Source organism: the organism of the source record quoted next, unplaced genomic scaffold, assembly GCF_019419815.1.
Source record: "Pyrus x bretschneideri cultivar Hongxiangsu unplaced genomic scaffold, Pyrus_bretschneideri_v1 Contig125, whole genome shotgun sequence".
Classification (NCBI taxonomy): domain Eukaryota; kingdom Viridiplantae; phylum Streptophyta; class Magnoliopsida; order Rosales; family Rosaceae; genus Pyrus; species Pyrus x bretschneideri.
In genome coordinates this window covers 1-61,725 of record NW_025999419.1, presented here as the reverse complement: position 1 = coordinate 61,725, position 61,725 = coordinate 1, and the positions used below count along the sequence as shown (strand labels likewise).

Below are 61,725 nucleotides of genomic sequence, written 5' to 3'. Positions count from 1 at the left end.
ATATTCCCAGAAGAGGAAACCCACGACACAGGTTGTTGAGCCTACTATGAATTAGACTGTCGCCTACTCATTCTATCTAACTCATAAGGAAATTTTAGATCACAGAAGCGTCCTTGGAGAGACGGATCCATTTCCCGAGAATCAAGAGATTTGGGTTCATTATGTGTAGAAATGAGATGATCATCGACAATGCATTAACATATGTGGTAGCTATTGAGATCATGTTAAACGATGACATTGAACCTCGTTCCATTGATGAATGTCGACATAGAACTGATTAGTCAAACTAGAAATAAGCAATGTAAGTCAAACTCGATTCGCTTGCGAAACGTACGGTGTTTGGATCTGTAGCTCCTACTTCTCCACATGTGAAGCCTGTTAGCTACAAGTGGGTTTTGGTTCGAAAGCGTAATGAGAAGAATGAAATTTTGCATTACAAAGCTTGTCTTGTTGTGCAAGGCTTCTCACAGTGCCTCGGGATTGACTATGACGAAACTTATTCACCTGTTATGGATGTGATTATTTTTCGTTACCTTATCAATTTGGTAGTTTCCGAAAAACTGAGTATGTAGTTGATGGATGTTGTAACTGCGTATCTCTATAGGGATCTTGATATGTAAATTTTTATGAAAGTTCTTGAATGACTTACATTGACTGGATCAAATGTTTCCAAACCCTAGAAAACGGTTTCAATTCGGTTGAGGCATTCACTCTACGGTTTGAAGCAAGCAGGAATAGTGTGATATAACCATCTGAGTGAGTATTTGACTAGTTAGGGATATGTGAACAATGAACTACGCCCTTTGCTGTTTATTAAGAAGTCACATTCCAGTTTTGCGATTGTTGCAGTTTATGTCAATGACATGAACCTCATCGGAACTCTTGAAGAGCTCAAGAAAACTGCCACCCACCTGAAGTTGGAATTTGAGATGAAAAGATCTAGGAAAGACTCGATACTGTCTTGGTCTCGAGATAGAGCACCATTTAGATGGAATCCTAGTACATCAATCTAACTACACCCAGAAGGTGTTGCACCGCTTTAACAAGGATAAAGTGAAGCCTTCGAGTACTCCTATGGTCGTATGATTGCTAGATGCAAAATGAGATCACTGCCATCCAAAGGAGGATGATGAAGAGATTTTGGAGACCGAAGTTCCTTATCTAAGTGCGATAGGCAAGCTTTATTGTACTTAGCTTAATGCACTAGACCCGACATCTCCTTCGTTTGTCTGTAGGACCATATGAACCTAAAGTTCATAATTCCTTCGAAACCTAAAGTTTCTAGAAACATGCCTTGTTTCAAAACCTGAAGTTTTCCTTAAAAACATTACCCATGAAAACCCGAATTTTTTTCATGTAACTTTAAACCAATAAATTTCTATTAGAACTTGAATGGTGAATAAATTGATTTTTCCTCCAATACACTAACCACATTATTCACCATTTTTTTTGTGATAGGGACATGTCGAATTTGAACAAACTTGACTTCACCGCTTTAGAGGTCTCTGGAACAAACTACCTCAATTGGGTCCAACATGTGAAGCTTTACTTCATCGCAAAGAATTTGCATCCCATCATTGAAGATAAGATGGATAACCCAGTTGGCAAATCTAAGAAAGCCACTGTCATGGTCTTCATTCGAAGACACATTCATGATGCACTGCAAACCGAGTACCTTTCTGAGGAAGATCCACGAACACTTTGGGTCGTTTTGGTTGATCACTTTAATCACCAAAATGACATCTTCTTGCATGAAGCAAGACAGGACTAGCAGCATCTGCGCTTCCAAGACTTTAGGTTTGTGAATGAATATAATTATGAAGTTTGTCGAATCCAATCACTTCTCAAGTTCTGTAAGGAGAACTTGATCGAAGAAGATATCCTGGAGAAAACCTATTCAACTTTCTCTGCTACCAATATTGTCTTGCAGCACTAATATAAGGCTAAGAAGTTCACTAAGATTTTTGATTCGATATCTTTTTTACTTCTCGATGAAAAGCAGAATCAGCCGTTGATGAAGAATCATCAAGCTCGACCTACTCTGGCGACTGCTGTGCCTGAAACGCACTATAACACAAGCCAATGCCCAAAACGCCAACATAAGTGTGGTAAGGGCGGCCAGAAGCCACCCCGTCAAGGTTAATAGAGCTAAGGCCAATCTAAGGAAGGAAACAAGCCCAGAAGTGTTCTAACCTCACTCCTAAGGCCTTGAACTTCAAGAATAAGGGCAAAGCACCTGGCACCATGCATGCGGATATGTGCCACCACTGTGGTTCAAAGGACCATTGGTCGCGTGTTTGTTGTGCTCCCCCGAAGGTTGTAGTTGAATATCATTCTCGTCATAAGAAAGTTGAATCAAACTTTGTGCATGCAACCATGTTGGTCTACCTAAGGTCTATTGTAACCCAACCATATAACATATGCGCGTTTCTGGTTATGTGATCTATATGCTGATTTTGCCGCCCTTACATACAAAAATGAGGCCCTAGCGAAGGATGAGAATCTATGTTGGATATGATTCGCCTTCAATTATTCGTTACTTAGAACCTTTGACAGGCGATCTTTTTACCGTTCGTTTCGCAGATTGTCACTTCTATGAGACAATCTTCCTGTCATTAGGGGGAGATAAAAATGTCACCATTCTTGAAGAACGATGCAAATTATCATGGATGACTTCAACTTTATCTCATTTAGATCCCCGCACTGCTCAGTCTAAAACTAAAGTAAAGCGTATATTAGATCTTCAAAGCGTAGCTCAGAGCATGCCAGATGCTTTCACGGATCTATCATGAGTGACAAGATCACATATTCCAATTGCAAAGATGGATGTACCAAATGTACTACGGATTTCGCTCCTGGAGGCCCGAGACGCCACTTTGGCCGATCCACGTACATTAGCGGCTAGCCAATCCTCTGCCCCTACACAAAAGTGTAGTAAACCATTTGATTCAAAAGATTCACACTCCTGAAAGAGGAAATCCACAGCACTGGCTGTTGAGCTTACAGTGAATCCGACTGTCGTTTATTCATTCTATCCAATTCATGAGGAAATTCTAGATTACGGAAGGGTCCTTAAAGAGATGAATCCACCTCCTGAGAATCTAGAGATTTTAGCCCATTATGTGTAGAAATGAGATGATCATCGACAATGCATTAGCATATGTGGTAGCTACTGAGATCATGTGGAGCGATGACATTGAACCCTGTTCTATTAATGAATGTCGACATAGAACTGATTGATCAAACTAGAAAGAAGCAATCCAAGTTAAACTTGATTCTCTTGTGAAACGTAAGGTGTTTGGACTCGTAGCTCCTACTTCTCCATATGTGAAGCCTATTGGCTACAAGTGGGTTTTCGTTCTAAAGTGTAATGAAAAGAATGAAATTATGCGTTACAAAGCTCATCTTATTGCACAAGGTTTCTCACAACGCCCTGGGATTGACTATGACGAAACTTATTCACCTGTTATGAGTGTGATTACTTTTTGCTACCTTATCAGTTTGGTAGTTTCCGAAAAACTGAGTATGCAACTGATGGACGTAGTAACTGCGTATCTCTATGGGGATCTTGATACGCAAATTTGTATGAAAGTTCCCGAAAAACTTACATTGACTGGATCAAATATTTCCATATCCCAGAACACACTCTCAATTCGGCTTAGGAGTTCACTATACGGTTTAAAGCAAGTAGGAAGAGTGGTATAACCGTCTGAGTAAGTATCTGACTAGTCAGGGATATGTGAACGATGAACTATGCCATTGGGTGCTCATTAAGAAGTCGTATTCCGGTTTTACGATTGTTGCAGTTTATATCGACGACATGAACCTCATTGGAACTCCTGAAGAGCTTGAGAGAACTGCCGTACACTTGAAGTTGGAATTTGAGATGGAAAGATTTAGGAAAGACTCGATACTGTCTCCTTCTTGAGATAGAGCACCGTTCGGATGGAATCTTAGTACATCGATTGAACTACACCCAGAAGGTGTTGCGCCACTTCAACTAGGATAAAGTGAAGCCTTTGAGTACTCCTATGATTGTACGATTGCTAGATGCAAAACTGGATCCCTTCCATCCGAAGGAGGATGATGAAGAGATTTTGGAGACCGAAGTTCCTTATCTAAGTACTAGAGGCAAGCTTTATTGTATTTAGCTTAATGCACTAGACCCGACAACTCCTTTGCTGTTAATCTTTTTGCAAGATATAGGAATGCATCGACACCTAGACACTGGACTGGTGTTAAAGATATCTTTTGTTACCTTAAGGGTACTATGGATCTGGCCCTATTCTATCCGTAAGGATCCTTGAGTGATGTTGCACTCCCTTATCTCGAGTTGATTCTCGACTTGTTGGTTATGCCAACGTATGATACTTATCAGATCTGCATAAGGTGTGCTCTCAAACGGGTTATGTCTAAACTGTTGGAGGCACAACAATATCTTGGAGGTTAACTAAACAGACCTTAGTTGCCACTTCGTCTAACCCTGCTGAAATTCTCGCCTTACACGAAGTTACTTGGCAATGCTTTTGGCTGAGAACAGTTGTGGGCCATATTCGAAGCTCCTGCGATCTTTACCCCATCGTTGAAGTCACAACGACGATATATGAAGATACTGCAACATGCATTGAATAGCTGAAGAAGGGTTACATCAAATGAGACAACACTAAGCACATTGCGCTGAAGTTCTTCTTCTCAAATCAACAACAAGAGCATCAGAAGATTAAAGTCACGCAAATTCGTTCACAAGACAAATCACTACCGAAGGCAACATTTCAGAAGCTTGTTCAAGGAATAGGAATGTGTAAACTTTCTGAGTTGTAAGATTGTTAATTCTCTTTGAAATTATGTCGAACTCAGAGGGAGCATCCTGAAGTATACTTGCTTGATCTTAATGTACTCTTTTTCCTATGATTATGAGCATTTTACCCACTAGGTTTGTGCTATCTAACGAGGCATTGACGAGGCACCCACCTTGGGTTGATCATATCCCTGATGACGTCTCGTAGACGTTTCATTTGACTTTACATTACTCAAGCATTTTTCCTTAGACTATGGGTTTGTCCCTACTTAGGTTTTACCGTTGCCATTGAGTTTTTTTTTTTTGTGAGACTTAGTTCCATATGCAAGTTCCTACTTTTCTTTGTGACTAGCGTGTTCCCAGAATCAGTGCCGAGGAGTCAACTTCCTCAACTCTACATGATGCCGAATCTACTTGAGTATTTACACACTCAAGGGGAAGTGTTATAAACATTGCATTTAAGTGTGATTGTGTAAATACTAGATTAGATTTGATACTAGTTATTCTTCCCTAATGGAACTTGTATTCCTTGGAGGAGAAGGATTCTTCCCTCACTTATTACTATAAATAAAAGCACTGGTTAGGGGGAATAACACATCCTTCACACAACCCTACAACCACATCTTTCTTGCCTCTATAAGCTGTGCCCCCTTTCTCCCCTGTCAAATTAAAATAAGCCTCATCACTTCTATAATTGTAAAATGAGATGTAAATATGATTTTTCACATCTCAAAGTAGCATCTCTCCAGTGTAAATGCTCTTGTGTCTCCTATTAGAGATGCTATTAGAAAATTATCAGAACTTGAAATTGCCTTCGAAAGATTCTTGATCGAGTTAGTTATTAATGATGTATGACCACTTTGTTTGATTTGGAAAGAAAAAGATATGGACAAGTTTACGGAAACTCTGGACACATTCATAGAAGTTTTATATTTTCATATTCACGAAGTTTCTTCAGGCCTGTCATATTGTTTGGTTTAAGATGGCATGAAAATAGATTAAACCCCTAAGTTGATGCAAGTTATCACCCTACACCCCTTCGGATTTCGCAAGAAACACAACTTTTATTGAAAACACTACTGCACAAAGGGCATAACCACAGTTGATGTGTTCATGCAATCTGTGTATATTGGTTTAATACACGCGATTCAGTGAAACTAAAAATACTTAAAAAAAAAAAAAGAGGAAAAAAAAAACGAAAATCTTGTGATGAAAATTAATGCCACTTTCGCAGGGAACTCGATTGCACTTAGCGCATGCAACAAGCCTTTTAAACCCATAGGTGACACGTTTGGGACGAGTGAGATCTCGTGAGGATTTCCAGAGATGTTTCCCACAAACATCATGTGGTAATTTGATCAACGAGGCCCAATGGCTGTAAGGAGATCCGCTACTCCATTGACGTCAAGGTTGGCATCCTTTGCACAGAGGACAACGTCTAAACTTTGCACATAGGTTGGCATTACATAGAGCTTGCTCTGCGCATGGTGAAATCAAAAGACCACTTGTGTGGGGGTAATTGGTCCGACATTCTCAGACTCGAACAAAGTGCAATTTTCGTCGGTCCTGCTTTCGTTTGGTGAAACAGCGGTGGCCACGATCTTAAATGGCGGTCCAGTTTGACCCGGCGCCCTTACGAAGTATTAGCCGTTTGCAATGTACTTGACATGCACGTCTCCGGGTTTTTGTCCATTCTCCGCTGCGAAAATTGGGGTGGAATCCTCCAGTGAATTGGAGAAGCCCATCTGCTCCGTAGCACAAGTAACGGTGGTTGCTGTTAGATTTCAATGCAAAAGGGTTTGGTAAGATTGCTGTCATGTTAAATGGGATGATCACGCTCACTTGTCTCTTTCCTTAAATAAGGTGTTTTCATTTTTATTTATTTATTTATTTTTGGATTATGGGAGTGTAGTTACTGTTCTTGGTCATTAACTAATATTTCTCACTGTTTTTTCTTTCAGCAAAATAATACAATTCTCAGTAGTTCTAAGTCTTCAATTAATACAAAAGAGTCCTATTGTTATTAAAGATAACTAATTAATTTTTTATTTCTTATTATTATTATTTTTTTTTTGTGATTTCATGTATAATTAGTAATAACCTGTTACCTATAGTAGACTGAAATAGGTTTTAGTGGGAATTGGTTTCGTTACCTAGAATAATTTATTTCCGAGTCAAAGTAGAAGAACCACATCATATCCTGGACGCAACACATGGACTTTTTTCCCAAGAAATACGAGCTTGCACCCATTAAATGGGAAGACATACTCCCACGCACAACTCAACATCCCTGGAAGTTTAAGCAACGAACTAAGACTGCTGAAAGCTCCCTGTTCTTGGCATAGGAAAATCAAAGGTATTAAAGACAAGATTAAATACTGAATCTTATCTTTAATACCATCCCAATTGACGATAACTATATCAAGTAAGGAATCTCTGTCACAATCAATTAGGACATTCTTACCATTATCTCAAGATATTATCTCCTAATTAATTTCTTAGAAATACTATTTGCTTGCGCATCCGACATATGACATATTTTGGATAGTATAATGGCATCATGTGTAGGGTAAAACCCTAAGCTCATGGCCTGCCACCTTTTATAAATACCTCAAATCTCTCGAAAATTTGGTATGCTTTAGCTATGCTACCACACCTTGTATTACGTGTGATTAATTCAAACAAAAATTAAGTTTTCACATGTACCCAAATCCATTGTTTTGAAAATTGCTTTTTTTATTTTTAAAGATTTCATGTATAGGATACTATGGATTCATGTTTTACTTAGGGGTACGTAGTTGTATGATTCAGCTTTTATGAGGTATATATTTATTTGCGATTTTTCAACAACTGAGTTGTTTAATTAGCAATTGAACTGACGCCATATTAATTTAACAGCTGATCTCATTGCAGAGCATTAACTAATGTGGGGACAATTCCTGCAGGTAACTGAAAGAAACAATGTGGACAGAAAATGGACTCTTTTGATTTTTTGTAGATGTGGAAGTCATGGATTGAACGTCCTGCATGTACACATAGACACATTTAACTGCTCAATCAATACACGATAAGTCACTTGCTGATTGTGAGAATCTATCATGTGAAACCAGTACTTATTAGCTCCGCTTTGATTGCAGCTTGGTTTACCAATACTTCACTGCTATTAAAATTGCATTCCTGCTTGTTCATTTTGTATAATACGGATAGGCCCAGACCATCTTTCTTTATTGACATTATGTGTTCACATTAATGGTTTTGTAAATAAGGTGTTATTTATCTATTTATTTTTTTGGATTATGGGAGTGTGGTCACTGTTCTTAGTCTTAAACTAATATTTCTCACTGTTTTTTTTTTCAACAAAATGATACAATTCTCGGTAGTTCTAAGTCTTTAATTAATACAAAAGAGTCCTATTGTTATTAAAGATAACTAATTAAAAAATTAATTTTTCTGATTGCATCTATCATTTGTAAAAACCCTCTACTTATAGTAGACTTAAATAGGTTTTGGTGACTACTGGTTTCGTTTCCTAGAACAATTTATTTCAGAGTCAAAGTGGAAGAACCACATCAAATTGGGAAACAACCCAAGAAATAATCCCACACAACCCAACAAGTGTGGGGGATTTGTGGAGCCAAAAATAATCCCAAAAATCCTGGGCGCAACACATGGACATTGTTCAAGAAATACAAGATTGCCCTAATTAAATGGGAAGACGTACTCCACGCACAGCTCAACATCCCTAGAAGTTCAAGCAACGAACTAAGATTGCTGAAAGCTCCTTGCTCTTGGCATAGAAAAATCAAAGGCATTAAACACAAGATTAAATACTAAATATTATCTTTAATACCATCTAAATTGAAGACAACAATGTCAATTAAGGAATATCTGTCACAATTAATTAGGGACATTCTTACCATTATCTCAAGATATTATCTCCTACTTAATTTCTTGAGAATACTATTTGCTTGTGCATCCTACAAATGGCATATAATGGCATCATGTGTAGGGAAAAACCCTAAGCTCATGGCTGGCCACCTCCTATAAATACCTCCATCTCTCCAAAATTCGGTAAGCTTTTACTATGCTACCACACCTTGTGTTACGTGTGATTAATTCAAACATAAATTGAGTTTTCACATGTACCCAAATCCGTTGTTTCAAAAATTGCTTATTTTTTATTTAAAGATTTCATATATAGGATACTATGGATTTATGTTTTACTTAAGGGTACGTAGTTGTATGATTCAGATTACTAATTTCTATTTAATGAGGCATATATTTATTTGAGATGTTTTTAACAATTCAGTTGTTTAATTAGCTGAAGTCAATTGACTGACGCCATAATGATTTAATAGCTGATCTCATTTCTGTGCTTTAACTAATGTGGGGGCAATTCCTGCAGGTAACCGAAAGAAACAATGTGGATGGAAAATGAACTCTTTTGATTTTTGTAGACGTTGAAGTCATGGATTGACTGTGCCGTATTAACACGAAGACACATTCAATTGCTCAATCAGTACACGAAGACACATTCAAACCCTCAATCAGTCACTTGTTGATTGTGAGAATCTTTCCACAACAACGGTGTGTGAAACCAATACTTATCAGCTCCGCTTTGATTGCAGCTTGGTTTCCAGTACTTAACTGCCATTAAAATCGCATTTTTGTTTTTGCATTTCATATATGTAGCCCTCATATTTCACAAATTATAGTTAAATTATTCTTTCCAGGGAGACAATAAATCAGTAATCCAAATCATACCAGCTTAACAAGCCAGATGTCATTGGACAGATACAACACCTGCTCCTGCCTTATATGTGTCCCAAACTTGCATTTATTTAGATGGAGATGTGAGTGAACTTCGAAAGGACGGGTGTAAATAAATATAACTATGAACAATAAACGTTGTATTCTGTGAAAGAAAAAAATAAGTTAAATAAAAGTATACAATTAATATAGCCAATAGTTTTTCTCGTTTTGTTAACATGCATAATATATTTGCTTTTAGCAACTTTCCTTGAACATCAATTCTCATCTAAACAAATAGGTTCAAAAGAAGTTACAGATCAGAATTGAAGCTCAAGGAAAGCTGCTGAATGCTAATATATTATACATGTTAGCAAAAGGAGAAAAACAATTGGCTATTATCATTTGTATACTTTTTGTTTAACTTATTCTTTTCTTTGACAGAATGCATCGTTTGTTATTGATAGTTTTATTTATTTACATCCCACGTCCTATTGAAGTTCACTCACATCTCTATCTATATTTTATCCAAATAAATGCTAAGTGTGGTGCACACATAAAGCAAGTGCAGGTGTGGTAGCTATCAAATAACATCTGGCTTGTTAATATGGTATGATATGGATTAGTGATTTATAGTCTCCCTAGAAAGAATAATTTAACCATAATTTGTGGACTTTTCCCTCTTATCTCTTCCTTCTTTGAGCTCGATTAATGATGGAGAAGAACCCCAAGAGTACTCTCAGACAGAATTGACGCTTCGCGTGGGCGCTTTATTATTGCCTCTATTCTTGAGGGGATGAACTTACTTCATGAGGACTGATCAAACTGCTTCAAGTTGCCAAAGCTTCTCAGTTGTGACAATACTGTATCATTCTCAAGAAATGGTTAATGAACATTAATTTGCATGTATAAAATAATGTGCATTATCCTTGACTAACTGGATATGATCGTTCATACAGCTAACCAATGTTATGAATTTTGATTTGCTTTTCGATTTTAGTACATGTAGAATGCATGTGCATGGGATTGACATACACATTCAAGCACCCAAACATTGATTTGTTGGTTGTGGAAATCTTTATTCAAACGGGTGAAAGGATCATGAAAAGTTCAATTTTTTTATTTTATTTGTTATAAATATTGTGACACACCCCGACCTAAATCAAGATGTGTTGGTCGTCATGCGAGGGTGACGTAGCCATGTGCGCAGTGCGAAAGTGATAATGATATAAAAATGCTAGTAAATAAAAAAACCAATATAGCTAATTTACACTAGACGAAATATATATAGGTGTTAGAGACGAGATTAAAGTATGATACACATAATCAGAGCATAGGCATATATTTATTTGAGATGTTTTCAACAACTCAGTTGTTTAATTAGCTGAAGTCAATTGACTGACGCCATAATGATTTAATAGTTGATCTCATTTCAGTGCTTTAACTAATGTGGGGGCAATTCCTGCAGGTAACCGAAAGAAACAATGTGGATAGAAAATGAACTCTTTTGATTTTTGTAGACGTTGAAGTCATGGATTGACTGTGGCATATGTACACGAAGACACATTCAATTGCTTAATTAGTACACGAAAACATATTCAAACCCTCAATCAATCACTTGTTGATTGTAAGAATCTTTCCACAACAACGGTGTGTGAAACCAATACTTATCAGCTCCGCTTTGATTGCAGCTTGGTTTCCAGTACTTAACTGCTATTAAAATCGCTTTTTTTGTTTTTGCATTTCATATATGTAGCCCTCATATTTCACAAATTATAGTTAAATTATTCTTTCCCAGGAGACAATAAATCAGTAATCCAAATCATACCAGCTTAACAAGCCAGATAGATACTACACCTGCTCCTGCTTCATATGTGTCCCAAACTTGCATTTATTTAGATGGAGATGTGAGTGAACTTCGAAAGGACAGGGGGTGTAAATAAATATAACTATGAACAATAAACGTTGCATTCTGTCAAAGAAAAAAATAAGTTAACTAAAAGTATACAATTAATATAGCCAATTGTTTTTCTCGTTTTGTTAACATGTATAATATATTTTCTTTTAGCAACTTTCCTTGAACATCAATTCTCATCTAAACAAATAGTTTCAAAAGAAGTTAGAGATCAGAATTGAAGCTCAAGGAAAGCTGCTAAATGCTAATATGTTATACATGTTAGCGAAAGGAGAAAAACAATTGGCTATTATCATTTGTATACTTTTTATTTAACTTATTCTTCTCTTTGACAGAATGCATCGTTTATTATTCATTGTTTTATTTATTTATCCTCCATGTCCTATCGAAGTTCACTCACATCTCTATCTATATTTCATCCAAATAAATGCAAGTGTGGTACACACATAAATCAAGAGCAGGTGTGGTAGCTATCAAATGACATCTGGCTTGTTAATATGGTATGATATGGATTAGTGATTCATAGTCTCCCTTGAAAGAATAATTTAACCATAATTTGTGGACTTTTCCCTCTTATCTCTTCGTTCTCTGAGCTCGATTAATGAAGGAGAAGAACCCAAGAGTACTCTCAGACAGAATTGACGCTTCGCGTGGGCGCTTTATTATTGCCTCTATTCTTGAGGGGATGAACTTACTTCATGAAGACTGATCAAACTGCTTCAAGTTGCCAAAGCTTCTCAGTTGTGCCAATACTGTGTCATTCACAAGAAATGGATAATGAACATTAATTTGCATGTATAAAATAATGTGCATTATCCTTGACTAACTGGATATGACCGTTCATACGGCTAACCAATGTTATGAATTTTGATTTGCTTTTCGATTTTAGTAAATGTAGAATGCATGTGCATGGGATTGACATACACATTCAAGCACCCAAACATTGATTTGTTGGTTGTGGAAATCTTTATTCAAACGGGTGAAAGGATCATGAAAAGTTCAATTTTTTTATTTTATTTGTTATAAATATAGTGACACATCCCGAACTAAATCAAGACGTGTTGGTCGTCATGCGAGGGTGGCGCAGCCATGTGCGCAGTGCGAAAGTGATAATGATATAAAAATGCTAGTAAATAAAAAAACCAATATAGCTAATTTACACTAAACGAAATATATATAGGTGTTAGAGACAAGATTAAAGTATGATAAACATAATCAGAGCATAGGTAGCCTAAGTGCAATCCAGTAGGACAAATACTAATTACAAAACCAAAGAGATATAGTCTTACATCGGTGATAATCTGTCAGAACCGCCGACGATTCCTCGTAAACCACCAACAATTACTCCTACCTAGAACTTGGAGGGGTGCAAAACTGAAGGTGTGAGTGGGCAAAAACAAAGCTTTTCAAAACCATTCCACTTATCAAAAGTAATAACCCCTCGCTGTAAAACCTGTATACTTTTCCAGAAACTAAAGTACATATTTATATTGAAATCATACTTGAAATAGTCAAATCCACATGTATGCCATGTCAAATATCTCAGCATAATGAATAAGTAAACGAGGTGAAGTAAATTAATGAAAAGTGATATATCAGCCGGATCCACCTATGGTGGCCTGTACGCCTGATCTATAGCTCATCAAGTATGCCTACACATGAGTCGGAACCACCTAAAGTGGTCTGTACGACAGGACTGGGTGTAAATAAATACGCTAAAGTGCTACGATCACGTGAAGATTGTGCGAATAATCGCAGGCCACGTCTGAGTCGAAACCACCTAAAGTGGTATGTACGACAGGACTGTGTACCTAACTTGGATCCAAGGTGAGCGTATAGTGCGGGAGGTGAACATCACGTGAAGGACTATGCCCTGACCATGGGCGGGAGCACTAACACTGGGGTGTAGTTTTATGAGCTCTATTACCTCTATGTATAACCATCATAATACAACTCACGATCATCAATACTTATGCTCACCTGAAACTTACCTGAGCATTCGCAGTACCAACAATAATATATGCATCTACTAAATGGATATTCGAAAATATTAAACATTTGGCATGGCATTCAAAACATAAAACAGTTTAAATAAGTTTTCTGGGAAAAATACCAAGCACATATATATATAATGAAACCAAAAGCCCACTCACTGACATGTGGAAGGGTCGTAGCCCCCGAATCTCGCTTGACTGCGCTCGTCCTTTGGAAACATCACACCTATATGTGAAACAACTATTTTAACATTATTTTAAGCATATAACCAAAATTAGAAACTAACTTCTCATACGTTGCTCAATTGGGGTATTTGAATATACCATCGTTGTCACATCCCGGCCTGGGGATGATCACTTCCCGAGCCCGCTCCACCACCGTAGCACGATATTGTACGCTTTAGGCTGCCATCACACCCTCACGGTTTTGTTTCTGGGAACTCACACGAGAACTTCCCAATGGGTCACCCATCCTGGGAATGCTCTCGCGCGCTACTCGCTTAACTTCGAAGTTCCTACGGAACCCGAAGCCAGTAAGCTCCCAAAAGGCCTCGTGCTAGGTAAGGATGAGAATATACATATAAAGATCACTCCCCTGGGTGATGTGGGATGTCACAATCCAACCCCCTTAGGGGCTCGACGTCCTCGTCGGCACACCACGACCAGGGTTAGGCTCTAATACCAAATTGTCACATCCCGGCCCGAGGCGGATCACTTCCCGGGCCCACTCCACCACCGTAGCACAATATTGTCCGCTTTGGGCTCCCATCACACCCTCACGGTTTTGTTTCTGGGAACTCACATGAGAACTTTCCAGTGGGTCACCCATCCTGGGAATGCTCTCGCGCTCTACTCGCTTAACTTCGGAGTTCCTACGGAACTCGAAGCCAGTGAGCTCCCAAAAGACCTCGTGCTAGGTAAGGATGAGAATATACATATAAGGATCACTCCCCTGGGCGATGTGGGATGTCATACTTAACACCACGAACATCTCTATATTTTTAGAAAAATTTTCCAATGTCCCACGCGCCGTCACGCGCAAGCATGTGCTTGGCACGATGATGGTAACCTAACGCCGTTAGGGAATATTCAGTTAAATAACAGAATATTCCGTTAAATATATATGATGTCGTTAGTAATATTCCGTCAAAGTTGACGGAATATTCCTCTTCTCCTTCCTTGGTTCGCCAGAGTCTAGCGCCGGTCACCTCTGCACTTGCCAGTTTCTGGAAAAACTTTGAACCTTAATATCTCACTCATTTCAACACCAAATTTCATGAAATTTGTACCAAAATGAAGCTCTCAATAAGGAGAACATGATCTTACCACTATGGAGTCCTAAAACATATGGAATTTGGCTGGAACCTCTATAGCTCAACAAACCCTGCAATTCGATAGACTTGAGTGTCCCGACGTCCAAAATCTTTCCAAAACTTCTCTATAATCTTCGTGAAGTTATTTTAAGACTCCCTAGAACTTAAAACTCTGTGAAACACCCTCGATCATGATAGAGTAACAGGACACCTTGACGAAACTCCCTGGTTCTCGAGTTCTCGAGGTCCATATGCAAGTTCCTACTTTACTTTGTGACTACCCTGTTCCTAGAATCAGTGCCGACGAGTCAACTTCCTCAACTCTACATGATGCCGAATCTACTTGAGTATTTACACACTTAAAGGGAAGTGTTATAAACATTGTATTTAAGTGTGATTGTGTAAATACTAGATTAGATTTGATACTAGTTATTCTTCCCTAATGGAACTTGTATTCCTTGGTGGAGAAGGATTCTTCCCTCACTTATTACTATAAATAAAGGCATTGGTTAGGGGGAATAACACATCCTTGACACAACCCTACAACCACATCTCTCTTGCCTCTATCAGCTGTGCCCCCTTTCTCCCCTGTCAAATTAAAATCAGCCTCAACACTTCTATAATTGTAAAATGAGATGTAAATATAATTTTCGCATCTCAAAGTAACATCTCTCCAGTGTAAATGCTCTTGTGTCTCATATTAAAGATGCTATTAGAAAATTATTAGAACTTGAAATTGCCTTCAAAAGATTCTTGATCCAGTTAGTTATTAATGATGGATTACCACTTTGTTTGATTTGGAAAGAACAAGATATGGACAAGTTTACGGAAACTCTGGACACATTTACGGAAGTTTTTGTTTGGGTTGTGCTCGGCCCAAAGCTATGTCAACTACTATGGGTTGCTTGATAAATTCCGGGCCAGATAGTAGGGTCGGTCGAATCCTATCCTAAGAAGGAGTAATCCAGATAAACAAAAAGGGTCGAGGAAGTCCTGGTGTAACCAGGATTCCTGGCCAGCAAGGAATAAAGCCTCAGAAGAGGGGAAAGTTCAGAGTCCTAATGGGAGTAAGTTTGTTCGAAGTAAAGTTGGAACGGGACAAGGACTCCCAATCCAAATAGAGGCGCGATTCGGTCTCAAGGAATGGGTGCTATAAATACAAGAAATCATGCAACAAAAAAGGACCTTGAATTCAACATACAATTGCCCTGTGCAAAGCCTCTCAAATACCTTGAGATTTTTTCCTTTCCTTTTTCTGCCGACACACCTTTAGTTTGGATAAACAGCACTGTTGCCACAGAACCAGCCGATCGAGAAGCACCTTCAGTTTGGATAAATAGCACTGCGTCAAGGCCGACTGGTTACCTATCCAAGTCTCAGCCCAGAAGGGTTTTCAAATCCTTGTTGGCAGGGGTCATCTTTTAGCCTTCGCGGCGTAATAAGGTGCTACGAATTACGTTATTCGGCGTACTGGATGCCGAGTGATTTCATGATTGGATACTCACAATTGAGTTTCAGAGTTCGGCATTCTGACGGCTGAACTACATTCACCATCAAGACATACATCACATTCGAGTACTTGTGTCCGTATAGTTTAGTGTCGATTCGACGTGCCTATACTCTTATGAATATAATCACAGTGACCGAATCAGGCGCCTATGATTTGTAAACTTCGCAGAACTAGTGGCCTTGTCTTCAGGCCCAAGAACCTAGAGACCGAGAGTGTTCCTTACTCGGTCGTAGTCGCAAGATAAAGAAGTCAACAACGCGCTCAACGCGACCTCAATAAATTTTACTCCTCGACCGAGCTCGGCCGACGAGTTGGCACGCCCCGCATTCAACCGAATGACGTAGTTAGCTTATTAGTTACTCGGCCTGCGCGCCACGTAGGTTTTGTAATTTTTAGAGTCAACATTTTGGCACGCCCGGTGGGACCATTGTGCTAGACCTTCGGAGTTCATGACCATTGAGACACGGTCTGTAAAGAAGAAAACAATCATGGGAAAGTCAACAGTTGTCTTACCAGTGCAAGGCCTTGGGTAGGATTTGCACCCAGCGAAAAATTCGATCATTGTTGCGCCGCCTGAGGCCACAAGTGCGACACGTCGGGAGAATGAAATCTATCTCGGCAGACAACCTCGCAACTCAGAAGTCCCTAACCAAACAGCAGGCATGTTCGTTGAAGGAATAGTGGAAGATTGCGACGACGATGGTGGGGAGGGTTATGATCCACCAACTAGGTTGTTTCTTCGGAGACGACTTGATGAACAGTACGACAGGTCGAGCAGTCGATTGGTCAAAAGATGAATGATTTACTAGACGCAATACGAAGTAACAACGACACACAGACCATGATGCTTGAACTATTGGTTAGTAAAGCGTTTGAAGATGGCCAGGTTGGCCAACCTCGGCAGCTTTCTAGGAATGTTCTAGTACAAGCGGAGAAAGGGTCCGCCAGGCCACAACCAATCAACTTAGAGAAAAGAGGTGAACCAGGCAATAGATCCGACAGACCAAGCTAGGGAGAAGAAGCCGCTTCCATAAACATGACCAAGGTCCAGAGAATGATCGACTCGGCCCTAAAGAAGGGACCGAAGTTTCCAAAATTCATCCATCCATACCCGGCTTATGTAGAGAGGTTTGAATACCCGCGAGGTTTCAAGATCCTTGATTTCAGTCTTTTCGTCGGAGAATCGTCTTTATCCTCATTAGAACATGTGGCTCGGTTCATGGCGCAGTGTGGAGACGTCAATAGCGACTTCTACAAATTACGGCTGTTTAATTTTTCACTGACAGGCTCAGCTTTCACTTGGTACATTAATCTCCCACCAAACTCCGTACACAGTTGGGAAGAATTAGTCGAGAAATTCCATGAACAATTCTATCGGCCGGGGATGGAAATGTCTGTATCATCGTTGGCCAGGATGGCTCAAGCGTCCGACGAATCTCGAATGGAATACCTAACAAGGTTTAAGTCGGCCAGGAATTGGTGCCGAGTACCTCTCCCCGAAGTGGAATTCATCAGGATTGCCCTCAACGGATTGGACGTGGAATACAAAAAGAAGTTTCTAGGGGCAAATATTTGAGATATGTACGAACTTGCTCAACACGTTGAGCAGTATGATTATTTGCTCCGAGAAGAAAAGATATCAAAGTCACCATCCTGGGGAACGTTGTATAAGAATCCCACGGTTAGCTATGCATTGGCCGAAAGCGAGGATCCTCAGTATGCTAGTGTGGACGCGGCCGAGATAGTAATAGATAAACCTTATGTCTGTAAGGCATTAGCTAAAGTTAGTTCCAAAGACACCAAGACCCGTTCGGCTACTGAGGAAATGAGTAAAACATCAAAAGTATACACTTTCGATATCACCAAAGCCGATGCAATTTTCGATCAATTATTGGAGGCAAAAATCATCAAACTTTGACCGGGGCACAATATCCCTAAGGTCGACGAATTGAAGGGCAAGATATACTGCAAGTATCATAATTCTAATAAGCACGCAACCAATAATTGTGTTGTATTCCGAGACACGATTCAAAGTAGGATCGAGAAAGGAAAGTTAAAATTCCCGGAGGAACAGATGGCAGTCGACGTCAATCGTTTCCCCTCAACAACAATTGGAATAGTGGAGGCCCATCTCCCTAAAAACAAAGGAAAAGGGAAGGCCGATTACTACCAGGTGCAGCATGTCCGTAAGAAGAATGGCCAACCACAACTGAAGATTGATTTGTTTTCAAATACACCACCAACGGAACGCTCGGGGCCAACCATCGATGAGCCGATGACGAGGTCGAGTTCCGAGGAAACTCATGAATCAATGGTTTTATGCAACCATTGTAAAACACCAGTCGAACCTAGGAAGAAGACATCTTCGACACCAACTTTAGGTCCACCATCTACGACCTCTACAACATCACTAAGGGGATTTGGTAATGGTCCACGACGCCAAGTGTTTGAGAGACTCGGCCCACAGGTATGACCAAAAGACCAGGCCCCGGTCAAGCGACGTCTTAACTTTGACGTACCTTTCTATAACAAGGATTATTATTAGCGCAATGCCAGCAGTTCGGGCTCACCAGCCGATTGAAAAACGTTCAAACCGCCCAGGACACCGGATCAACGCTGGTACAGTTACAACTTTTCGACTGGCGTATATACGGCATTGTCTAAATCTCAAAAACGTCGTCGCCAACGGATAGATTGCATGGCTCGACGGCGAGAAGCCCATGCCAACCCTGCCAATCGGTGGCAACCAAAAGAGGCCGTGGAAAGCATTAGTGAACGGCCAACCCCGACTATCATGACCGAGTTACTCGAAAGAAAAAAAGTAGCGACTCCCGACTTTGAGACCACCATTGAAAAGTCTGAGAAACGTATCAAGCTTCTTCTCCGGCCTGGGGAGACGAGAGCTCGTCTCGAACATTTTAGACAAGAGGCCGAAAGGAAACTTTCTTCGTTACCACTGCTCGAACCATTCATCAAAATACGACGTAATCTACACCCCCTTTCCTCGGTGACTCCTTAGAGTACATGCGGGAGTTTCATAAGAAATATTCCGCCAATGACTTGTACGGACTACCCAAGGCATGTCAGGAAGCCCTCGACCTAGCATTAACTTGCCCTGATGTCGAGCAAATTATTCAGAAAACTTCCGACCCAGCAATAAAAGCTAGATTCCAACATATATGGGAGGCTCGGGTCCTTGGTTTTGAGGTCGATCCCTACACGGATATTGACGTCGCCGAATTACCCTTTTCTCTCGAAGACCTTCAGTATTTGCGATATCATTTTGAAGTTTTCTCGACTGTATCTCTCTTCGGCCTCACAGCCGACGAGGAAAAAAGGGTAGCGCGTTTGGACGCGTATCTGGACACGAGGAACGCCTGTATCGCCTATGAAGAACGAGCCCGTAGAGTACAGGACCAAAATAAATCTTCGGCAGTAAACATGGTCGAGGAAAACAGCTAGAATAAGCTAGACTCGATCAACACGCCTCGGATGCCGGTTCACACCGAGGCACTTCAAAGTTCGATTGAGGATGTTCCGCTGACTGATACCATGGTACTTCTGCGAAAAACGACAACCATGATCCAATGGGTCCCTTGGTCCTCGAACATATGGAGATCAGTATGGTCCACGTCCTACCAGCTGAGTTCCAACCAAGTACCTATCAGTCAAATTTCTTGGACGGGGACGTAGTTGTTGAAGAAGCAACACAAGTAGATTTCGTCGCAAACGACGACGATAGGGAAGTCCGAAACGAGGACAACCTTAAGGCAGCTTTGGCCGAATTATTCCCCCGTTCCCCCTCGGTTAATCTCCAACATCTAAAGCCGTTATACGTCACGACTCATATCGAAGGATTTCCCATTTCTAAAGTATTTGTCGACTGTGGAGCCACAGTCAACATTATGCTGATGTCCTTCATGAAAGCCTTACGCTGTTCTGATAACGAGCTCATCCCGTCAGGTATAACTATGAGCAGCTTCATCGGCGACAAGTCTCAAACCAAATGAGTGCTCCCGTTGGAAGTCAGCATTGCCGGTCGTCACCACATGACGGCATTTTTTATAATTGACTCCAAGACCGACTATAACGCATTACTCGGTGATAGGAGCATATTTATGCGACTTAGTTTGCTTGTTTTCGTACATTTATTTTATTAGTTCTTAGTTATTTTAGTTCTTTAAGCTTCTTTTGTGTGTTTTTAGGTTCATATGGCTAAGGAAGCAAAAAGATGCATTTTGAGGCTATTTGGAGCATTTTTGGGCATGGATTGGATAGCTTAATCATGGAGCAAAGAGGATGGACGAATTTGAAGGCCTTGTATGCACTTTGGACATAAAACAAAGGGTCTAGCCCAATCAAACAATCCATCAAAGCCATGCAAAATCTCTAGCCCAATCAAACAATCCATCAAAGCCATGCAAAACCACCATTCACACACACATGCATCCTGAAACTTCTTTGCCGTGCCTTCCCCTTAGATTTTCAACATTTCACTTCATCATTACACCACATTCTCCCTCTTTAATCCACATGCATTCATCATCATTCACTCTAGTTTTAATTCACATGCAAACACATGCATTTCCAACACCAAACAACCCTAAGCCGTACCTAACCATTCATTTCCAGCTTTCCCCCCTAACATTTCCAGCTTTTCTTCATCATTGCAGCCACCATTCACTCTTCATTTCACATGCATTCATCACCAACCAACCTAGTTGTCACTCACATGCATTCCTTTCAATAAATCAGCCAACACATGCACCCATCACCCAAAAACAACTCCTTGCCGTGCACATGCATTCCCCTTGTGCAAATTCCAGCTTTCCACCCACTTTGCTAGCTGTTTTTCACATGCATTGCAGCCACATTCTCACCCATCCTCTACCTATAAATAAGCATCCATTGCAGCCACAAAACATCATTCAATTCACTCTCCATTCTCATTACCACAACACAACACAAACACTCCCCCTTTGTGCCGTGCATCCTCATCCATTTCTGCACCATTTTCTCCTCCATTGCATCCATTTCCATAACTCCCCACTACATTCCACACTTCCATCCCTCCAAAACACTATCCTTAGACCTTGTGCTACAACAAAGAGGAGGAGAAGAGTGCCTAAACGTTCATACAATTCAAGTTTGAGTTGTTGGAATTTTTAGGTGTTGCTTTTCCTCGATTTCAATGTTTAATTTCGATTCTCTTTGTCTTGTACGTATGAGGAACTAAACCCCCCCTTGGCTAGGGGGGGATTCGATATACATGTTTATGCTTGCAATATGATTTGATTACTTCCAATTGCGTTTCATAAGTTGTGGATTCAATTTGTTTAACTATTTGATTGATAACCTATTTATGTATGTTTATTGAGAGTGCACGCTTAATTTTCATGCATGAATATGACGCTAGAATATAAGTAAGTTTCACCTAATAGTTATGAACTTATATTCACAGGCAGTGGAGGTTGCTTATAAACAATCGCGTTAAGTAAATTCTTGGCATAAGTTTCATGCAATTCATAGTAACGAATGCCTCGTCAACACTTATGGTTTTCAAAGAACTTAATGATTCTTGCTTGTATCTTTATTATGCAATTCATGTAGGGAACTTGTGGGGAATGCTTTGGGTTATCGTATGCAATCATCCAATTCATTAACTTAAGGAAAACTTGACGGTTAATTTAAGCGGACCTAATTAACCCGGGGTGTTGAGAATTCATGGTTTATTGAAAAGCAATTAGAGATCAGTTTGTGTGCAAGTATAACATGTGTGGAGATGAACCCCTTAGCTAGCTTCCCATCCATTCAATTCCATCAAAGTCATATTTACAATTTGTTTTCTTTACAATCTATCCATTTTAGTTTAAATTCGTCCAAAACCAATCCCCCCATATTTTGTTTAATCTTAGTCATTAGAAATCAATTTAGTTTGTGTTTTTACGTTTTTGAGTCAAATCCAAGTGATTAACAATCCCTCCTAATCCCCGGTCCAGAACGATCCCTACTTACATTCTTCACTACAATTGACAAAAAGAGGGTTTAATTTGTGTGCGTATAATTCTCGCATCACTCGGCCGCGATTGGATCCACCAAACCAGTTGCATTCCTTCATCACTATACCAAGTCCTAATTTTTTGGGATGGCAAATCGGTCGTAGTGCACCTAGCCGATAATCAGCCATTTGAAACCAACATGATTCAGGCTCGCTATTATGATGATCACGTCGGCTATATCACCCTCCAAGGTTTTAACGAGGGTGGGCGGCCGACGAGAATTTTAGTACAGAAAGTTATTGAGGTAGGTGCCGAGACTGTCCAACAGGATTCGACGAGACTTGGCTTGGCAGATTTACTCACCAATGCCGATGATTGATGCCACCAAGCAAGAAAGGCGTCAGGCTACGGTTTCATAAAAAATGGAACATCTGCTGGCCCATTGGTACGCTATTGCCAAGCAACCAAATTCCGACATCAACTTAATCGAATTTTTGGCCGAAGCGAATAACGGCCCCGTTCTATCTTTTGATAAAGTTCCGACCACAGCGGCCGAACTCGAAGACAATCGGCCCCAGGTTAAGGATCCACTGGAGGAAATCAATGTGGGCACAACCGATAATCCTTGAACATTGTTTATCAGCGCGTTACTACCACCGTCTATGAAGGCCGAACTCTGTAAATTACTCCAGGAGTTTAGAGATTGCTTCGCGTGGAACTATCATGAAATGCCAGGCCTCGATCGAAACCTTGTAGAACATGAGCTACGCATCAAGGACGGGTGTAAGCCTTTTCGCCAACCCCCACGCTGGTTTTCGATCGAAGTACAACTTGGCATCAAGGATGAATTAGTTCGGCTTCTAAAAGGCGGGTTTATTAGGACCGCTCAGTACGTCGAATGGTTGGCCAATATCGTCCTGGTGTTAAAGAAAAATGGAGCCCTTCGCATTTGCATCGATTTTCGTAATCTAAATCTGGCCACTCCCAAGGATGAATACACAATGCCCATCTCAGACTTGCTAATTGATGCTGCAACTAATCATGAATTGCTATCTTTCATGGACGCCCATGCCGGTTACAACCAGATTTTTATCACTGAGGCCGACGTCCACAAGACGGCTTTCCGCTGCCCTGGGGCACTCGGTACTTACGAATGGGTAGTCATGCCTTTCGGCCTGAAGAATGCTGGGGCCACATACCAACGAGCCATGAATACGATATTCCACGACTTAATCGGTACAATCGTCGAAGTTTATATCGACGATGTCGTGGTAAAAGTGGGTATATAGCACATGGCATTATATATGCCAGCATAGGTTCAATGTTGAAAACCTTCCAATATAACTGGAAATAATTTCTCATTCACCACGCGCAGTTGAGGTAGAGCAGGCAGAGATCAACGACTACTCAAGGTACCCCTACCCATAGGAAAAGTCTAATACCTTATTCTTATCATAAATACATTTCTAATCAGAGAATACCTCTTTCAAGTAAGTAACCCTAATTCCATTTATTTAGGATATTTACCAAATTACTCCAAGATATTTATTTACACAAATATCTTAGGAATATTCCCATCTAAATTCCACTCTAGGCCCAGCCACTCCTAAACCCTAGAGGGCCAGCCCATGCTCCTCTCCTCTCCTATAAATACCCACTTTATCTCTAAAATTCAGAAGATTTTTTACTATCCACAAACATCTAAACACATTCTTTTCACATACTCCGTGTCCACCATACTAATGATTTAATTAAGGTAATTCACATTATTCTGATACGAAAGCTTCCAGTTTTCAACTCTTCGTACTGAAGATTTTTCATCTAACTTTCGTACTTGAACATATTTAATAAAATGTGTCACATCTGTTATGTTAAATCCAATGAACAGGCGGCATTATTTAGTGTACTAAGTTGTTAACTTTGTATAAATAGCTAGCTAAAACAGTTGTATCAGTTAATCATCAATCAATAAATCAAGAGCTTTCATCTCTCCCTCTCATTCTCTCTGTCTCTCTCTCTGTCTCTCTCTCTATCAACTGTTTTGTACCAATCTTTCATGTTTTGCTATAATTAAGATGGCATCAGAGCCAAGTTCTATTATAAAAAAAAAAAAAAAAAAAAAAGAATATTTTACCATGAAATCAATTAGTAATATGGAGAGTAACTCAATGTACTTATAAGCACATAGAAGGTCTCGCTTCTTACTAGAGTATTGATTTCTTTACTACTTCCATACATTCAATAGTTTGTTCGCAAGTTATCTATTAACCGAGACGTGGCAAAACAATATCTTTAGTTAATCACAATTAATAACAAATAAAATAAAATAACAAACAATAATCTTTACCTTTTGTATTAAAACTGAGTAAACATATCTTAATACATGAAGAAATTTGCATAAACTAATCGCTCCTAATTGGATATATGGGCATACTTATACTAGGTAGCTATTGCATTTTGTCAGTAGGGCTAATTTTGGTTGATGTATTTATAAAAAGACTAGTAAATCCAATTTCTCAAAAATAATATTTCATGGGACTGATTTGATTATAATAAAACAAAGCGTAAATTACATTTTACTCTTTCAAGTTTGGGTGTAATTGAAGCCTCATACAATATCTTTAAAATATTTTAATTGCATACATTCTTATTATTTTTTTTTTAATTTTATACAACCGTTAAAAAATATGATAAATTAATAATTAAGTAATGATGTGGTAACAATGAATTCTATAAGATGATTGCCAACTTGTGTCACACGGCTAAACAACTAATAAAAATATCTGGCCAATATATAAATGCTGTCGGCCCAACTAATAGACCGACCGTCTACTTTGTCTTGTGTTCCCATTTCGGTCACATTCTTAGTCTTTACTTAATAGTTCTATGTGTTAATAATTTTGGTTATTATGACCATGGCTGACCTCATTGGAGTGACGCATGATTTGGAAGCTTGATGTAATTGGCTCGCTTGTATCTTTTCCTAACTATTCTTTACCAGTTGTAGCCTGGTCCATAGGAATAGTTTATGTGTACATATGTGTGTGTGTGTATTTTTTTTTTTTTTAAAAAAAATCTCGACGGTATGAGAAAATTTTTATTGATAACGAAAAAGGAAGTAAATTAGTCAAGGGGACGTAAACCTTATCCCACATATTCAAGAAAAAGGAGAAACTAAAAATGAAAAAGAACAGGAGACATAAACCTTATCCTTTTAGAAACAAAATAACAAAGGATACAAGGAAAAGAGGGGGAGGGACATGAAACCTAACCCGTCCAATGCCAAATCCAAAAGGTCTAAACCTGCAAAACAAGTTGAACAACAACACGAGGTTAGGAAAAAAAAGTGAGACAAACCTGTATGTCGAGATGTACATTAATTTGAGAAGCAGAAGTTAGGCAAATCAACATAGTTGGAAAATAAAGCAGTAAGAACCACCAACGTAGGAGAATCGTGCCATACCAAAGTTAGAGAAAATAAGCCCATGTTAGCAAATTTATCTGCGACAACATTTCCTTTACAATATATATATATATATATATATATATATGAGACGTAGAAAGTCATCTTCGAAATACAGCCCAAAACTTATAGACCTTTGTGTATGAAGAGGCTAAGGAGGATCAAAATTGGTTGACTAGAGAGCAGAAATAATATTGTAAGAGTCACTTTCCAACCAGAGATAATGCCAGCTCTGCCGTATAGTTTATATGTCAAATAACTGAATGAGCAATTGTCGACTTTCATAAAGAACATGGGTAGGTGTGGAGTATATTTGTAAGAGCGTTTTCCGGCCAAGACAGCCATTTTTGAGCTTTTTTTTCGGGCAAACCACGGTGATTTAGCTGACGAGAAAGGTACCATTCTATTCGTCTCATCGAGAAGTATGATTTTCTTTTTGAATCACTCAATTTTGTTGAGTTATGAAGAAGTTATGAACGTTTAAAGTTTACCTAGTTTCCAGTGAGTTTTTCAGTTTTCCCATGGACCAGTCACCTTTCAGGCTATTTTCCAGCCATCTCCGGCAACCATTGGGCTTCCAAATAGGTATAATCTTGTTCTACACTTTCCTATCTTCATTTTGATATATTATGGGTTGAATTTGGTTGAGAAACGATTGAGTTACAAAGCTTTGAAAATTACCTAAACTTTCGGCCAAGAGCTCCAGAACACTTAACAGAGTTTTTCACGGAATGACCAAAATAATGAATAGTGGACAATCCCGGGGACCATTTCTATTGATTTTCAATCTCAGAGACCAAAGTGAGGTGTTATACAAATCTCAGGAACCATTTGGTTAAAAAGCCTTCTTTTAAACAAGTGGCTTATAGTATGACGAGGAATGAAATTTGTGACATGGTGAACTCAAAACACTAGATGTTTTAAGCGTTGAATTTCGTTTCTATCATTTGTGATTTATATGAAATGAAATTTGGCATTTTCAATTGGAGATGTTTTTTTTGTTTACATGGATACAGCTACGCAGCGCATTATTTCACTCCAATTTTAATGATAAGGGTGGGTACGTCGCATATATAATGGGCATTATATATGCTAGCATGAGTTCAATTTTGAAAACCTTTCAATATCACTGGAAATAAAATAAAATAAAAAAGCACAAGAAAGAAACGAAATTAAACCAAAATTAAGAATAAACTATCTGATCTTCTTTTCTTTTCTTCTTCTTCTTTTTTTTTTTTTTTTTTTTTTTTTTTTTTTTGGTGTTTCTATGAATCATTGTGATGACGATCTATTTGATCAACCAGAATCATTAGACTGCCAGATTAATCAAATAACTCATCTCTTCACAAGCTTTCTACCATTCTCTCAGTCCGACTGAGGATATAGATCTATAGCTCTCACGATTGAAAATTGTATAAAAGGTTTTATAAATTCACCATGGTTCACAATTGATACTAGGCCGCCCCAGAAAACTAACAGAACCTATCTTCTTTGCGTAAGTTTTGTATAATGACCCGGAAAGAATAAATAAAAGGGAAGGCATATCTTCGTTTATAGTTTTATATTGATAAAATTTGACAACTAAAAAAGAATAATGTGAATTACCTTAATTAAATCATTAGTGGGGTGGACACGTAGTATGTGAATATAGAGAAAAACAAGACCTGAGATTCTGAACCATTTATCATGCGCTAAGAGAAATATTAATTAATTAAAGACCAAGAACAATAAGTTGTTGTCATTTAGTACTATGGTTTAGTAGTATTCCTCTTTACCTGTAAATGAGAGATTTTAGGTTCGATTCTCGCAAAAGGAAAATTTGAACCACATTATTATTGATCTATTGTGAGACTAGCTCATCATCCCCCTCTTAATAGTATATCGTTTGTGAGACAATACTTTCATTGCTCTAATAACTCACCCCCTCATTAACGGATCAGAAACGTTAAATGAAAATACTTGTACGATCGAAACCTTTTAATTTATTAATTTTCATTTAAAGATCATGCCTATAACAATTCATTCGAATCAGAAATCATTAGAGATATTTTTAAATGAAGATAAATAAATTGCAACAGTCATATATTATGTTCGCAAATGGTAAATATGTGAATTACACCCAATGGAGGTGCAACAAAAATTATGGTAGCTGACCACTCGTAGCAATTTTCTTCTTCTATAAATAGGAGATAGCTGGTTTGGAGGTGGGAGCAACCAAAGAAAAACACACGAGAGATCGAATTAAGAGAGAAGAGAGAAAAAGATCGTCTTAGTTAACATGGCATCACTACTGCCAAGATATTTTGCGCTGAAATCAAACAACAACAGAAAATGCTTGCGCTACATAGATCAAGTTGTGGAAAATCTTCGTGGAGTTCTCCAATTTTCCGAAGAGGATTTTAATAGCCCGTATGCAAGGTTCGAAATGGAGACAGCGAACAATGGTGACGGAAGTTACGTGCACATTAAATCCCGGTGGAACAACAAATACTTGAGAAGAGCAGACGACCAACACTGGTGGATTGTAGCCGGGGCTGACGAACCAGAGGAAAACGAAAACCTTTGGTCCTGCACATTGTTCAAGCCAGTGGCTGTCCATGCGCACAACAACGTAGTCCTCCTTCGATTACAACATGTGGAACTTGGGCACTATGTAAAGTTATTCAGTGCAAACGCCTTCCGTTCATGCCTCTTCGCACACCAACCGAACCCGGACCACCAAATGATGGATGCGTACACAGTCATTGACTTGGTACCAGTCGGAATACCTAACCATTTTGTGCTGAAATCAAACAACAATGACAGATACTTGCGCTACAAACTTGATGAAGATATTATCAATCGTGAAATTCTTCAATTCACGGCAGTGGAGCCTACGAATCCGGACACAAAGTTCCAAATAGAGCTGGCAAACAGTAGGGAGAACCAAGATAATCATTACGTTCATGTCAAATGCTCCCACAACAATAAGTACTTTAGAAGGTTGGACCAAAACAACCTATTGATCCTGGCTGCAGCTGACCAGCGAGACGAGGACAAAAGAAGATGGTCTTGCACATTGTTCAAGCCTGAGCTTGTTGGGCAAGCAGACAAAGATAACAATAATGTGCTCTGCCGACTGCAACACGTGCAAAGCAGTCTGTATACAAGGCCATTCATTGAAAGCAGATTAGAACTACGCCTGAACCAATTAAGTCCTGATCTCCAAGAACTGGATGTCTACACAGCCAGTCCTGTGCAAGAACCGACTAGCCTTCCATGATCATCATGATCTGATGTTTGTGGGTAGTGTCTCTGGAAACCCTCACGAGACTTCACTCGTCCCATCAGGGTCACCTATGGGTTTAAAAGGCTTGTTGTATGTGCTCAATGCAATCGAGTTCCCTGCGAAAGTGGCATTGGTTTTCATCACTAGTTTCTGTTATTTTCATTTTTAAGTATTTAAGTTTCACTGTAATGCGTGTGTGTTAAACCAATAAACACAGATCCGAAATGTTCTTTGTGTAGTTGTGGGTTGAATAAAAGTTGTGCTTGTTGGGAATTCTTGATTTTAAATGCCGTACTTATGACTTGAATTCCGTATTTAGTAATTTTAAGTACTAAATAAACTAATCAGGACATCTAGGAGGAACTACAAACTTGCTACTCTCTTCTAAATAAGTGAGAAGAGAAGATGAGTACCCTTCATTAACTTATGAGTTTTATCAGATGGAGTATTTCATTGCAATCTATTTTCATACATCTTAAATTAAACGACATGACAGCCCTCCAAAAAGCTGGAACCAATTCGTTGTGTGCAGTGGGTGTGGCATGAATTCTTTTTTAGTTGTAAAATTTCATCAATATAAAACTATAAACGAAGATATGCCTTCCCTTTTATTTATTCTTTTCGAGTCATTATACAAAACTTACGCAAAGAAGATAGCAATGTTCTGTTAGTTTTCTGGGGCGGCCTAGTATCAATTGTGAACCAAGCTGAATTTTATAAAACTTTTTATTACAATTTTCAATCGTGAAAGCTATAGATCTATATCCTAAGTCGGACTGAGAGAATGGTATAAAGCTTGTGAAGGGATGAGTTATTTGATTAATCTGGCAGTCTTATGATTCTGGTTGATCAAATAGATCATCATCACAATGATTCATAGAAACACAAAAAAATAAAGAAAAGAAAAGAAAAGAAGATCAGATAGTTTATTCCTAATTTCGGTTTAATTTCGTTTCTTTCTTGTGCTTTTTTATTTTATTTTATTTCCAGTTATATTGGAAGGTTTTCATAATTGAACCTATGCTAGTATATATAATGCCCATTATATATGCTACATACCCACTCTTACCATTATAATCGGAGTGAAATAATACGCTACGTAGATATATCCACGTAAACAAAAACAAATCTCCAGTTGAAAACATCTAGTTTTTTGAGTTCACAATGTCACAAATTTCATTCCTCATCATAGTTATAAGCCAATTGTTTAAAAAAAAATTCTTACCAAAATACTCCACACCTATCCATGTTCTTTATGAAAGTTGACAATTGCTATTCAGTTGTTGGACTTATACACTATTCGGCAGAGTAGGCATTATCTCTGGTTGGAAAGTGACTGTTATAGTGCTATTTCTGCTCTTTAATCAACTAATTTTGATCCTCCTTGGTGTTGGAGAGAGTTGACCTTTGTAATTAGTGTAGTTGTCTGTTTGGGTCCTTGTAATCAGGATGTGATTAGGGTAGATATTATTTTATGTTTCTTCCCATGTAAATCAATCTTGTACATATATATGTCCCTCCTTGGTGAGAAGAATAGTATTACAGAATTAAAACCCCAAGATAAGTCCTAACTAGCATGGTATCCGAGCGGAGATCCTAGGATTTCTACTTTGCCTATTCCCTCAAGCAAATTTGGCCTTCCCATGGAGAACCTACCATCACTCCACGGTGAAATCAACCCCATCCTACCCCTATCCTAAACACTACCATGAATCCTACTCCATCTTTACCACAAGTTGTTACACAAATTGTTCATCATGATTCTTCTACGGCTTCGATTGGCATCAAACTCAATGGTGCCAATTATGCAGTTTGGTCTCAAATTGTTGAGATGTTTGTTGCTAGCAAAGACAAGTTGGGCTACTTGTTTGGGAGTAATCCCAAATCCTCTACTAATGATTCGGCCTTCACCAAATGGCATATAGAGAACACCATCGTGAAGGTTTGGCTCATCAATTCTATAGAACCCAATTTAATTGGGTATTTTCTTCGACTACCGACGATGAAAGAAATGTAGGACGCGATTGCTCGCACATATTATGACAGCTCCAATATACCTGCAAAGCCTCTCGCATAAGGCAAGACGGATGACCAGTGGAGACATACTATAGTGATCTTCAATCTTTGTGGCAAGAGATTGATTATCGTCAACCTAATCAGATGAAATGCGGTATTGATATTGAAATTTATAATAAAATTGTAAAAACGGATCGTGCGTATGCTTTGCTTGCAGGATTGGATGACATGTTTGATAAAATTCGTAGTGATATTCTATGAATTGAGCCCCTCAATTTCGTCAAACAAACCTTTGCCTATGTTCTCCAGAAAGCAATGAGACATGTTGTTATGAACATTAGAGGACAGCTGCCAAGTGGGACAACAATGGTGGCTCAGTTTGCAACACAAGTCGTGGCTCCACCTCATCCCCACACCCTCAAGAAGCTGCTTGCACAGGGCCCAGGACTGCAGCGCCAAGCTACTGCCTTGAGTCCAGCACATGGCTCGCTTTTTGTTGATAAGACGACCTCACGACCCACCGTGGGCCCTTGCCTTCTTTGTCCCAAACCACTAGTCCCGGTTGCTGGTTGTACTTACTACGACAATGAGAGGCACGGTCGCAATAATTGTTTTCAGTTGCATGCTATCTGGAATGGTGGGAACCATTGAAGCTTCAGAAACAATGGGAATGAGATGAGCAAGCCAAGCTTGGGGAAGCCAATCTTGTGACCTTAGTGTCCCAACTATCTTTGATATCTCGAGATGATCCTCCTCCTATTTTGAGTTCTTCTGATATGTCTCCAAAGTCCTCAGGTAACTGTGGTTATGCTTTTAATATGAATAGTGATGATACTCAATTCAGTTGGATCATTAACTCTGGTGTTACAGACCATATGACTTATGACCCCTTTGATTTAGCATGTGATGTTGTTCCACTTCGATGTAATATTATCAATGCTAATGGTGTCACCTCATCGATGACTGGTGCTAGCACTATACGCCTCACGCCTACCCTCTCTTTGCCTCATACACTACTCGTACCTTCACTAAAGCATAAATTAATGTCTCCTGGCCAAGCTACTGAGCAATTGAATTGTTTTGTACTAATGTATCCGAAGTTTTATCTTATTCATGATATTCTTAGCAAGGAGATAATTGGTCGTGGTACTAAAAGGGGGGATCCCTATTTTGTGGATGATGTTAGTACAGGCCGAGTCAATCTTGCCCAAGGAGCCATTGATCATAAGCAGCGTCAGATATGGTTATGGCTTCACCATTTGGGTCATTCGTTTTTCAGTTATTTACAACATATGTTTCCAAATTTATTTGTTGGTTGTTCTGTTTCAGACTTTAAATGTGACACTTGCGTACTTGCAAAGAGTCACCGTGTTTCTTATCCGTTGAATTCTAATAAAATTATTACTCCTTTTGGCCTTGTTCATTTGGATGTTTGGGGACCATCTTCGATTACCACTTTATCTAGTATTAGGTGGTTTGAGACTTTCATATACGATTGCACACGGATGACATTGTTATACATTCTTCAGCATAAAAGTGATTTGTTTTTGGCTTTTAAGACATTCCACACCATGGTTCAGACATAATTTTCTACTAAAATCCGAATTTTGCATTTTGATAATGGCGGTGAATATGTTAATAATGATTTTACACATTATTTGTCTAATCACGGAATCCTCCATGAAACTACTTGTCGTCAGACTCCCCAACAAAATTGGGTGGCTAAGAACAAAAATCGCCATCTATTAGAAACGGCTCGATCTCTATTGATTGGGGCGCATGTTCCCCGCTCATCTTGGGATGTTGCTTTTCAGACTACAATCTATCTTATCAACCGAATGCCATCCAAAGTCTTGGACATTCTTATGCCTTTATAAGTTCTTGCTACATTCGAGCATCTACCATCTGTTTTGGTGCTTCCACCTTGGGTAAGATGTGTTGCATTTGTTCATCTTCATAAAAATCAACAAATGAAACTTGACCCGTGTACTCTCCATTGTATTTTTAAGGGTTACGAACTACATCATAAATGGTATTGTTGCTACCACCCCTCTTCGCGACGAATGTATGCTACCATGGATGTCATGTTTTCCGAGTCCGAGATGTACTACTCTTTGGCTTTTTCCAACCCTACTCTTCAGGGGAAGACACCGAATGATGAGCAGGATTGGACCATGGCTGCTACCACTGATCTTCTGTTGCTACTAGTAGCCGGGCCAATAGAGGTTGCGTTGCCAGCTCAGCCAACAGTAGCAGCGTCCTTGCCACTAGTAGCAACAGTACCAGCGGCAGGCATGGCAATGCAGTCACTATCCACAGCAACAATGTTGCCACTTGTCGATTTTGAGACTTCTACTGACCTCCAAATATAGTACCACCAGATGGCCATACTCGTGAGAATATTCCTAAGGTAAGCTTTACTATCCCTGTTGATGTAATGTTCCAAATTATCAGTTACCTTTCAGGCACAACTGAGGAAAACCACCTAATCGATATTCAGCGAAAACAATGAAAGGCTCTAAATATCCCATTGCCAACTATATGTCATCACATAAATTATTTGAACCCGGCAAAGCTTTTGTACAACAAATATCCAATGATAGCACACAAAGTTCATTGAAGCAGGCACTATTTGACCATCGATGGACCGAGGCAATGTAGGAAGAAATGGATGCACTTCAGAAAAATCAAACATGGGATTTAGTTGCACCATCCCAAGGAAAGAAGAGAGTTGGATGTAGATGGGTATACACCATCAAGTACAAAGTCGGTGGGTCCATGGAGAGATACAAAGCATGATTGGTGGCCATGGGATACATTCAGAAGTATGGTGTTGACTATACAGAAACATTTGCCCCAGTAGTGAAGATTAATACGGTAAGAGTGTTACTTTCTTTGGCGGCTAACTTAGATTGGCCATTATAGCAGCTAGATGTGAAAAATGTTTTCTTACATGGCAATCTTAAGGAAGAAGTGTATGTGCATATTCCACCGGTTTCACAACCTGGAGTGGTGTGCAAGTTGAATAAGGCATTGTATGGATTGAAACAATCACCTCGGGCATGGTTTGGTATGTTCTGGATAGATATGAGGAAGTATGGGTTCAGGCAGAGCAATTCCAATCATACGTTTTTCTTGAAATGTTGAATGGGTAAATTGACGGCACTCATTATCTATGTGGACAATATGATTGTTACAAGTGATGATAAAGAGGAAAACTCAAGGCTGAAAGATTATTTAGCAATCGAGTTCGAGATGAAAGATCTTGGTGGATTAAAATATTTATTAGGTATAGAAGTAGCTCGATCTAAACAGAGTATATTTCTATCTCAAAGAAAATATGTTCTGGACTTGTTACCGAAATCGGAATGCTTGATTGTAAGCTAGGTGACACCCCTATAGTCCAAAATCATCATCTGGCCATGCACCCTGATCAATTCCCCACTAATAGAGATTGTTAACAAAAGTTAGTTGGGAGGTTAATTCATTTCTCTCACACCAGGCCTGATATTGCATATGCAGTGAGTGTTATTAGTCAATTTATGCATTCCCCGAGTGACACTTATATAGGTGCGGTTGAACACATTCTACGATACCTAAAGTTCTCCCTGGGTAGAGGCATCATGTTTTCCAAGAATGGTCATTGCCGGATAGAAGGTTATACCGATGTAGATTGGGCATGGAATATTACTGATCAACTGTTCACATCTGGATACTTTACATTTCTATGAGGAAATTTAGTGACCTGGCGAAGTAAGAAACATAAAATGTCTCCTTTATCAAGTGCAGAGGTGGAGTATAGGGGTATGGCAAAAGGAGTATGTGAATTGTTATGGCTTTTCAGAGGTTACTCACAAAACTCGGGTGTCCTTCAATGTCGGCATCGGATTTGTTTTGTGATAACAAAGCAGCCATTGATATCTCACACAATCCGATCTAGCACGATCATACAAAACATGTAGAAGTTGACATACACTTCATTAAGGAAAAGTTGGATGGGAATATTATTCAATTCCCGTTCATAAAGTCAGAGGATCAATTAGCGGACATCTTAACTAAAACTGTTGCAAGTCAAGCGTTTTACAACTCTCTAGTCAAGTTAGGCATGAACGACATTTATGCACCAACTTGAGGAGTGTTGGAGAGAGTTGAGCTTTGTAATTTGTTTAGTTGCCTGTTTGGGTTCTTGTAATCAAGATGTCAATAGGGTAGACATTATTTTATGTTTCTTCCCTTGTAGGTAGGCATTATTTTATGTTTCTTCCCTTGTAAATCAATCTTGTACAATATATATTTCCCTTCTTGGTGAGAAGAATAATATTACAGAATTAAAACCCCAAGATAAGTCCTAATTAGCACTTGGCCTCTTCGCACACAAAGGTCTATGTGTTTGGACTGTATTATGAAGATGACTTTCTACGTCTCTCACACATATATATAATACACACACACACAGATATATATATATATAGATATATATAGTAAAGGAAATGTTGTCGCGCAGACAAATTTGCTAACATGGGCTTATTTTCTCCGACTTTGGTATGGCACGATTCTCCTCTGCCAACGGTTATTACTGCTTTATTTTCCAATTATGCTAGCTTGCCTGCCTTCCATTTCTCAAACTAATGTGCATCTCGGCATATAGGTTTGTCTCACTTTTTTGTTTTTTTTCCTAACCTCGTGGTGTTGTTCGACTTGTTTTGCAAGTTTAGACCCTTTGGGTTTGGCTTTGGAAGAGTTAGGTTTCATGTCACTCCCTCCTCTTTTCCTTGTATCTTTTGTTATTTCGTTTCTAGAAGGTTAAGATTTATGTCTCCTGTTCAGTTTCTCCTTTTTCTTGAATATGTGGGATAAGGTTTATGTCCCCCTGACTAAGTGTAGCTTCTTTTTTCACTATCAATAAAATTTCTCTCGTACCGTCGAGATTTTCTATAAAAAAAAATAAAAATACACACACACACACACACATATATACACACATAAACTATTCCTATAGACCAGGCTGCAACTGGAACGGAATAGTTTGGAAAGATATAAGCGAACAATTACATCAAGCTATTTTTACAAATCATGCGTCACTCCAATGAGGTCAGCCATGGTCATAATAACCAAAATTATTAACACATAGAACTATTAAGTAAAGACTAAGAATGTGACCGAAATGGGAACACAAGACAAAGTAGACGGTCGGTCTATTAGTTGCGCTGACAGCATTTATATCTTGGCCAGATATTTTTATTAGTTGTTTAGACGTGTGACACAAGTTGGCAGTCGCCTCAGTATAAATGTAGAACTCATTGTTATCACGTCATTACTTAATTACTAACTTAGCATATTTTTTAATGATTGTATGAAACTAAAATAAAATAATAAGAATGTATGCAATTGAAATGTTTTTAAGATATGGTATGAAGCTTATATTGCCCTTAAACTTGAGGAAGTAAATTGTAATTTACTCTTTGTTTTATTATAATAAAATTAGTCCCATGAAATATTATTTTGAGAAATTGGGCTTACTAGTCTTTTCGCAAATACACCAGCCAAAATTAGCCCTGCTCACAAAATGCAATCGCTACTTATTATAAGTACCCCATAAATCCAATAGGAATGTGATTAATCTATGCAAATTTCCATATCTATTAAGATATGTTTACTCGGTTTTAATACAACGGGCAAAGATGATGGTTTGTTTTCTTTATTTTTTTGTTATTAATTGTGATTAACTAATGATTATTGCTTTGACATGCCTTGGTTAATGGATGATTTGCATATAGATTAACGAATGTATGGAAGTGGTAAAGAAATCAATATTCTAAAGAGAAGAGAGACCTTGCGTGTGCCTATAAGTACATTGAGTTACACCTCATATTACTAATTTGTTTTATGGTAGAATCTCAAAATTTTTTTATGATAAAACTTGGCTCTGATACCATCTTAACTATATTGCAAAACTTGAAGGATTGATACTGATGAGTCAATATTTTACTATATATTTTACCTTAATCTTAATATTAATTTATTGATTATTTAGGTGAGATTTTAATAATTTAAATTATATTTCTAATGTAGGATATTTGACTTCCTCTTGAGCGTAAAGTAATCAAATAGACGAATTTTGAGTGATTCCAATTGGAGGAGGTTCGTGAGTCTTTCAAGATGATTGTATCAAAGTTTCAGATTTTTCTACTTAGCCGTTTGACCGTGGCAATGAAATAAAGGCCCAGCGCTCAGTTTTTTCAGATTGATGTTTCTAGATATTTTGGGTACTTTGGAGGTCAAGATGGTATATTTTGAGGAAGATTCCTTCTGAGGATTTGTAGGGGATGACTTAAGCTTTCAAAAGAGACATTTCGAGACTAAATCGGAGTTGATTTAGTCTTCAAAAGTCTGATTTTCTGCAAAATCTGAATTTTAGTTCAAATAGGAATCCTTTTATTTTCCGTTTTATTATTTTATTATGTTTCCTAGTTTTATTCTAAGACCTTTTCTAGGAAAGATTTTATTTTCTAGTAGTATAAATAAGGCTATTTAGCCATTAGCGGGGCAAGGATCAATTTGGAGAACTTAGCTAGCCTTTGACGATTTGTATTTTAAGGTGTTTTCTATCTTTTTTCTATTTCAATAAAATTCCTTTTGTTTTATGATTGTTAGTAACTAATTTCTGTTTGCTAGCGTAATGCCTTGAGCCTTAGTATGAACATGTAGTTTTTATTTAATTGCTTATGATATACATGCATACTTTGAATTATAAATCATTGTGTTTAAACTGTGATCTATATCTTAATGCTTAGCTACCATTAGGATGTTTAGATAAGTAATCGGATGCAATTCGGTCAAAATGCCACCTGAGGATTGAGTATTGCTTCTTGTGATTGATAGTTGTAAGTTCACCTAGGGCGAATGCCACGTCTTAGGGGTTGCATGGTTTTTCAAAGGGTTTTCACAAAGTGTAATGAGTCATGTATGTTTATATTTGATCTGAATGACACAAACGGATTGCATGTTTGATATACGTTCTAACTTGAATGCCACAAGTAGAATATGCATAAGGAAAACCTAACCTTCAAAGTTGCATGTGTAATTCATAAGTAATTGGTAAAACTACATAAGATTGTTAAGATGATGACGGAACCCTAGTGTCCTTTTATCATTATTTTCTAAGATTGTTCCCTTTCAAATAGGTTTCTTTAATTGTTTTAATTTAAAATTCGTTTTTAATATTTGAGGTTATAAAATAAACCTCTTCCAAACTTTATTTTCAAATAATTAATTAAGATTTGGTATTTACATAATTATTCATTCAATCCATGTGGAAAACGATTTTACTTGAGCTGCTATACTACGATAACTTTGTACTCTTACAAGTATTTTAAAGTGTTTTTATCCCTACTTTTGCAGGTGGTAAAAATTCCTATCAAGAAATTGGCACCGTCGCCGGAGATTGTTTTAAATATTTGTGTTTATCATATTCTGTTTTAATTATTTGTATATATATCTTTTTATTTAGTTGTTGATTTTATTTTCATTTTTATTTTTGTAGGTTTGTTAATTTTGATAGCAATTCAATGATGGAGCTACCACCGGCTGGAGATTTGCCTTTGTGGGTTTCTTTAGCAGAAAAGGGTTTTTATGGATTTAAACCTACAGTTTGTGCCCTTTGCTGTTTGAAGGCCCACGATATTTTGCAATGCCCGAAAAGTGAATATTTCCCTGAATTTGTTGAGAAGCATGCCAATATGAGAAACAACTCAAAAAGGCATTGGAACGATCCTTATTCAGAGTTTTACAATCTAGGTTTGAAAAAGCACCTTTATTTTATGTGGGCAGGTAATCAGCAGTATTTTGAGCAGCCTGATGTGTCACAAGAGCTTTTGGTGGAGAACAAAATATCTATATTGTTGGAATCATCTGAATTGTACATTGAAAGAACCCATCAAGGATTTCACTGTGGTTATAGCTATAAAGATCAAGAGGAGATTGTCGTAAGAACAGAAGAGCCACCTGCCAATGACACATGCCCAACGAAGGAAATAACGCTAGTTGACCCTGAACTTTCCCCTGAACCTGTTATAAACCATGTTTATGTGCCACCACTACTTTTACCACAAAGGCTGCAAGCATGCACGAGAGTTGATGTTTTGGAGGGGAATGTTCCCACCACGTATAAATCTGCAAGGCCTATCAACCTTGAGGAAATTCAAGGCGAGTCTTGCAACGCGGCCAATATTAACAAGTGGACAACGAAAATTTTTCCTGATAGCCAAATTCCTCGTAGAGAAATTCAGCCAAATACAGGATGGAAGTCAATTCGAGGGAGAAGTAAACCTCACTTGAAGGGACTCAGTTTGATTAAAGGAATTCTTACGCATAGAATGGCAAACATTAAGGACTTGACCATAACATTTAAACACTCGGTCAATAGACATCAAGTCACTCATTACCTAATATTTGTTAGTGTAAATGAATTCAATGGGTTTTGAACTAGAGAGAGCTTGACAGAAAACAAAGATGAACAAAACTGAAACCGAATGGTTTTTCTTCTTCTCTCTTGCAAAAATTGCAGAGGAATATTTTCTCTATTTCGAAAAAGAGCACTAACTCTGCTTTTACATTAACTGATGGCCTTAACTTGGGACCACACTTACACTACATTTCATCTTAGTCACTCATCTATCTAATTACATGGATCAACCAACACATGGCACTCATGGCCTTTTACAAAACAGAACTTTACACTTGGCATTATTTTGCACAAGTGGATACACCAATTTAAGAAATCTTATTCTAAACTTTTCAGCTCAACACTTATAATTCAACACTCCCCTTTAAGTTTTGAGCTGATTTCACACCAAGCATATCCTTGAGATAGTTGAAATGATCTTTAACCAAAGGTTTTGTGAAAATATCTGCTACCTGCTTTTCAGTGGAACAATACACCAAATCAATGATTCCTTCCTGCAGTGCATCCTTAATAAAGTGATACCTTCTATCAATGTGCTTGGTCTTTTGATGGAACACAGAATTCTTTGTGATAGCAATGGCAGATGTGTTATCACAGTGAAGAGGAGTAGCTACAGTTTGTAATTCTCCAAAATCTTCCAAAACAAACCTCAGCCATATTGCTTGAGTTGTGGCTTCTGATGCACTTATATATTCAGCCTCTGTAGTTGAGAGTGCAACACAGTTTTGCTTGACCGAAGCCCAGGAAAACACACCACTGCCAAATGAGAAGGCATATCCTAATGTGCTTTTGCTGTCTTCCAATGAACCACCCCAATCACTATTACAGAAGCCAATTAAACAAGCTTTTCTTCCTTTCACATACTCCAAGCCATAATCCAGAGTTCCCTTGATGTATCTGAGTACTCTCTTTGCAGTTCCATAGTGTCTATTGGTAGGACAATGTATGTATCTTGCCAATAAACTAGCTGCATACATTATATCCGGCCTTGTAACAGTGAGATATAGAAGGCTTCCCACAATGCTCCTATACATTTCATCACTCGTAGATCCACTTCCATCATCTTTAGATAATTTCTCAGTAGCTACAAGAGGAGTTGTGACAGTCTTTGCTTCATTTAAACCAAAGTTATTCAGTAAAGAGCTTGCATACTTCTTTTTATGAATGAAGATGCTGGAGTCTGTTTGAATCACTCTCATCCCAAGGAAGTGATGAAGAAGTCCTAAATCTGTCATTTCATACTTCATTTTCATATCTTCTTTGAACTCTTCTAGCATTGGTTTGCAACTACCAGTGTAAACTATATCATCTACATGGATAGAGACAATCAGGATATCTTCTCCCCTTGCTTTTATATACAGGGTTGGTTCACTCAAGCTTTTCTTGAAACCACACTGTGAGAAATAGTTGTCAATCTTTCCATACCAAGCTCTCGGAGCTTGTTTTAGACCATAGAGGGCCTTATGAAGTTAGTACACCTTTTTCTTCCTTGCCTTTTACTACAAAACCTTCAGACTGCTCAACATAGACCTCTTCTTGTAGAACTCCATTCAAGAAGGCCAATTTCACATCTAATTGATACAGTTTCCAGCTCTTTTGTGCAGCCAAAGCTTTTAAAGTTCTAATGGTATCCAACCTAGCAATCGGTGCATAAGTCTCATTGTAGTCCAAACTAGGCTTTTGTGCATAGCCTTTTGCGCATAGTCTTTTGCAACCAGCCTTGCTTTATTTTTCAACACTGAGCCATCAAGATTTAACTTGGTTTTGTAAACCCATTTAACCCTTATAACAGTTTTTTCAGTTGGTCTGTCAACAAGCTTCCAGGTGCCCTTCTTTTCAATCATAAACAACTCATCCTCCATAGCTTTTAACCAAGACTCATCTTGTTTGGCATCCTCATACTTCTCTGGATCCATGATACACAGATTGCATTGAGCCAACACTTCATTCAGATTCCTCCACTTCAGTGGTGTATGATCAAATGCTTGATTGTGTCCTTCACTTAAGTTTGACATGCTTGTAGATTCACCTAAGATAGGTGACTTGGATTGAATTTCAGAGTCTTCAATATTAAGAGCTCTCCTAGATAGAGATAATATAGATGATGTAGGAGACAACACCATTCTGTCACTGCTCTCTGTATTTATGTCACTATGAATAAAACTTCCAGTATTAAGAGATGTTGACCCTGAGTTCTCTTCCCAATTCCAGGCAGCTTCTTCATCAAATACAATGTCTCTTGACAAGAATAATTTCTTGGATAGTGGATCAAATACCCTATACCCCTTTTCACAAATTGCATATCCCACAAATACTCCTTTGAAGCTTTTAGGTTCAAGTTTATGTCTCTGTTCACTTGGAACATGAACATAACATAGAGATCTAAATACTCTCAGATGGGCTATTCCTGGTTTTCTACCGGAATAAGCTTCAAAAGGTGTGATGTTGTTCAACGCCTTTGTGGGACATCGATTTAGGATGTATACAGATGTATGCACTGCTTCTGCCTAGAGAAAATATGGCATCCTCTTCTCATGCAACATAGATTTCGCCATTTCAATCACGGTTTTGTTCTTCCTCTCCAGACCTCCATTTTGTTGTGGAGTATATGCAAGAGTAAGTTGTCTTTGTATTCCTTCCTTTTCACAGAACTGATCAAATTCTGATGACTTGAACTCCCCTCCTCTATCACTTCTCATAGTCTTAATCTTGAAACCACTTTGTAATTCTGCCATAGCTTTGAATTTCTTAAAACAGTTGAATGCATCAGACTTATATCTCAAGAAATAGACCCAAATCATTCTGGTAAAATCATCTATCAGCAGCATGAAATACTTATTTCCAGCAATTGACTCAGTCTTCATAGGTCCACACAAATCAACATGAATCAGTTCAAGTGGAGCAGTTGCTCTGTACACTTTATTTCTTGGGAATTCTTCTCTGTGTTGTTTACCAAATTGGCAACCTTCACAGATTCCATTGTAGTCTGCAAGTTGTGGCAAACCATGTACCATTTTCTTGTCTCTCAATTGTTTGAGACCACCAAAGTGTAAATGTCCAAGTCTCCTGTACTAAGTCTCAGTAGAGTGAGTGACACTAGCTTTCAACACCATTTGATTCTCAGAGAACAAAGTCAGTGGATAACACCTATTCACTTTCTTTTTCACTCTCATAACTAAGCATTCCAGTAATGGACCATCATACACACTGCACATTCCACCTCCAAACACCAAGAAATATCCATGCTCATCCATTTGACCAACACTGAGTAAGTTCTCCTTTAAACCGGGAAGATACATTACTTCTCTAACAAACTTTCTCCCTTTATTTGTATCAATAACCAAAGATCCCATTCCTGCAACATTCACAAGATCTCCAGTCGGCATTTGAACTTTGCTAGCTACATTGGTTCTGACCTCAACAAGCAAATCTACATTTCCTATCATGTGATTGCTACAACCACTATCTATATACCACTCTCCATTCACCTTTGGTTCTGTGACTGTGTTGTTTGCATAAAACAGATTCCCTGTCATCTCCAATTGATTTGCATTATTTGCCTTTTGCACTGATTTGCCTACAGTACACTCTCTAGCCCAATGCCCAAATTTATCACAGTTGAAGCATTTTGGTTTCCCTTTGTATCTACACTCACCAAAATGATATTTAGAACACACCTTGCACTGAGGCTTTGCAACCTCTTGACCCATTGACTGAGATGCATTTACATTCTGATAATTGTGCAAAGGAGATTTCTGCTGAAATTTGGGTTTTGATTCCCATTTCTTGCCTTTAGAATTCCAATTTCTCTGAAATCTAGACGAACCAGAATGAACACCACTCTTGTTTTGTTCCTTTGGATTCACAGAGAGTGAAGAGAATGCTCTCTCAGTTGCATCAACCGTATGCAAATCAAACTGTTGTTCTTGACTCTTTAAAATTGCAACTACCTCCTGCAATTCTACAGTCTCCAAACATTTTGTATTCTCAATGACAAGACATATGGGATCATATGATTTACTAAGGCTAATTAGAACTTTCTGCACAAGTCTTTCATTAGACAAAATTTCCCCAAATGTTTTCATCTGATTTATCAAATCATTTAGCCTAGTAAGATACCCAGACAGAGTTTCATCATCACGCATTCTAGCATACTCAAATTCACGTCTCAGATTTTGTAATTTCACAGATCGTACCTGATCACCACCGTGATACTCTCCATACAACAAATCCCATGCCATCTTCACTGATTCGGCATTGGCGATTCGAGGGAAGATTTGATCCGAGACTGCATTCTGAATGATTCCCAAAGCCTTTGCGTCTTGTATCAACACATCGGGCATTTCTTCATCTACATCATCCTCCGATGATCCTTCAGGCTTCTTCTTCTTCGAATCGGACGTTTTAACTCTCTTCTCCACCATATTCCATAACCCATGTGATTTGAAGATTGTCACCATCTTGATTCTCCAGAACTCGTAGTTCTCATTGGAGAAAATTGGAGTTCTCATTTCTGAGCTTCCAGATCCAAACATCTTTGGTCTGACTGGATTGATTTCTCTTCTCAGATGATAATGAGTCTCCGACGACTTTCACCAAGCTTCAAATTAGCTCAATGAGTTCACAGATTTACGCCCAGGCTCAGATGATCGAACCTGGCTCTGAGGCCATGTTAGTGTAAATGAATTCAATGGGTTTTGAACTAGAGAAAGCTTGACAGAAAACAAAGATGAACAAAACTGAAACCGAATGGTTTTTCTTCTTCTCTCTTGCAAAAATTGCAGAGGAATATTTTCTCTATTTCGAAAAAGAGCACTAACTCTGCTTTTACATTAACTGATGGCCTTAACTTGGGACCACACTTACACTACATTTCATCTTAGTCACTCATCTATCTAATTACATGGATCAACCAACACATGGCACTCATGGCCTTTTACAAAACAGAACTTTACACTTGGCATTATTTTGCACAAGTGGATACACCAATTTAAGAAATCTTATTCTAAACTTTTCAGCTCAACACTTATAATTCAACAATATTGCCCTATGATGCTGTTAAGGACTGGTTCATTCTACAAGAACAAGTGACGTGATCACCAACCTTTCACTCCATCTAACTATATACATTAACTAAAACGTTTATTAGGAGGCAACCCAATTTTTCAAACTCTTTTCTTTTTATTTCATTTATTTTATTTTCCTGCTTTTATTCCTAATTACAAAAATCACAAAAAAAAAAAAAATCAGAAAATTGAAAAAAAAAAATTATTGCAATTTTTAATTCTTGTTATTTTTCTTTACTTATCTAATTAGGTTTTTGATTTGTAATTGCAGGCTGCATTCGAAACTGATTCGGTCTAATCTCAACTACTCGTGGATTCATACATTCATCCATTCATCTCAGTATATATGCATTCAACCATCCATTCATCACAACTATGCATTCAATATCAACGTTAAAGTGTAGAAATTTAAAAGGAAATCCAACTGGAGTTTAAGTTTCAGAAATTACAGTGGGTTTGCAAGGAAGACTCTTTACCTACTTGGACCACTCCACTATTTCGCTCTCACATTTCAATCCGAACAGTTGCTTCCCAAATAGCCTCAGCTGGATCAAAGCCTGACAAGGTGTAAACTATTTGTTTTCATATTCTAACACCTTCTTAAAAAAACTCCAATTAAAAATGATTAAAGTTGACACAGCATAAAAAGTTCTCCATATGTTTTTCTCTTATTGTCGATGGGAAACTAAAGCAGTAAAAGATGTTTTTTTTTTTTTTTTTTTTTTTTTTTTTTTTGAGAAGAAATGATAACAATTTATTAATATAAAAACAAGAATTACAAAATAGTGGATAAGAAATCCACCATGTAGCAAAGCTAACTAAGATCTCTCAAATATATTTGATTAAAAGAACATAACCTCAACCAAAATCATTTTAAGGCTGTTAACATATCCTACACTACATAAGAAAGAGAATAATCCTTGAACTCATTCAAAACTGATGCCTAGTATCTTACTCTACCCCATAGTTCTGCTACCCCCACTCCATTATAATCCTCAAGAACTCTTCTGTTACGCTCCAACCAAATGTTCCAGCAAACTGCCAACACCAAACAGCCCCACAAAGCTTTAGCTTTCCTCCCCTTTCCTAAAGCCTCAAAATTGGTGCTTAGAAACTCGAAACAACCCTTTGGAATGACCCAACTAACTTTAAATTCCTGAACCAATTTCCACCACAATTGTATTGAGTAAGAACAATGGAGAAAAATATGATTCACACTCTCCTCCTCAGATTTACACAAACTGTTCCAATGGGGAGAATTACAAATAAAAGGCCTTCGCCTTTGAACTTGATCACAAGTGTTGACCTTCCTAGTAGCCACTAACCACACAAAAACTTTGACCTTTGGAGGAGCTTTTGACTTTTAAATCTGAGAAAAGGGTGGAAAATGTTGCACAGTTCCATTGTTGCTCAAGAAAGAGCTAGAGGATTTGCAAGTGAACAATCCTGATAAGTCTAGTTTCCACCTTCTGTTATTCGCTCTTGATTGAATCAAATGAACATTTTCCACCTTCTGTAATAACCTAGCTGCCTCTTCTATCTCCAACTCATTCAAATTTCTTCTAAAATCAAAATTCCAGCTTAAAGAATGAAGAGAAAAATCCACAAAACTTGAAATGCTCTGGTTGTGCATTCTCGATAACAAGAATAATCTAGGATATTGCTCTTTCAATGGTCCACCTTCCAACCAACCATCCTCCCAAAACCTCACCCTCTCCCAGTTACCCACCTCAAACTTGCAACACTCTAGGAACGATTGAAGACCAGACGAAATATCTTTCCAAGGGCTACGACTTGAAACACGCAGTGAAGGATTTGCATCCCACCCATTATCCTGCGACCCATACTTGCTTCTTATCACCTTGTGCCAGAAAGAATTTGATTCCTTTGGGAATCTCCACAAAGATGCATATTTGGCCACTCAACCTCTTGTAGTGAAGGCCTCATCTGCACTTATATTCAGATTTTATAAGCATGTAAATAAATACATGATATCCATGATAAATATGTATATAAATAAGTGCACTTTATATGTATGCAAATGAGTGCACGTGTATTAATTAATGTCTATCCATGCAATTTTTATTTCATTTTATATTGGTAGAATAATTTTTCACTCTTGACTATTAAACTTGTAATTGTGAAGCCACCTGGTGATTTGAATAGATTACACTCTGTTCTAGGGTTTCTTTAGCTTTTAGTTAAAAACCACCACAGTATCGTGTTTAATATGATTTAGTTCTGGTTGTGCCTGTGTTGGAGTTTTGCAGAGTCAAAGAACTAAAAGACAAAGCTTGAAGCTAAAGTGAGTAATAAATAGTTCATAAATTATCTCTTTCAGGGTTTGGTTATGGTTTTCTTCAGAGCTTCATGGACAGAGCACATAGTCTTGACTGGTGAGGTGGTAGAAACATGTAGTGGCATATGTTCCATATAACCTTGTTACCAAACATTGTTTTTCTTAAAAGTAGAAAATGTCTTTTGTCATAGATTTACTCCCACCGTTCTCTTTTGTCTTGCCAACTACATGTCGCATCTCTTAGATCAACGCATCTGCTTCTCGGGTGACCACATAATTTTTATTCTTAATCTTATCCCATATGTTCTCAAAGCACTAGATTCACCCACGACATGTTTGCTCACAGTTTTACACAGAGCATGTTATTAGACCCCCTCACTAGTTAAGAACTTCGGCATTGTGCTCCCGAGTAACGAGAAGCTGATCCTTTTTCATCTATTGTGCTTATGCTTTTTATTGTCACATGTATACATGGTTGTAGTGAAGATGAAGAAGATGAGATAATTTTGGATGTTGAATGTCACTTTTCTCAAGCTAAAATTGGCGATTGCATCTTCGATCTTGGAGATTGTGCTTACATAGAGGTAATTTCTCTTTTTTCCCTACTGATCATGGGTGGTTTTTTTTTTTTTTTTTTTTTTTTTTTAAAAGCGATTACAGATTGCTTCCACATGCCCTACTTGTGTAGATGCCTTCTTAATCTGGAGCAATGTATTAAAAGCGTGAGGTGTGGGAGAGGCGTCAAAGGAATAGCCTAGCCTAGGCGTGAGGCGAAGCCTCACGGGACCTAAAATTTTTAATATATACACTGAGCGTACACATATATTACATTAAAAAAAAAAAGAGTATTAATCAATAATCACCCGAAGAACACACATATATTATAAATACATATACACACATGTATATACTTATATTATATTATATTTTATATATATATATATATATATATATATATAAAATAGAGGATGAAAAACACAATGAGCACACATATAACAATGCACGCAAACAACACACACATCCATTATATAAGAAAATAAAAATTAGAAAAAAAAAGGCAGAGAGATGATAGTGCAAGGAAGAGGTATGAGGCAGTTAAAACCCTACCCAAAATTTGGGATTGGGAGTGTTTAAAAAAAAAAAAAAAAAAAAAAAAATCCCCTGAGGCGCACCTAGGAGGCTCCAGCGGCGCCTTCCGCCCACTCCCTCAAAACAAAGGCGGCAACCCTCAAGCCCAACCTCACAGGGCACCTAGGCGCGCCCTGAGGCGAGCCTTTTAAAACATTGATCTGGAGTTATAGGTGTATTGAATATTGATACATAGTCTTATTTTGGAAGGTTTGTTGGATGTACGATGTATGGAAAACATCAAATAGGACCTTAACTCTTCAGAGTAGTGTTAGTTACAGACTTATAGTTTGTTTGGACCTATCCTGGAGAGCTCATGCATGGTATTATGTAGTTTTAATTGCATTCCGACGAGCATTTGAAATAAATGTTAAGTTAATTTTTACAGGGTGATGAAGGACAAAAGCATGTGGGAAGGATCATAGAATTTTTCAAGACAGCTGATGGAGAAAAATATTTCAGAGTCCAGTGGTTTTATAAAGTTGAAGATACGGTGAGTTTCTGAAATTGTTGAGTACGGACCCATGGTAAGGTATATCCCACTAACCATTCTTTGGTTTTTCTATTTGTTTCTCAGGTTATCAAAGAAGCAGGGACTTCTCATGACAAGAGGCGTTTATTCTATTCTACTGTAATGAACGATAATTTGATAGATTGCATTATTTCAAAAGTCAATGTTACACATATATCCCCTAAGGTATTATTAAATCTTGAATTCTACTGTTTAACAATTGACTTCTGTTAATGATTTTTTGTATCTTGCCATTTTGCCGAACACATGCTGTATATTATATTAGTGAAGTACTAATCTTTTTACTTTTTCAGGTAGGGTTAAAAGTGAACTCCATTTCGCCGTCTGACTTCTACTATGATATGGAATACTGTGTGGACTATTCCACATTTCGCTCCTTCATCTCTGGTTAGTGGATTATACAGTGCCAATGATAGGTTTATGTATTTGGTCCTATTTTTTTTTGAGCATGATTTATTTAGATTTGCTTTGCTCAATAGTTGGAATAGACTTGATATGATACTTTCAATATGATGCAATGTTTGGTGTGGTATACCATAAGATTGGATTATACTACTTATCCAGCCCAGAAAAACGAGGGAGGGGGTAGGGCAACTACTAATTAGAAAGTTTTAGAAACATGTACATGCTTTGTTTAATGCAATGAATGTGCATTGTCATGCTTTAAACCTATTGATCAGATTTGGAAGGAAAAAGTCTCCTAAGATACAAATTCTTTTACATTTATTGGGTAAAGGGAAAGTTAACCCTCAGTGATGCATTCTTTCTGAGGCTGGTGAAGAAAGTGCAGATCGCATTTCTCTTCATTCTCCCTTTACGTTACAGCTCATGCAAGTTGGGTGATTCCCTAAATTTTTTTGCCAGTAGCTATGTATGTGGAAGAACTCCTCGGGCTTCAGGGTGCTGGAAGTTTTTTGGTCATACGGTTGGTGCCAATCAAAAAGAATGTTGGGGATTGTTCACCTCTATTGTAATTTTTGGACGTCTGTATTAAAATTTTAAAATTCATTCATCATTTATTATAAAATTTAATAAATAATCTTGAATGACTTATTAAAGAAACTATATCTAATGGGATACGGAAATAGTCTGGTAGTCCTTGTATTTCCTATATAGAAAACGTTTTGTTTGTACTACTAAGTGGCCCTCCAAGATCTACCCAAAGGGACAAATGTAGACAAAAAAATTAAACTTTATACTGAAACGTCAATTCCCAAGATTTGACAGTTCATCGTTGTCTACTTTTACTTCAGATAATTCTGTGAAGAGCCACAACATGCCATCATGCAATTCAATCGAAGCAGTTGGTACACTGTCAACTTCAAACTTACTGGAGAATATGCCCAGCTCTGAAACTTACAAAGCGGAATTGGCCCTCTTAGATCTTTTTTGTGGATGTGGTGGAATGTCAACTGGATTGTGCTTGTTGAATTGTAATCTTGTCTTGGCCCAAAGATAATTGATTCGGCCCATACACAAAGAAAGATCCATGCACATGCTAGAGAATTCTAGCAAAGTTCAAGTTGATGGAAGAGTCTAGAAGAATGGTGAGGATTCCACCAACATACAAGATTAGTGTAGATAATTCTAGCTTAGGAAGGTAGTGGAATTATCTAGATATCTCTAGTATAATGTTTTCATGCTTCTCCAAGGTTCCATCCATGCCTATAAAAGGAGAAGGCATCCACATCATTTGCAACAACCAAGAGAGCAAGTAGCAAGAAGTGAGAGTGTCAAGTAAGAAGTAAGAAGAAGGAACAAAGCTTCTAAGAGTGTTTGAGTGTTTCCTCTTGTACTAAGTTTGTGAGTGAATAAAAACCTTGTGTAATACTTTGAGAATTCTTTCTTTCTCTTGCCTATCAATTCCGCTGCGTTATGTTTTTCTTTGTGAGATAAACCTCTCCAAGTAGTGAAGCATTTTTAAACCCCCAACAAAGTGGTACCAGAGCTATGGCTAGCAATGCTATGGTAGCCTTCCAAGTTCCAGTGCTCGACAGCAACAACTTCGATAATTGGAGTATCAAAATGAAGGCCCTTTTGGGTGCACACGATGTCTGGGAAGTCGTGGAGAAAGGCTACACTGAGCCAGAAGATGAAGCTACTCTGTCTCAACCCCAGAAGGAGAGTTTGAAAGATTCAAGAAAGAGAGACAAGAAGGCTCTCTACCTCATCTACCAAGCATTAGATGACAATGGCTTTGAGAAGGTCTCGAGTGCAACCTCTGCCAAGCAAGCATGGGAGAAGCTTCAAACCTCTTACAAAGGAGCCGAACAAGTGAAAAAGGTTCGTCTTCAAGTATTAAGAGGTGAGTTCGAATCTCTACAAATGAAAGGGTCTGAATCAATCTCTGATTATTTCTCAAGAGTCTTAGCCATTTCCAATCAATTAAAAAGAAACGGAGAAAAGTTAGAAGATGTTAGAATTATGGAGAAGATACTACGCTCGTTGGACCCCAAGTTCGAGCACATTGTCGTGACGATTGAAGAAACTAAAAACTTGGAAGAAATTAGTATAGAGCAATTAATGGGTTCGCTACAAGCATATGAAGAGAAACATAAGAAGAGGCAAGGGAATGATGAGCAGCTCCTTAAGACGCATGTTCAGCCAAAGAAGAAAGAAGAAAGCTTCGACAACGAGAGAAGCCGTTACGGAAGAAGTCGTGGTCGAGGTCGCGGACGTGGACATGGGCGTGGATGTGGTTGGAACTTAAACAACCATAGCAACTACGAAAGAGGAGAAAGCTCAACAAAAGGTCGCGGAAGAGGACGCTCAAACTCAAGGTATGAAAAATCTCAAGTTCAATGCTATAATTGTCAAAAGTTTGGGCATTATGCTTGGGAATGTAGAGCTCCAAACAGCAGACTTGATGAGAAGGTCAATTATGTGAAAGAAGAGAAAGAAGAGAATGGTGTTGTGCTACTAGCATGCAAGAACAATGATGGAGACCAAGACTATACATGGTACCTTGACACCGGCGCTAGCAACCACATGTGCGGAAGAAGAAGCATCTTCGTAGAGCTCAATGAATCAGTGAGTGGCAACGTTTCTTTTGGAGATGAATCCAAAATACCCGTAAAAGGAAAAGGTAACATCCTTATTCCCTTGGAAAATGGCGGTCACCAATTAATTTCAAATGTCTACTACGTGCCCAATATGAAAAGCAACATTTTGAGTTTGGGTCAACTCTTAGAAAAAGGTTATGATTTTCATACGAAAAATTATATCCTTTTTCTTAGAGATGACAAGGGAAGATTAATTGCCAAGGCGAAAATGTCAAAGAATAGGATGTTTCCCATGAACATTCAAAACGATGTTGCAAAGTGTCTCAAGATATGTTACAAAGACGTATCTTGGCTTTGGCATCTTCGTTTTGGGCATCTTAACTTTGGGGGAGTGGAGTTATTATCCAAGAAGAAGATGGTGAGAGGCTTACCGTGTATCAGCCACCCTGATCAAGTTTGCGAAGGATGTTTACTTGGGAAACAGTTCAGGAAAAGCTTTCCAAAGGAGTCGACCACAAGAGCCCAGAAGCCACTCGAGCTTATTCACACCGATGTGTGCGGTCCAATAAAACCAAGCTCTTTGGGTAAAAATAATTATTTCCTTCTCTTCATTGATGATTTTTCAAGAAAAACCTGGGTGTATTTCTTGAAGCAGAAATCAGAAATCTTTGGAGCATTCAAGAAGTTCAAAGCCGCTGTAGAAAGGGAGAGTGGTTGCAAGATCAAAGCCATGAGATCTGATCAAGGAGGAGAATTCACTTCGAAGGAATTTCAAGAGTTTTGTGAAGCAAATGGAATTCGTCGACCTTTGACAGTTCCAAGATCCCCTCAACAAAATGGAGTGGCGGAAAGAAAAAATCGAACCATCCTCGACATGGCTCGAAGCATGCTCAAAAGCAAGAAATTGCCTAAGGAATTGTGTGCAGAAGCTGTAGCATGTGCTGTCTACCTATCCAATCGATCTCCAACAAGGAGAGTGTGGGGAAAAACTCCGCAAGAAGCATGGAGTGGAAGAAAACCAGGTATTTCTCATCTAAGAGTTTTTGGAAGCATAGCCCATGTACATGTACCAGACGAGAGGAGAACCAAACTCGACGAAAAAAGTGAGAAGTTCATCTTCATCGGCTATGACACAAATTCAAAAGGCTATAAGCTGTATAATCCAAACAATGGGAAGACGGTGATCAGTCGAGACGTGATGTTCGATGAAGAAGGAGAATGGGATTTTGGCCCGCATGCAGGTGATCTTCACTTCTTTCCTCAATTTGAAGAAGATAATGAACAAGGGATGATGGAGCAAGCAAGAGAGGTTCAACAAGAATCCACTACTCCACCTACTTCACCAACATTAACCAATCATGGTAATTCATCAGCATCAGCATTGTCAAGTGGGAGTCTAAATGAAAGAGAAGTACCACGCACAAGAAGTATACGAGATCTTTATGAGGTAGCTGAAAGACTTGATAATCCTACACTTTTCTGTCTCTTTGCTGATTGTGAACCAGTTGACTTCCAAGAAGCAGTGCAAGATACTAAGTGGAGGAAAGCAATGGATGAAGAAATTGAAGCAATCCAGAAGAATGATACATGGGAACTCACTGTTCTTCCGAAAGGACACAAAGCCATCGGAGTCAAGTGGGTGTACAAGACAAAGAAAAATGCCAATGGAAAGGTCGAAAGATACAAGGCAAGACTAGTGGCGAAAGGCTATAGTCAAAGAGCCGGAATCGACTATGATGAGGTATTCGCACCCGTTGCTTGGTTGGAAACTATACGATTACTAATTTCTTTGGCAGCTCAAAACAGTTGGAAGATTCAACAAATGGATGTGAAGTCCGCTTTCCTAAATGGAGTTCTTGAAGAAGAAGTCTACATTCAGCAACCGTCAGGCTATGAGATCAAAGGGCATGAAGACAAAGTTCTGAAGTTGAAGAAAGCCCTCTATGGGTTAAAACAAGCGCCACGAGCATGGAATAGTCGCATCGACAAGTACTTTCAGGAAAACAACTTCATCAAGTGCCCTCATGAACATGCTCTCTACGTCAAAGTCAAAGATGGAGATATTTTGATTGTGTGCTTATATGTGGATGATCTAATCTTCACCGGGAGTAATCCAAGCATGTTTGAAGAGTTCAAGAGAGTGATGACCAAAGAATTTGAGATGACCGACATCGGGTTGATGGCATATTACCTAGGCATTGAAGTCAAGCAGAACGAAGAAGGAATTTTCATCTCCCAAGAAAGCTACACAAAGGAGATACTGAAAAAGTTCAAAATGGACAACTGCAAGCCCGTGAGCACGCCAATGGAGTGCGGAGTCAAACTAACCAAGTATGACAAAGGAGAAAGCGTAGATCCAACATTTTTCAAAAGCCTAGTTGGAAGCTTGCGCTACTTGACTTGCACAAGACCAGATATTCTCTATGTTGTCGGATTAATCAGTCGCCACATGGAGAATCCTACAACTACACATTTGAAAACAGCCAAAAGAATTCTTCGATACCTCAAAGGTACTGCTAACTTTGGCTTGTTTTATTCAAGTTCTGATAACTACAAACTTGTTGGATATAGCGACAATGATTGGGCAGGAGATTCCGACGATAGAAAAAGCACTACTGGATTTGTGTTCTTCATGGGAGACACTGCATTCACATGGATGTCGAAGAAGCAACCGATTGTCACTCTCTCTACCTGCGAAGCTGAATATGTAGCTGCTACTTCATGTGTCTGCCATGCAATCTGGCTGAGAAACTTGCTCAAAGAATTAAGAATGCGACAAGAAGAGCCAACAAAGATCTATGTCGACAACAAGTCTGCAATAGCTCTAGCAAAGAATCCAGTATTCCATGACAAGAGCAAACATATAGATACCCGTTATCACTACATAAGAGAGTGCATTGCAAGAAAGGATGTGCAAGTGGAATACGTGAAGTCTCAAGACCAAGTTGCCGACATATTCACCAAGCCACTCAAACAAGAAGACTTTGTCAGACTAAGAAACTCAATTGGCGTCACAAGACAAGATTAAGGGGGGATGTTGAATTGTAATCTTGTCTTGGCCCAAAGATAATTGATCCGGCCCATACACAAAGAAAGATCCATGCACATGCTAGAGAATTCTAGCAAAGTTCAAGTTGATGGAAGAGTCTAGAAGAATGGTGAGGATTCCACCAACATACAAGATTAGTGTAGATAATTCTAGCTTAGGAAGGTAGTGGAATTATCTAGATATCTCTAGTATAATGTTTTCATGCTTCTCCAAGGTTCCATCCATGCCTATAAAAGGAGAAGGCATCCACATCATTTGCAACAACCAAGAGAGCAAGTAGCAAGAAGTGAGAGTGTCAAGTAAGAAGTAAGAAGTAAGAAGAAGGAACAAAGCTTCTAAGAGTGTTTGAGTGTTTCCTCTTGTACTAAGTTTGTGAGTGAATAAAAACCTTGTGTAATACTTTGAGAATTCTTTCTTTCTCTTGCCTATCAATTCCGTTGCGTTATGTTTTTCTTTGTGAGATAAACCTCTCCAAGTAGTGAAGCATTTTTAAACCCCCAACAGTGCTTTGGTGCTAAACTTTCCTCTGTTAATCTTGTCACGGTATTCAACTTTATAAATATTTTTATATAGTCCCTTAAACATGTTGTCATGAATAGCTAATCTTACTTTTTAATTTTTTTTGTAGAAATGGGCCCTTGACAGTGATAAATCTGCCTGCGAAAGCTTGAAGTTAAATCATCCAGAAACGCAAGTGAGATATCTTATCCGTTTCTAGGTAATAGCCAATTTACCCTACAATGACATTACAGAATAATTCTATGCTTTTTTTTGTAGGTCAGGAATGAAACTGCTGAGGATTTTCTACAACTGTTGAAGGCATAAGGCCAACGATGTCGAAAGAACTCATCCATTAAGATCAAAGACTTCAAGTGTACCAAAGAATAGTAATGAGGTTGGTACTGGTGAATATGAAGTTTCGAGGATTGTTGATGTCTGCTTTGGTGATCCTAATAAGACAGGCAAGCATGGAGTGAACTTTAAGGTAAAACAAAAATGCTTCTAAGATGTCTGATGACAATATCTACAATGTCATTGAGGGATGCAAAAGATTTTGTGCACTCATAGCATATCATCATATCCTCTGGTTATTATTGAAATTCCTGAAGCTTAAAACAAAGTGGTTTAGCTACTGTTTTGTTACTGCTACTTACAAAACTTGTGTGTTACTATGTAAGGCAATCTATGTGTGAGTTGGGTCGGAAAACCTTACATGATTTCTTACATTAGGTACAGAGGATTGTAGTGTTAAATCCGCTTTTAGTTTAGGAGTTGCCGCTTTTTCATAGTTGTTACTGTTATTTTTGCTCCATGCAATTCGACTGTGAATTCCTCATTCACTCTTAATATTATCTCGTTTCTCTACAGAATTATTTATCTTAATAAATATTTAATTGTATTGTTTTTCTAGGTGCATTGGAAAGGTTATGGTAGCAGTGAAGATACATGGGAACCAATTGAAGGCTTAAGGTATACCACTTCTTATGATATGATTATGAATATGTATTTCCGCATCAGCACTAATTTTTTTTGTATCTTCCTTCCCAGTAACTGCCAAGAAAGTATACAGGATTTTGTAAGAAATGGGAGGAAAGTGAAAATTTTGCCACTTCCAGTAAGTAGTAACTGATTGAACCAGCTAAAGTAGGACCATATATATTGATCTTGTGTTGCGCTATCCGAATCCTAAATAGATATGTACAATTTCAGGGAGATGTTGATGTAATATGTGGGGGCCCTCCTTGCCAAGGAATTAGTGGCTATAATCGCTATAGAAACGTTGTTTCTCCATTGGATGATGAGAGGAATCATCAAATTGTAGTCTTCATGGATATTGTAAACTTCTTGAAGCCAAAGTTTGTGCTGATGGAAAATGTTGTTGACATTTTGAGATTTGACAAAGCTTCTCTGGGAAGATATGCACTTAGTCGTTTGGTGGATATGAAGTACCAAGCGAGGCTGGGAATACTTGCTGCTGGTTGTTATGGCCTTCCACAATTTCGGTTGCGTGTTTTCTTGTGGGGTGCTCATGCTTGTGAGGTGATCTCTTTTTGTTTCATTGTTTTAATAAATGATCGAGAGTAACATGAAAAATACAATGGGCATTCCATGAATCTGACCTGAAATTTCTTTTATGTGATAGCTAGATACTCGTTGGTTAATATTCAGTTTTGGTTTCCCAAAATAAAAGTATGGTTATTGTGTTTCTTTTCAATATGTATAGGGGCCATATAACTGTTTTCATCATCAAACATTAGAAAAAGAACAAGAAACAGAAAATATATCTTTAGTATATCTGAGTCACACACATATACATGCTCAGACAAAGCTAAAAGGCATGCCCAATGCATAAAATCCATAACCAGACTTGTGAAACATAATTCAAGCTCACTCAAATTCTCACGTTACCGTTTAATAATGCATTCATTCATTTTGGAAGGCCAAAAGAGCCTGACGTATTTTCCCCTCTTTTTTTATCTTCGCAGAATCTGCCACAGTTTCCTCTTCCAACACATGATGTCATAATGAGATACTGGCCTCCACCAGAGTTCGAGGTACTTCTAAGCAAACCTTAAACTTGCAGTTCTATTTTTCTTTACCAAATAAATTGTTTGCTTTCATGTGCAGCGGAACACTGTTGCTTACGATGAAGAACAACCTCGTGAATTATTAGAAAAAGCTCTTGTTCTTCGTGATGCCATCTCGGATCTTCCTTCTGTAAGTTCATTATCTTTGAAGCTAAGCTCTTCTCTTACAATTCAACAAATTTCTATTTGTGTTTAAATTTATAGGTCTCAAACGATGAAAAAAGAGAAGAAATGCCATTCCAAAAGCCTCCTGAAACAGATTTCCAAAGATATATAAGGTCAACACAGCATGGTAATATCACTATTTTCAGAACTTGTTGTATGCAGTTAATGTTTAACATCATCAGCATATACCAAATTTGTTCTTGGCCCTTAGAGCCCCCGTTACTATGCTTTTGGTAAACTTCTAAGGTTGATGTGGCTTAGCTCCTCTGTCATGATATGTGTTAAATTCCAAGTATTTCAAATGAGAAAGTGTGTTCTTACCTTTGCCCCTACTATCCACATTTGAAAGATAATGATGTCAAATGCTTGGCACCTGTGTTTAACATATAGAAACTTTTGTATAGTAGAATGGCAAATCTAACTGATAAATCATAATGACTAGCAACATTAAATTTTTTGTTTTTGTTATTTTGGTTTGGGTGGCAGGCTATTCATATGATCTGTTCTACGTCCATCTACACATATTTAAATGATTTCCATTTTAACTTTCATTTACGCTGGTTGTGTAGAGATGATGGGATCCGCGTTTGATGGCACTACGAAAGCAAAAGTTTCACTTTATGACCATCGGACTTACCACTTATACGAAGATGATTACTTACGAGTTTGTCAGATTCCAAAAAGAAAGGTTACACACACACACACACACACACAGACACACACACACACACACACACACACTCTATATAGCATGGATAAGTTTAACTTCACGTTTCTGTCATTCAAATTTTGTTAACTTTGTAACTGTCTGTTGTTTCTAAGTTATAGCTATTTTCAGGGAGCAAATTTCCGGGATCTACCTGGTGTTGTTGTAGGAAGTGACAATGTGGCTCGGAGAGAGTCAACTGAAAAGCATTCTCTGTTGCCATCTGGAAGGCCATTAGTGAGTGTTGATACTCTTTAAGTTTTGTTACTTAGATGTTAATAAGAAACAAAACAATATAGCTATGTACGAAAGTATAAATTATGGTGAGAATTTAGGTCCTCTTAAAGGGCTGAATGGAACTGAAAGGACACAAAACTGCTCACAGGAACCTCCGTAGGTTGAAATAAAGACTGTTACTGAAACTGATGTATTTTTTGCAATGTTAATATGTGTTTAAGTAAAATGAAAATTGGCTAGTGTGTAACCAGTGTTTTTTCCTTCTAGGTACCAGACTATTGCTTTACTTATGAACAAGGCAAATCGAAAAGGTTCTCTTTTTTTTTTTTTGTTAGCCGTCTAATGTGTTCTACCATTTACTGCTATTCTATTTCCTCACATTTTTTCTGACTTTTTTTTTAAATTTAATTATATTTTTAGACCGTTTGCGAGGTTAAGGTGGGATGAGACAGTGCCCACTGTGCTTACTTTCCCAAGTTGTCACAACCAGGTTTAACCATCCTCTCTAGTCTAGTTCTTTATGGCATTTCATCTTTTGAATATTGTAGTAACCCTATAGCCTTCTGTAGGTAGTATTACATCCGGAGCAGGACCGAATTCTCACTGTACGTGAATCTGCAAGATTGCAAGGCTTTCCTGATTATTATAGGTTCTGTGGGACAGTTAAAGAGAGGTATGGTCCTTCAATTCTTCTTCTGAACGTGATGTTGAATATTTGACTCCTTTTGCAAGTTTATTCAATAAATGATGCATTGTTTATGATTCGTGTCTGGTTTGTTGATCCGTATTTTAATATGGAAAACACTCATCTCCACTGTAACAAACCATTTCTCCTTCCAAACGATCACAGTTTGACACGGTTGCATAAACTTTTCATTTTGTGCTTTGAATGAGTTATTTCTGCAGGATCTGACTGAGGAAGAAAATGAAAGAGAAAACTGAAATATTTCTATAAGATGAGTTATCGTTGATTGTCTTATTTCTTTGTGCAGGTATTGTCAGATTGGAAATGCAGTTCCAGTTTCGGTTGCACGAGCTTTAGGTTATGCGTTGGGATTGGCAGTTCGAAAACTCAGCGGAAATGATCCACTCATGACTCTCCCCAATAAGTTTTCTCATTCAAACTTCTTCCAATTCACAAAAAAGTTGCCTCTCGAGACCGAAGAGTAATGATTCTCCCCCTCACCGGTAATTCAACTTGAAAGTCTTTGTATATAGGATCTATATGCATATACCTGGTGGGGATTCATAAGATTTAACCATTTTTTCAACCGGACTGTCCAATTCTTTCCCCTTTTTTGCACTTGCCCTGTCGTGTTGGATGGTCGATTCTGTCAAAATCTAATCCCAACTGGTGTTTTATTTCGCGCTCCTTGTTGTATTGACTAATTCTCAGACTTGTAACTGGTTCATTATTTTCATTCAGTGAATGCTTATCTTCAAGTGTTAGGTACGTCGCTCGTGCATTTTTTAATCCGAAAGGCATGAGTGTGTAATAATGATTTTATATGTGTTCTTATTTCATTTGCTACATGATTTTTGCGTTTACAGTTACATTTTCCAATTAATCAAATTTTGCTAGTGGAAAACTGTCTTTTGGAACTTGGCTCATCTTACAAACATGTTTGACATTCTCATGGGATAGAGCTTCTTCGTCTTTAATGTAATGATAAATTAAGAATGTATGGTTTGTTTACACGTGATTGGACTGGAATTTATAGCCTACGAAATTAAGATATGTTGAAGGAAGAAATATAAAATTACGATCGCCTAGAGGATAGAAGAGGGATTACTCTTGAAGAAAATTCATTCAATCCAATCCTGTTTAAAATGGTAGGATTAGAAGGGATGAATTTCCTTCATAGCTAACCCTTTTCTCGTCTCCTCCAAATGAAAAACCATTCCACAGTTCCACTTTCATTATGCCTTGAAATTTGAGGGTTCTCCATTTTAATCCAATCATCTGTACCAACATTCACCATTATTTCCTTTGTTGGAACAACTCGTTAATATGAAGACTCAAAAGTTAGAGAAGGATACATTACCACAATGGCGCCTCATGTCAAAGAAACAAAATTTTGCATATATTTTTGTTCACATATCTTTATTTTATTAACACAAAACAAAACGCTATTTATTAGTACATCCATATCAGATAAGTTGCCCATCCAAAACCAACCTTAATTATTTATTTTTAAAACACGCAAAGCTCCGAGTTCCCCACCGGCAGGAGGCAGTGCCTTCTCAAAAATGACACAACCATATGAATCCACCATTCTTTTTCTTAAAAATAATATGTCAACCAAATCTAAGAGGAAGAAGGGGGATGGATGGACAGAGACAGCTTTTCACGGACATAAATCAATGGCCTCCAGCAGGGACCCACCCTACCGGAAGGCACTGATAATATTCTCGCAGTTCCGTCGCATGCGGAGATTTCGTAACGTGTCCTTCTCTGCACATGCAACCCTTATTAGAAACCATGACTTGCCGTCGAATCAGCCAGCCCGCCAGCCAAACCTTTTATTATTAAGGGAATCATTGCTGCTTCCTCCTCAGATTCGTCGCACAACTTTTCTCTCCGATACAAATATACAATACAATTAACGGTTTGGATCACGCCGTATTACATTACTAACTAGTTAGCCATTATTATAAAAATGCACTGCCAAGACGTGATTAGTCGCGTATTAAGTAGCTACATACTTAGTTGGTGTTTGAGCGCTCTTATAGTTTAATCTTAACTATAGGGCAAAATCTAAACTTGACGAATGCAAAAGCGGAGTATATTGCTCTGACAAACTTAGTTAAACAAGTATAAATAAACATATGCTGTTTGGATAAATAAGTATAAATAAACCACTTGAAAACAACGCATTCTTGTTTTTGCTACAGTTTCTATGTTCCTTCTTTTTCTTACTGCTTCTGCTTTCTGTCTTTCCTTCCACTCCGATCAGTCTCTCTCAGGAGCTAATTTCTGCGTTTTTGAGAATCACTTGGCGGAAAAGCAAAAGCAGCTGCAACAAGCTAGAAGAATTAATCTGAATAATTGATGGAGAGGAATATTTATGTTAGTTCTGAAGGGGAAGGGAATTGTGGATATGAGAATGGGGTGATGATGACGAGAGACCCCAAACCAAGGTTGAGGTGGACGCCGGATCTTCACGACAGATTTATCGATGCTGTAACTAAACTCGGTGGCCCCGACAGTATGTGTCTTTTTTTACTTTCTTAAGGATGAATTTCTGTCTTTCAACGACTTGTTTCTTTTACTTCTTGTACTCCAATGAACTCTTTGGGATTTTTGAGCCCGGTATTTGATTGAATTTTGGGTAGGAACCATTTGAATGAACAGGGCATGTTATCGTGTTTAGACGATATACACATTTGAATTTCGAGCAATACTTTATCTGGCGTACTTTTCATCTCAATTCACAATTTGAGAATATAACATGTTAAACTGT

The 61,725-nt window shown here is 38.2% G+C and overlaps 2 protein-coding genes across 2 annotated transcripts; both read left to right on the top strand.

Moving 5' to 3' along the window:
- Positions 1-28,019: 28,019 nt before the first annotated feature.
- Positions 28,020-29,003, top strand: LOC103935239. Its single transcript, XM_009344999.2, has one exon. The coding sequence runs from the start codon at positions 28,020-28,022 to the stop codon at positions 29,001-29,003; it is 984 nt and encodes a 327-aa protein (XP_009343274.2).
- A 21,461-nt stretch (positions 29,004-50,464) lies between these two features.
- LOC103966689 (retrovirus-related Pol polyprotein from transposon TNT 1-94) lies at positions 50,465-59,431 on the top strand. Its single transcript, XM_048578567.1, has 13 exons — positions 50,465-52,069; positions 52,172-54,502; positions 55,194-55,255; positions 55,385-55,550; positions 55,977-56,035; positions 56,114-56,180; positions 56,276-56,605; positions 57,052-57,120; positions 57,194-57,283; positions 58,157-58,261; positions 58,682-58,699; positions 58,831-58,934; positions 59,254-59,431. The coding sequence occupies exons 1-13, from the start codon at positions 50,465-50,467 to the stop codon at positions 59,429-59,431; spliced, it is 5,184 nt and encodes a 1,727-aa protein (XP_048434524.1).
- Positions 59,432-61,725: the final 2,294 nt, after the last annotated feature.

What these genes read in the sequence shown, in the direction of transcription:
- LOC103935239 (XM_009344999.2), top strand. Translation starts at nt 28,020, where the DNA reads ATGGCATCACTACTGCCAAGATATTTTGCGCTGAAATCAAACAACAAC.
- LOC103966689 (XM_048578567.1), top strand. Translation starts at nt 50,465, where the DNA reads ATGGCTAGCAATGCTATGGTAGCCTTCCAAGTTCCAGTGCTCGACAGC. An exon ending in AAGTTAAATCATCCAGAAAC is followed by an intron (nt 55,256 to 55,384) that starts GCAAGTGAGATA and finishes CAACTGTTGAAG; the next exon opens with GCATAAGGCCAACGATGTCG. An exon ending in GGGGTGCTCATGCTTGTGAG is followed by an intron (nt 56,606 to 57,051) that starts GTGATCTCTTTT and finishes TTATCTTCGCAG; the next exon opens with AATCTGCCACAGTTTCCTCT.